Source organism: Camellia sinensis, chromosome 3 (assembly GCF_055761805.1).
Source record: "Camellia sinensis isolate YWXY chromosome 3, ASM5576180v1, whole genome shotgun sequence".
NCBI classification, from domain to species: domain Eukaryota; kingdom Viridiplantae; phylum Streptophyta; class Magnoliopsida; order Ericales; family Theaceae; genus Camellia; species Camellia sinensis.
In genome coordinates, this window is record NC_138963.1 from 86,850,065 (window position 1) to 86,922,153 (window position 72,089).

At 36.8% G+C, this 72,089-nt stretch overlaps 1 protein-coding gene across 4 annotated transcripts; it reads left to right on the plus strand.

The window, feature by feature from the left end:
- The first annotated feature begins 9,879 nt into the window (after positions 1-9,879).
- Positions 9,880-34,400, plus strand: LOC114278029 (chromatin modification-related protein EAF1 B). Of its 4 annotated transcripts, none has more exons than XM_028220004.2 (23): positions 9,880-10,271; positions 12,379-12,580; positions 12,747-12,801; positions 12,906-13,003; positions 13,094-14,636; positions 14,749-14,868; positions 15,511-15,666; positions 18,797-18,988; positions 19,432-19,512; positions 22,914-22,971; positions 23,071-23,582; positions 23,711-23,764; positions 26,025-26,082; positions 26,194-26,390; positions 26,511-26,564; positions 26,659-26,739; positions 26,960-27,097; positions 27,255-27,371; positions 28,053-28,153; positions 28,329-28,523; positions 28,752-29,133; positions 31,575-33,370; positions 33,860-34,400. In XM_028220004.2, exons 2-22 carry the CDS (start codon positions 12,438-12,440, stop codon positions 33,282-33,284), a joined length of 6,045 nt encoding a protein of 2,014 aa, XP_028075805.2. In that variant the 5' UTR covers positions 9,880-10,271; positions 12,379-12,437; the 3' UTR covers positions 33,285-33,370; positions 33,860-34,400. The 4 variants fall into 4 exon arrangements, with proteins under 4 accessions (XP_028075805.2, XP_028075806.2, XP_028075807.2 ...); XM_028220005.2 differs by having other exon boundaries at positions 28,065-28,153; XM_082920267.1 differs by having other exon boundaries at positions 9,897-10,271; positions 12,881-13,003.
- Positions 34,401-72,089: the final 37,689 nt, after the last annotated feature.

The window sequence follows — 72,089 nt, forward strand, 5'->3', positions numbered from 1 at the left end:
AAATTGAGTTTGTTATTTTTCGTATTTTTTTTTTTGTTTTTAGTGAATATTTTTAAAATTTTAAGCAATTTTTTTAAAAAAAAAAACTTTTTTAGATGCACCTCACTTAGATGTATCCAAATAGTAAAATATTTGTAAAAAAATATTTTAAAAAATTAATAAACACACAAAAATATGAAAAATGTACTAAATTTTCTCTTTTTTTTTGTATTTTTGGTATTTAGTGAATTTTTTAAAGATTTTTTTCACAAATATTCTACTTTTTAAGTGTATTTATATTAGGTGTGTCTAAAAATTAAAAATATTGCTTAAAATATTAAACAAAATTCTTTGAAAACAAAAAAAAATACGGAAAATAAAAAAGTTAGGTTGCTTTGGTAGAGTTTTCTAAATATGATTTGAGAATAGAGTTGTATTTTGAATTTGTAAGTTTTGGAATTATGATTTGAGTGTGGAAAATTTGTTTGGTAAATGAGTTTTGAAAAGAGTTTTGAATTTTTGATGTGACATATGATATTTGATACAAAAACTTACAACTCAAAATTCTATTAAAGCTCATAAATCTTTTTAAAAATTCAAAAAATATTTTTTATTGAATATATAAAAATTAACATGTGTCAATTGCAAAAAAAAATAAAAATTGCACTGTTCCGGACAACCGGTTAGCCTAAATTTTCCCGCATTCGACCGCATTTTCAAAAGTGAGTGTGTAATTAATTTTTGAAAATCATAAACAAACACCATGTTCAAATCAAGCTATGAAACGTTCCAGAGCTCCACCAAACAGAGCCTTAAATTTTCTAATAAGTGTTTCTTGTAAACCAAAACCAAACAAGCTAAGTTTTGAAAAAAAAAAAACTAAACTCACACTAATGTGAACATTCACATTACAATATGAAAACACGTAACAAAATTTTAAAAAGTGAAAATCGACTATTTTGATTATTCAATATCAATAAAAATGATTACTCAACCAACAAGCATAGGAACAAATTAGGATGAGCTGGCTCAAAATATTTTGAGTCTGCTCATTTTTGGACAATTTGAAAAGATTGGTGAAAATTTTAAAAACCCTGAGATATTGATTTATGATTATGATTTAATTTTAAACAATGAATAGTAATCACAATCAATGACAAATCAGCACAACGATTTAACGTGAAAAAAAATCTCAATTAGACTCCTCCAATTGTGATAAAAAAAGTAAGGGCCATGTCACGTCCCAAATTTTATTTCACAGATAATTTACCCAATTTCTTATAAAAGTCCATTTTCCAATAATAGTTATAGAAGCAACACAAACTAAATTGAATAAATGAAGTTCTCTCTCTCGTAATTACAATGATAAAAATGTTCACTACAAATATTCACAAAACATGCCTCAAAGGCTTTCATAATAGATTTCAAAAATATTAATTTTATAAAAAGAACCACCTTAACACCACTACCCTTTAACCTTTCATTTACAATTTACACAAGATGGACTCATAACACAATAAATAACTTCTTGGTCTTCCAATTGTCGTACCCGACTTCATCCTTGAAAAATAGTTAAACAACATGGGATGGACACGAGGTCTAGTAGAGATCTACAGTGATTCTCAACAATAATAATCAATAGATAAATGTGATCATGAATGCTATCAAGTGATACACATATAACTAATGTGTCATTTTATATGCAAAATAGATTACATAAATAGATACTCTTTTCACAAAATCTCACTTGACGTTTCATAGAGACCTTTGTTGACTCTTTATCTCATCAAAATTCATTCGAATGATTTCCTTAAATCTTGTTTCCTTAGATATAGGTTTTAAGCCGACTAATCATTTACTACTTCTAATTCATATTTCACACTCATCAATTATGCCACAACTCATCACCTTACCATTACCCACAAAACACCAAACACATACACACCATAACACATTTCGTACATTGCAGTTATTCAGTTCGATTCGTTTTTGTCCCATTTACGCATTTCAATTTCTACTACAACCCTTCACCCCAACATAATCCACATAACACCAATCTCATACTTATATCAATGCATTTCATATAATTGGACTATAAGAGTCAACTCATTGACAACATATTCTACATTACATGCTTCAAATCTACATCTAACAATTATCACAATCACATAATTGAATTATTACAAGATTTCTCAACAATATCCACATGCCAACAACCGGCTTCACCAAGCCATACCAACACAGTTTAACGGGCGCTACTCTGGAAGGAAAGCTGGAACTCATCTCAAGCACCACGCTTTACCGGTGGCTAACCAAAAGGAAAGCAAAACCTCCATATAGCCCAACATTCTACACACTTTACTAGGCGCTACTCTAGAAGGAAAACAAACCTCTATCAAGCATCACGCTTTACCGGTCTCAAGCCAGAAGGAAATAGACCCTCTTTCCAAATTTTAACCCATTAATTCTTCATTTAAATCTACAAAGTCACACCAAAATTCATTTAACAACAAAAGTAAAGTTTCTCCTTTATAAACAAACATGACTTATTTTTTCACAATGTTCCCCACACCTCAATATCAACTCCTTTCATTTCAATTAATCAACCCATTTAGTATCATATAATTTTCATAGTTCGTAACACAAATTTCCATTACCAATTACTATATCATGAATCCACCCCACAAGGATTGTTCCCATAACATCTAATAATCAACATTCATATTCAATTCAACCAAGCATCAAATCAATTTCAAGAATTTAAGGCCAATTAAAGAAAAACCCATGTTTAAATAAAATTTAAAACTAGGGTTTTGGATAAAAACTAGGGGTTTTCACTCTAAAGTGCATAATCATATTTCAATAGTTCAAAACTTCCATAATCAACTTAAAATCATAAGTTAACTTTTTTTGTTAGAAACCCTAACATTTCTCTACATGTTTTTTCAAAAAACTCTCTTTCAACACACGGTTTTATGCAATAAAAGCATACCACCCATCTATTTATATGAAAATATTGAAGAGAAACAAGAAATCCCTATATCTAGCAAGGAGAGAAGGAGACCCAAAAATCCAACGTTGATGACACCACGATCCGCTCATATTAATAGAAAGCCTTATTCGTGCTCTTCATTTTTGTATAAGGAACTAGGGTGAGATTCTCACTCTAAGGAGATGAAATCCAAGGTTTAAGGAAGTTTGGAGCTCAACAATGGCAGAAAAGAGGGAGATGAGAAAGAAAGAATTGGAAGAATGATTAAAAACGACCAAAAATGACTTTTTATAGTGCTGAATTCGGATAGGCAGCTCGAACGAACATTTCACCGCTCGAGCAGTGAATGCAATCTCTCAGAAGTTTTGCAGGTCTACAATGAAAATACTGAAAGCCTCGCATGCCTACTCGAGCGGCCACTTGACCGCTCGAGCTGTAGTAGCCTAGGTCAGGAGGCGACCTATTTTATTTTTCCTGGTTGGGACACGTGGGTGTCCGTGGGTTTTTTGGCTAGGTCTGGATAGTTAGGCGTCTTGATGTGCGTCAAGTTGTCTGCTGGGCAACAGTCTAGTCCTTCTTGTGTAAGTTAGTCAAGCCCATGACCAAAAGATCAAGCTTAGTTTGCCATTTTTGTCATTTTTGTCGGTTTTAAGCTTAGTTTTCATCTACTTCTACCCATTTTCTACCCCTAGTCCCATAGATTAAAACATAAAGCTCGATGAGGGCTTCCTTTTAATCTAAGTGGATTGTCATTCCATCGTTGGTGATTTTTTGTGTTGTCTCCTCTTCGCTTCAAGAGGTAGGGATTTTTTTTATTCTTTTCAATACCTCGTCTATAGATAGACATATGGTAAGTTTTATTACAAAAAAAAATTATATCTATTGTAGATTTTCAAAATTGTGTAAAGAGGGTTTTGGAGTTTAAGTTTGCAAGTTGTAATTGGATGATTTTTGGGTGTTTTGGTTGATTGGGAAGTAGCCGTGTGTAATTGTGTTGAGAGTGTGGAAAAACCCTAATTTATTATTAAGGACTTAATTAATTAAAAAGGGGGTAAAGTGTGTAATATCTGAGCTGTGTGATGTGAAATGGAATGAATGCTTTAGTTGTTGAAATGGGGTTTCATCGAGTTTCATGATTGTTTTAATTAATGTAGTGTTGAGTTGATTATGGTGGTGTTTAACATATTAGGATTTTGTTGAATAAAAAGGAGTTTTGACTCGTGTTAGAAATGAGGGAGGGTTTGGAATAACTGGTTTGGTTTTAAAAGAAAAATGAGGGGTTTGACTCTTTTATGAAATGGAACAAGTTGTGGAACTTAATTTGGGTTAATGGTTTATTTATCTGTTTAGAGGTTTTGTCCTTAGTCATCGATGGAGGATAACATTGTGTTGTTGAATAAGTTATGTATGTGTATTACACTTGTACGGTATATGTAGTTTAGCATGTTGTGCTATTAGTTGTATGTTATTTGGGAAGTCTATTTCTCTCCAGTTAAGCTGGTAAATTGTGGCGCATTGAGAGGTTTTCTCTCCCTATTGGTTTGCGCCCGGTAAAGTGTGAAATGAGATCTGTTTCTCTCCGAGTGAAACCGGTAAAGCATAACGCATCAACAGAGGTTTCCTTTCCCTTCCGGTTTGCACCTGAAAAAGTGTGACCTAAGGGATGTTCCCTTCCGAGTGAGGCCGGAAAAGCGTTAGGTATATGTTATGTGTTTTACTTTATTAATATCTGTGCTGTAGGCCAGTGAAAATGAAAGTACGTATTACTTTCCATTATTGGTAGTTGGAATATGTTTATCTATTTATCTGTTTGTTTTTATGTGTGTACCTGGTTATTTAAGCTTTTGGGTTTGGATTATGACTCTTGGGTATGAACGTGTTCTCTTTAGAATCAAATGTTAGAGTGAAACTCTTTTAAAATGAATGTAGAGGGTTAATGATATAAGGAAGTGTTGAGAGGTAAAGTTTGCATTAATTGGAAAACTAGAAAGGAATTAAGTGAGTTATGTTTTGTGATGTCAAAGAATATGGAGATTTTGGAAAGAAAATGTATGTGTATAGTATATTTTGGAACATAAAACCGTTACATTGCATGTACTGTATTTCATGGGGCATTCATGATCATAGCTATCTATATGTCGTTATTGCTTAGAATCATGTTAGGATCTCTACTGGGCTTTGTGCTCATCCCACGTGTTGACAAACTTCTCAGGTACATGGTTGAAGGGATTGTTCGGACTCAAGGTCTTTTATTTATTTGTTGGCCACGGAGCCTTTTATTTGTTGTCGAAATGCCATGTATTGTATAAAGGTAAATCGCTTTCATTTACAATTATTCAATGTAACCCGAGGGCATTGTTTAAGATTTGTCATTAGTATTGTGATAGAGAATGTCATTCTTTATTTATTTGACTATGTGGCACGTGTATGAAATTATTTAAATGGATAATAGCATAAAGGATTTGGCAATGGATTCATGTAATAAAAATTGGGGCGTTATACAAGTGGTCACCCCAGACACAGCTAGTCATATAGCTCAGTTTCTAAGGTACTATCAGCACATCAACCTTATTTCCATATGTAACTATTTAAGTAAATGCTTTTATTTAACCTCTTACATTTATATTTCATTTACTTAAATTTACAATACAAATAAGGAAACACCCCCATTTGGATTCAAAGAAAAATACAAAAAAATCAAAATCTAATTAAATAAAAAATTGACTCCCCTAGTTTTAGTATAAAAATAATTTTTCGATTAAAATTTCTAAATTTGGCGTTGAAGTAAAGTGATTAATACCTCGTAAAAAAATCCCATAAAATCAAATTAGACCATTTAATATATAAGGAACAATTACCACCAAATATTATTTTCAAAATTACAAGTTTTGAAATTTTCAACTTTTACACCTAGAAAATTTTTAGACTAAGTCCAATTTTTGACAGAAAACTCAGATCTCGACCCGAACCGTTATAGGCCAAAGCCACAAAAAATCTACTAAGAAAACAAAAATAAATTACATACGAGAACTCTCGATTAGCGAATCCACGCCCTAATTGAACTGAACCCGATGTGCCTTTTCCACCATCGTTTTTACCTTAGAATTGCTTTGCCCAATGTTGAATCCATAATGCTGATGTCAAATCCACGACAATGAGCCACTCCAGAATCCACCAAAGCTTCAGGCCCAAGTTTCCCGGAATCGACCGATGAACACCTCTCTCTTTTGTGAATGAAAGAACAAAACAATCCTTGATGATAGTCAATATGAAGCTCATTGATCAATCAATCACCTTCAAATCATTAAGGAAAACAATACATAAACATTCTCCAATATAGAACACTTTAGTTTTTACTTATATTTGAGAATCTAGACGAGTTAAACCCTAAAACGAGCAAACGGTGTACTTTATACTAAACAGAGTCAAGAAGGCCGCTCAAACGGTGTGACTAAAGGTGGTGCACACGTATAGGCCAACCGTTTAAGCGAATGAAAATATAACTAAATGGAGTTTTGTCCAACGGGATTGCCAATTACAATAGCCTAACAATTGATTTCCACACTTTGAGGCTAAATCGTCTTGAAAAAATTGTTAGCTTGTAACAGAATAATAAATCAAATTGAGCAATATTAACGGCGATTAAATAACTGATTACTTAGGAACCCATATCATTTTAGATGCAACATACATATTTTTACGAATAGGATAATAATGCAATAGATGATCCTTTTTACCACAATAATAGTAGGTATTGAAAGACTAGTTAAATGATGATGATTTTACAAAGAAATTATTATAAAATTTTTGTTTCTTATTTGGATTAAAATGAATACCAGCTTTGTCAAATACGCATCTTTGATTTCCAAGAATTAAATCCATATTTTCTTTTCCTTTAACAAATTAAGAAAGAGAGGTATGTTAGTCTAGAAATATAATTAACAAAATATTTAGGCATGGATATTATGATAATATTGACAATAAATAATATATATAGATAAAAACAAGAATAGAGAAACATAGCTGTAAGACTTTGGGAGTCAACATTGTCACTGTCCTAAAACTATTTTTCTCCCCTCGTGAAGGTACAATCAGAGTGAAATAGTTCTAAGATAAAGCCTATGTTGCTCATAGTGTCCCTCATTTAGTGTTCACGACCACCAGGAGGTTTGAACTATACCACGAACCAAAAGTGCCTAAAACATAAATATTATATAAAAATATAGATATCTCTCTTAAAGCATTTCAGTTTTTCCCATTATCAATCACCTTTCTCATGTCACATAACTTTTAGAAAACCATAGGGTTATATAGGACTTTTTTAGCCAAACCACTTAATAGCACAATGATGAATAATAATACTAATAAATATTAAAATGGTTTAGAATTAAACACAATAAGTATAAGTTTTAATTTTGTAATAATGTTGAATATAATGAACGAAATAAACATAATATTATTTTTATTAAAATATCTCAACAGTACCCTACTTTTTTAAAAAACTATATATATTTTTAATATTTTCAAAAAAATTTATAACACACCCACACATTTCAAAACTACAATTCGAAATAATAAAAAACAAAAATATATATATAATAAGGGGCAACATATATTGCATAATAGGTGTAGGTGTTTTCTGGACTTAAACCTCACTTAGTGATAATAGTTTCCCTCCGAAGAATCATAGTGAACTAAGTCTTGAACTAGACTCTTTGGACCAAAGGTTAACATGTCACATACACAGCACTAGTATTGGACAATATCTCGTAGGTTAGTGCTTTTAATGGCCATGCACTATGATCTTGATTCTCACGGAAATTTTAGAGACTAGCCCAAGTCCCACGGTCGTGGCCTCACAACGGTTCCTACTTAGTAGAATCCTCCAAAGGTACAGTAACGGAATGCACCTTGCAGGAGATTGCCTACCTTGGATTCATTCAGGGTAAAACCCTTCCTAACCAGTCACTTATCAACACTGTTGTCTTAGGGGATGGGTAGGAGAACAACTCTTATGGTGTCTTCTAAAATATAAAGTACCGAAATCAAGTCACGCTTTAAGGATTGTTTCTACCCATTGAACCTCCTTCTTGGGGTTGCCATTCACAGAGATTGGGTTACTTCCTTAGGTGACTTCCTTAGGGCTTAGATCATCCCCCTTAACAAATAAATATGGATCTAGCCTCGCTAGTCCAGACACAATAACTTCTCGAGTTTATTAATAATATTTTCCTCAATATTTGACTAATAATAATTTTGAGCTTATCAAGTTTCAATTTTACATATTAGCTGATTAATAATTTTTTGTATCACATGGAGTATCTCATAATAAAGCCGTTCTTATTTGCACACCCCAATTTTCCCTTTTAGGGTTCATCAAGGAAACATTTTAAATTGGACTCATCATGCAAATATATCCAATTTTGTATCAAGGCAACATAGATCCATCAAGCAAATATGATCCTTATATTTTCCGAACTGAGGCAAAAATTTCCTCTTTTAGTAGTCAATAGCCATATTGTTAAGAATGCCAAATTTTAGTGATCAATAGTCTACTATTAGGAACTACACATAGGAATCACCATTTCTATCTATACAGCCAATAGCCTCTAACTTATTAGGAGCCACCAATACTTCTCTTTTATTTTTCCTTTATGTCTCACATTATGGATATATTTTGAATTGCAATAAATAAATATTCATAATTTTTCCAAGATAAACAATTTGAATCTTTAAAATATTTTCTCTTTTTAGACAAATCACAAAAAAATCTATTTTTGAAAACCACCAAATAACTTGGCTCTCTTTTTCGCAAAATAAGAATTTGTGCAAATAATTTCATTCACTCTTACATTATAGATCTTTGTAAAGCCAATATGCAAATAATCATTTTCTCAAGAGAGATTTTTTTTAGAGGAACTTTTTTTAAGGTCTCTGATATTAAGATTTTATAATATAAAGGATATACAATATTTTTATAGTAGTTAAGATCACTCAACATTTTCATAGAGAAAATTTGACTAAGAGAAATTTTATTCGACTCAGGAAAATTTGGCCCCAACTCAAAGAAATTTTTCATAAAGAAATTTTTCTGATTTCACAGAAAAATTTTAGAAATTTCAAAATTTCTCTGTGAAAATTAAAGGCTGTGTTTGGTTATGTGTTCCAAACACATTTCCACCTACTGATTTGAGTGTGGTGTTTGTTTTGAGCTTTCAAATTATAATTCCATACCTACTTTTGAAAATTCTTTTCCAGGCGGGAAATTTTGGCTAACCTGGTCGTCCCCCGAGACATCCGGTCCGTTGACCGGAACAATGTTCAGTTTTTTATTTTTTATTTTTTTTGCACTTGTTATTTTTATATTGTAAATAAAAAACATTTTTGGAATTTTTAAAATTTTTATATGAGTTTTGAATAGAATTTTGGGTTGTGTGTTTGGTTATGAGTTGTAAGTTTTTTAATCGAATAACTTTTCTAATTTCAAAAACTCAAAACTCCTTCCAAAACTCAATTCAAAACTCATAACCAAACAAATTTTCCACACTCAAATCATAATTTCAAAACTCACAAATTCAAAATACAATTCTATTATCAAATCTTATTTAGAAAACTCTACCAAACGCTACCAAAATTTCTCAAAGCCAGACAAATTTTCTCTAAATCAAATTTTCTCTATGAAAATATTGAAAGACTTTACCTAATAAAAAAAATATATTGAACCTCTCGTATTACACAAAGTTGATGAAAAATGTTTCACTAATTTTCCTATAATTAAATGTTTGTTGCTACATCTACTTCAACCTAGATTACAAATTATTATTATTATTACTATTATTGTTTTTTTTTTTTTCAAAAAGAAAAGGTTATATTTTAGTACATAAATAAAATTGCAGAAAGGCCCAAACGGACCAAATTCGCAAAGGCCTCTTCTTCTTCGTCTGCATGTCCAGCCCACTAGTCGCAGAGGACGCATAGTACTACAATTTTAGAGAGAGAAAATAATTTCGGGAGAGAGAGAGAGAGAGTTAGGGGAGAAGCACGAAGACGAACCAGAAAACGAAAACAGATATAGACTATATCTATATCTTTATATATACCTGTACATATATATATATATATGTAGAAGAGCATGAGAGAGTTTCAGAGGGGACTCAATGCTTCTATGGCTGACATTCTCTAGGGCTAATTCGTGTGCTCTTAATTGAGTTTCGTTCCATCAAACCAAAACCCTAGAAGATAGAGGAAGTTCCAGTGTTAGCCCTAGCTGCGAATTCGCGAAGAGCTGTTTGGAATTCAGGTATTTTTTTTTATCTTTCGTGATACAAACCCTATAAATTTGGACTAAATGTGCTTGTCCTGTAAACCCTAGATTTTTCAATTAATGTTCGAATTGCTTTTTAGGGTTGCTTTGTGAGGCAATGAATACGAAATTATGTGGAATTTGATTGTGTTGTGCATTTTGATTGCTAAGTCGTGTCATTGCATGGAGTTTATGTTCAATTAACGCGTGATCAAATGTAGGAACTTTCTTGCTGGTGAATTAAGTAGGGATGTGTTTAACTGCAAGCTTAGACTCTTTTGGTTTAAGTTGATCCACTGAAGCTGCCCATGCCATAATTTTGAAGTATTATGGAGTACACAGAGCACAAGGGTGTAGTTCTGAAGTTTGAAATTTTATTTTTGTAATAATTGTCTTTATGCTGGACGGCATTGGTTTACGGAATCTGCACACTTGTTATATGATGCCCTTTGACTTGATTTGGATGTGGTCAGTCCATTGAGAATGTGTTCAAGGTTAGTAGATTGAATGGTCACTATGCCACAGTTACACAAGACCTGTAAGTAAACATTTGAATGTGTATCCAAGGATATGTGTTACTTTACCGACGTAGTATTTATTTATTTATTTATTTTCATTTTAATTTGTTCATTTTCTTGGAACATTCTCATCCACATGGACTGCTCTGACATCAGTAAAATAGCTGATGCTATCCTGTAATATTTACTATAAATGATATATCTTTTTTCACTAAAATTGTTTTTAGACACTAATTTCTTCTCACTGATTGAGGTTGATTTAGCTTACATAAGTGATTGCTAAATTATCTTTTTGTATTATCCTTATTGCGATCTTTTTTTGGCAATTGTTGATTTTCTTAATATAGCGTCATATTTAAAAACATATTGTGTATTGTGAACACTTTTAGGATTTGTTGGCCTTATGTCAATAAGTTCTTGAATTTTGGATTCTGATGTCAACATAGTATCTTTATGGAGTTGTGTATGCATCTCAGCTTGTCAGCCCTTCAGTGATTTCTCATAATGTAGTTTTATATTTCTATGTTCCACTCTTAGTGCTTTGTTTTTCCTAGGAAAGTTATTGTTGCGTTCAATACTAGTGCAGTGATTTATCAATCTTTTTTATTATGAAAGCTTTGTGAAGGCTGGTATAGAGTAATTAAGTGATTATGTTTGTATTTTCATATTTTTACAATAAAACTAATGTACCATTGGCATGCTGCAATAACACTGTTGCATCTTCTGTATACAAGAACCTTTATTCATTCAATAGTTTTGCTGGAATACTTATCTATGTAATGATTGTGAATGCTCAAATTAAGTTAGATGCTTATTTGATTAGTATTCTAATTATATGACAAGAGCATCAAAGCCCGACATTGGCTATAGGCAATTTTGGAGTTTATATGCCTTCTGTATTCTAATGATATGACAAGATTATCAAACTCTTGCGGGAGGCCTTAATATTTGGATAGATGGCTTTGTCAACTGTAGGTAATTTATTGATTGTTATCATGTAATTTATTTCTGCCTGATACATGTTGGTTGGTGCATTGCATGTGTAAGGGAATTAGTTAGGCTGAAGTTCTTAAAAAAAAAAAAATTTAGTATTAGTAGTTACATTCTTAAGTTGTTTACTCTTTATTAATAATTTCTACAAAAAATTCTGTATTTGCACTGTGGAGTTTGGAAAAAGACTGATGGGATGGGATGGGATGGCCTGGCATGTGCATGTTACTTTACCAATGCTAGTCTAATATTATTACCAAGGGAAGTCATGTTCAGATGACAAACCTGCAAAGCGATTGTAGATTCTCATTGAACTCATCTTAGTCCAGAACGGTCCCCATATTTTTCAAGCTAATGAGATCTAACAGGAAAGTATGCAGACTTCAATTGTAAAGGAGCTGATGTGTTCTCTGGATGTTATAAATACAAACTGTTTAGATTTCATTCATCAACCCTTATGGCTGTTTTCTTTTCTTTTCTACCCCCCCAATTTAATGATGGAGGAATATATATCTGTGTTTGAGCTATTAATATCTTATTGATAATATACTTTTCTAGTTCTCATTTTGATATTGTTACTATCATTTTGCTTCTAGGAACTTGATAGAAGTCATGAATCAATGAGAGGGGGACACTGGTAGGTAATAAGGTAGGAATGCATGGATGTAGCTTAGGATCTGCTCTTCTAGTCAATGCTGAGGTTGATTCCATGGGAGGAGTTGTTGACGGCGGAGTTGGAATTGATACCAAATCCTCTCCGCGGCAAGCAGCAATTGAGAAGGCTCAAGCAGAACTTAGGTGATACTTCCAAGCTCCGTCTGCTTTACTATCTGGCTGCTATCAGATACTACATATTAAGATTAGTAGTAGTAGTAGTAGTTATTATTATTATTATTATTATTATTATTATTTGTTTGGTTCTTGTGGTCAATGTTAATAAACAAATTGTTGTTGTTGGTAACAGGCAGGAGTATGATGTGCGTGAGGAAAGGAGAAGAGAACTAGAATATCTGGAGAAAGTATGGAAATTTGTTCCATTCTCTTGTTTCTTTTGAAGTATTTGTATGGATGTGGGGCAACCATTCTAAACTTATTCAGGTGATTAAATTCTTGGTGTCTACAGGGTGGCAATCCCTTGGAATTCAAATTTGGGAATGCAGCTTCTGTTAGTGTCCAATCTACTTCACTGACTGATCAACCTTCTGAGCAGTTTGTAACCAGGTTTCTTTGTTTTTTTCGGTCGTTAATGATCCTTCCAGTTTTGTTATTTTCTTTGTATGGGCTGCCTAATGTTTTGTTTTGCTACCACAGTGAAGCTAAAGGTAGTTTTGCATTGACTGCTTCACCACGTGGAGATTCTGTTGAAAGTAGCGGTAGACTGGGGGCTCCTACTGTTTGTGAACCCAATAGTGCTGATAATCTCTTGTTATTTGACGTTGAAAGTGAATTTCTTGAAGGTGAAAGAAACTCTATATGTCCTACTAGGAGTAACATTGCTCCATCAGAACGGTCTTCCCAGTTGGATGGGAGTCAAAATGCTAAAGAATCAGGGGACTCAGCTGCATTTGACCTCCCGCAAAATCGAGCATACAAGCGAAGAAACAGGTCACGACCAAATCGTGATGGTGCTCGATCAAGTTCAACCGATATAGTTCCATCTCGAAGTGGTCATGCCTCTTCTTTGCCTTCACGCCATGGTCGAAAAGATGGAAAAGGGTTGGTGCTTGATACAAACAACCAGAAGGATCCGAGTGTTTCTTTGAATTGTAATTCAAAGCTTATAAGTCCAAATGGTGGTATGGCTTCTAGGGCATTGCCTTCTGATAGTCGGTTAGATAAGGAGTTGGATGGTGTGCGGGCTGTTGAATCAACTACTGGACTCACCAAAGTTGGTGTGCCTGATTTTAACACTTCCAGAAGCTCGCAAGATAACCAACATAATCAACACTCAGAAGTTGATGGTCAGGAAACTTCTGCTGTGGCTTCTGGGGGGCCTGAATCTGTTGGTGGAAGGGAACAGGTAGTTTCAGCTGGTCTTGAATTTTCTTCTTGTGTAGCTACAGTGAAAGCGGAGAATCAAGCCAGCTCTGGTCAACTGAATGGGTGTAGCAGTGCCAAGGGAGATAGAAAGAACATACCAATTGAAGTTCAAAATAGCAGTGCCGCATTCAGCACAAAGGTTTTAGATTTGGAATCCTCATGCACCAAAACCAGCCTTAGCATAGATGGAAATAATGATAAAGAGCCATGCAATAATTTAAGAAACGTTGATTCCAATGGGAATGTTAAGGAACAAGCCTTAGTGTTTGAAGGGACACCAAATATGGAAGGTCATGAAATGTTAACAGAAAAGAATGAGAAGAAAGCTGGTGACAATTATCCTTTCATTAATGATGAGCACAATTCCATTCATCAAAGCCCCCAAGGCAATGGTTCTACTCTCAAATCCAAGGAAGAATTACACGGAAGTGGGTTTGGCTTGCAAAATATTGTGAAATTCCCTTCTAGTGCTGAGGTAATGGAACTGGATGGCAATACTGCTTTAGAGACAAAAAAAATACCTGTAAACTCAATGACTGATAATTCAAATCCTCCAAAGGAAAGTGATTGCACCGGTAGACTTCAGAGTTCTACGGATTCTTCCATTCATAATAATTCTGATCACCAGAAGGAAAATGCTTTTGGTAGAGTTCGGGGTTCTACGGATCCATCTATTCTTGGCCTTTCGGAGACTACATTGTCTGTTAAGGGTTCCAATGTTGCTCCTGAGCAACAACCTTGTTCGGAAATCCACTCAAAATTGGCAAACAAGGCACATGAAGATTCTATTTTAGAAGAGGCTCGGATTATTGAGGTTATTATTATTTTTTCTGTGTGTGTTTTATGATTTTTATTTGTTTAGTTGAAGGAACCACATGATTACCATCGTCATTAGGCACCAATGCCTGACATAATGTAGTAAACAGGCAAAGCGTAAAAGGATTGCTGAGTTATCTGTTGGTACCATGCCCCTGGAAAATCGTTGGAAATCTCATTGGGACTTTGTCCTTGAAGAAATGGCATGGCTCGCGAATGATTTTGCTCAGGTTTGATTTTCTTCAATAAATCCCAATTTTGTTTTCATTTTTCTGTCGTTTTGTAGGATGTCTTTTCTAGTACTAATTATGTCTAGTACATTAATTGCATATTTATCCAGCCATATTAATTGCAAGTATCTATTTGTTTTGATAAACTATTCTAAGAAGCACGGACACGCCACGCGACACAACACGGACATGCCGACACGCCAATTTTCAAAAAATGTCGGACACGACATGTGGGGGACACACGAAATATATAATTTTATATATTTAATATATTTCATTCAAAGATAATAAAAATAATGTAATATAATACTTGTTTTATAAATTTACTTCATTTTTTCTTTTATTATTGTGTCCTAAGTTGTTCAAACTTATAATTAGTTTAATATTTGTCTAATCGGTGGACATGTTTGTTTAAGCAATGGACACGAGTGTTCGAAGAGTGTCTGGATCTAAAAAACTTTTTAAAAAATAGGACACATATTGACGAGTGTCAGACATGTGTCGGGAAGTGTCCAACGGGTGTCTGTGTCCAATGCAGACATGACATGGATGTGTCCCCTTCTTAGAATTGTCCGTACTTCTTAAATATCTATTTCCAGCTTTACCTGCCTTTCTAATTTACAACAATTCCTCTTCTAATAGGAGCGTCTGTGGAAGATTACTGCTGCTGCTCAAGTATGCCATCGAATTGCTTCTACATCCCGGTTAAGATTTGAAGAACAAAACTTACGTTGGAAGCAAAAAAAAGTGGCCCACACCTTAGCAAAAGCTGTCATGGAGTTCTGGCATTCGGCAGAGGTATTTCTAAATAGTAGTTATTCTGTTGTTTCTTCGTAACACCTGGAAGTATGATGTAGCTTGATCATGGAGGGTTCATGGGAATGGGTTGCTGAGAACATGATTAAAAAATCTATATGTGATGGTTGTTTAATTCTCTTTTTTTTTTAACCCCCCCCCCCCCTCCTGCTTGATTGATTTAATATCAGGATAATGGTGTTGCTCATTCTTTTATATCTTAGACTGCTTTTATACCATTCTGTTTTTAGATGGTGGAAGTGGTGCAATGTTTTCTTTTCCTTTAACCCTTAATAATTCGCAATTGAGTTTACAGCAATAAGGACCTCGTCATTGTCTAAGTTGTCTTTGATTTCTGGCTTGATTTTTTGTGAGCCATGTCTATCATACAAAATGTATCCTTGTTTGATGAAAATGTTGGAAAGAAAATATTGTAGAAGATAAAAATATCCTACAACAAGATGGATATATAGATGAATCTATTTTCATCCTAAGTTGCTTGATTGGAAATCCTACAAAAAGATGGATATACAGATGAAACTATTTTCATTCTAAGTTGCTTTATACATGAACAATTTTTACCCTATACTCTCTTCGTTTGATAGACTCAATTTATGATGACATGCAGGCTTCTTTTGACACACTCAACATTTGGTACAATAATATTGAGAGATGTCTCTGGAACTGCTTAAAACAGTAACACTGTTGTAAATTCTGCATAATACATTAATATAGGCCTCATTTTCCTATACTCATTGCACAAAAAGCTTCTGATTCCTTCTTTACTAAATCTTATGAAGATTCCACAAGGAGACTAAAAAACCAAACAATGTGCATTAATGGTTTTTGTGATGCAAGAAAAAGTCTAGACATCACACCTTGAATCCCTTAGGCATTACATCTAGAATCCCTTAGGCATCATACATAAGGTTTGGGTTACACCACACAAATTCAAAAGAGGCTTAAAAGCTTTGAAAATTTTGAACAATATCAACTCTATTAAATTATAAGCATTGCATGACTTTTATATAGAATTTAGAGACTGACTTTACTGAATTGGATTTTAATTTTAAGATACGAAACTACTAAAATTGACTTTCAAAACCAATTTAAGACCAATTAATAAACATAAATAAAACCAATTAAATAACTTGACCCACAAGAAAATCTGTAAAATACCAAAATGCCCCTGACCTAGAACCTCTAAAAGAAATTATAAAAGATCCTTAAAATAAGATTCTAATAGCACTAGTTGCTTGAAACCAATGCAATTTTGCAAATATTGCCACTTCTTTCACTTTCATTTTTTTTTCTTTTTTCTTTTTTTGTGCTATTCTTTTGGATTGTATCAGTTTGGGAGGGGTTAGATTGGGTATTATGCTTGATCTTTGGCATGAATGCACAAGGAGGCTAGTGCTTAAAAGTTTTAGTCACTAATATTGGGATAATAGAACGTTGCACAAGCATGACTATGTGTGTGTGTGTGTTTTAATTTGATCATTCATGGTATGAATGTTTGATGCAGAGTATAAGAACCTCAATGAAGGCTAAATTCAAAAAAGAAAACTACTAAAAATAGACTTTCAAAATTAATTTAAGACCAAATAGGAAACATAAATAAAAACTTGAATCACAAGACAACCCATAGACGACCCCTATTAGCCATGTCAGCAAATGTGAAAATTACTAAAATATCTCTACCTTAAAATTCTAGAAAACATAAAATTAATCATAAAATAAGACTAATAATACTAGAAACATAATTATGTAAGATTCCTATTAATTTCTCTTTGAAATCATACCAATGTCTAAATATCATCACTTCTTTGAATTTAGCCTTCATTGAGCTTCCATTAATATTAGTGAGCCCACCTTACAGTAGATCAAGGGAAGTTTGATGAAGTATTTGCAAGGTATTGGCACATAGTGTGTTACTCATGCACATTGTTGTCAAAATCTGAATCTCATCGCGAATATTAATTGTAAGATTCACTTTATTTAGCATAATATAATTTATATATGTATATACATATAAAACATACAGTGTTTAAAATAAAATAAATATCAATATAACTAAATTGTATATATGTATATACACATAAGGCTATATAAATATGTCAATATAATTAGTTGATCACTTTTTTGTTATGCAAAAACAACTCCATTTCATGCCTTACGCAAGTAGGACTGAATCGCATGAAACATAGTGAATTGTAATGAGTTGTAGTGAATCACAATTGAATCATAAGATTCACTCAATTTAAGATTCAACTGTACGAACCAAATCTTTTTGCTTGAAACTTGTATCGAATTGTATGAATTGAATAGTGGATAATAAGATTCTAACAACTAGGCTCATGCATAACACTATTCTCTAAGCAACACCAATACACAAGTTTGAAAAAGAACAAAGTTTAAGAAAACAACAATAAATTCAATTCACTTTACCTTGTTTTTGGCACCTCTTCCAAAATTAACCTGGACAATGTTGAGAAATAATGATTGCTTTGTTGTAAGACGTATTACAGCAAACTAAAAGAACATTGGTTTGACTTGGACATTCATTTTAGGACAACCAAAAATAGAAAGTGAACACTAATATTTGGGACAGGGTGGATTATAATATTCTAAAATCTCTTGCGTTCTAGTATCTAGGGGACATTGCTTGCTGAAATGGTGACCATAACTAGGTAATGTCCTTATGTCTTCTAGCTAAGTATATCAAAAAGACACATAATGGATGTTTTGAGTTTACTTATTGTCCTGTATCTTTTGAATGGTCATATGAGGGAGCTCTTGTCAATAAGAGCACAAGGTTATCTGACTCATAGTAGGCATATCTTTTGCATTATCATATGAGTGAGCTTTTGTCAATACAAGCACAAGGTTAATCTATGATTCACGGTAGGCACGCCTTTTGAATGGTCATATACTTGGAGCTTTTGTTCTAAACTTAATTTGTCTGTTCATGCGACTTGAGTAGATGTGTTCTGGTGAAAGTGCTCATTTTGTGGCTAATTCATCAATTTTTCAGGGCTATTTGTTTAATTGTCCTTGCCTTAGATCTGTCTGTTTGTTTTAAATTTCTGAGTTTTTTCATACTCAATATACTGCATGTGGTGGTTGTGACCAGGAGATAAGCAAAGAGCTAGAGCTAGAATGTCCTGGAAGAGAATTTTCACATGCTGTTGAGGGATATGCGGTGAGATTTCTGAAGTATAATACCTCCTTTGTTCCAGTTGGCCTGGCAGAAGCACCAGCAACGCCTGACAGGATATCTGATTTTGGTATTCTAGAAATGTCTCAGGACAATCACGTAAAAGAAGTATGGTCCGCCACTTCATACTTGTGTATTTTGTTAATTTGACAATTTTGATTTGTGCAACCTCTCTCTCTCTCTCTCTCTCTCAACTGTTTTTGGATGTCTGTATTTGATGATAACATGAAAATAATTTTGTTACCTCATTGTTTTTGTTGTCTTTTCCTTTTTTTTTTTTTTTTTTGGAACAATTTTATTGATTTTTTCTTGGGTAAATTACCAATAGGTCCTACTTTTGGGACTTATTATCTATTAAGTCCTATTGATAAATTTATCAAGTGATAAATTTATCAGTCTCGTTTTTATGAATAAATTTATAGTGATAAATTTATCAGTTAGAACATGTAGGTAAATAAGTCTAGTTAATAGGACTGATTGGTAAGTGGCCCTTTTTTTATTATTTATTTATGAATTTGGACATTGAATTTTTGGTCCTTGCATCCTTGCAGGAAAACCTCTTTTACACATTGCCCCTTGGTTCAATGGAAGCATACAAAAAATCAATTGAATCTCATTTGGCACAAGTTGAGGTAAACATATTGCTCATTATGGGATCTAATAACAATGGGCCATTGCCTTTTTGTTTTACTTTATCCATGTGCTTCCTATTCTGAGTTGCAAAGAAATTTGAATAAGAAATTTATTAATCTAGAAAATTCTACCTCTCATTCAAGGTAGTGTTGACATTATGGTTTTTGAATTATTGTAACTTCATTTTATCAAACTTTTTTTTTATTAAATTCTCTACCAGAATATTATGTTTGAATTTGCATGAAAACCTTTGATGTGTGACATAGCAACACGATTTTTTGACAAAGATTTAATCATTTGTCAATGATGGGATTCTCATAACTGAATTTAGTTCCCCACATCTCTTATGCATTTCGTAAGAGGTCATCTAAAGGTGGCTTATTTTATTTAGACAAAATCCTTGGATTCTATCCTTGCTATTGATAGTTTGGGTAGTAGGGCTAAGATTTTACCAAATTAGTGTCTCATGCTTTGAAGAGTAGAGGAATTTCGTGGATCACCTTCTGAGAGTTATGGAACTTGCTATTTTCTATGTGTGATTTGGTGCATTTGAATGGAGTGGAACTAGTGGATGTTTGAGGATTTTGTACTAGCAATCATTGTTGTCAAATCGCGAATCAAATTGTGACTTGTTTTGCAAAAATAGTGAATCGTGAATTGTAAGTCGTAAGATTCATTTTGTTTAATAAAATATATAATTCTATATATTTTTATATGTATATACATAAAAATACATACAATGTTGAAACTAAACTAAATTATCAATGTGACTAAATTGTATATATGTATATACTTATAAAACCACGTATATCAATGTAACTAATTAATCTCTTCTATATATCTTCATTGTTTGGCGAAAACGACGTTATTTCATGCATTATGTAAGAAAAACTAGAAATAAAACTGAACCACAGGGAATTGTAAATTGAATCATACGATTCACTCAATTTCCGATTCAACAGCACGATTTTCTGTAACTTGTATCAAATTGTATGAATTGAATTGTGAATCGTGTGATTCTAACAATCATACCGCCAATACGTAGATTAAAATCAACTTTGATGCATACTTATTATTTTTGGCTTTGGGGAAAGTTTTGTTAATCATCATTTGCCATTATTGATTATATAGATGAGCTTACGTTTGGTAATGGGATATATGTTTGTCTTGTTTATAGCCTATGCACAAAGGTTGCCCCCCTCTGTTGCCTTTTGTGAATAGTACTTGTCAAAAAAATACTTTTCTCCAAAAGCGCTCACCTCTATTGTCATTTTGATAAATTTTGTAAGCGTGATAATTGGAAATGAGATTGAGGGAGCTGTTTGGGAAGGAAGAAATTACAGGAGATATCTTCACTAGGAGGGCTGTCAGATGACCAAGCTACTTGAGCTCAAGCTGGTTCGCTTACAAGTTTGTCTGAGATCAGATCTGAGATAGATGATCTGCGCCGATTCCCCTTCTCTGAGCTATATTGTTTTTAGATGGATTGAACTTGGTTTGATAAGCTCATGAGCATCTGAAGAAGGTGTGATAAGTACTTAGCTTGAGGTGCAATTGGACTAACTTGTTTGGAAGGTGGTTAGAGGTTTTCCATGATATTAATGGCCCCCACCAAATATTCTTATGGAGTTTGTCGCTTTTTTGGGTGGATCTTAAGTGGTGTACTACTTTAGCATAGTTCTGCTCTAGTTTGGAGTTTGAAATGGAGGATACTATATTCCAGAGACCACATAGCAAGGGAGAATGGACATAAAAATCAGCTACATATTTCTGCAAAAGAAAATGCCATAGAAACTAACAAATCTTACGAACTTTTCTTACCAAGGAAAAACCAAAAACCAAAAAAAAAAAGTTAAAAAATATAACCAAAAAAGACAAACAGCCACTAAGGCCTCATTTGGCAAGTGCTTGTTTTAGTTTAAAAGCCAACAAGTTACTAAAAAAAACCAAAAAGCCTATAAGCTATACCAAAAAATCAAAGATTCCCTTTTCTCTTTACTTTTTGTACATCTTTCCGTAAAAAATCAAAAAGTCATTCCAAACATACTATTTTTTTTTATCTCATATTTTAGCTAAAAAGTCAAAAAATTACTAAAATAGTCTGTTTCCAAACGAGGCCTAAGAATGCTAAAAATCCAAAAGCAACCCCCCCCCCCCCCCCAAAAAAAAAAAAAAAAAAAAAAGTCAAGCATCTCAATAGTTTATGGTTTTCAATACAACTAAGAAAGTCATTCCCCAAAATTTTTACGTTTTTGCACCTCATCAAAAAGCAAAAAGCCACTAAAAAGGCCAATTCCCAAACGAGGCCTAACTGATGTGTCATGCAATAAAGGCACTTTGGAATTTGAAACAGGACCCACTTTAGTAATGTGATAAGTGCCACATCAGGAAGAAAAGTTTCTAAGATTTGTTAGTTTGTATAGCATTACTCTTCTACAACACAACTAGAAGACAATTGGGCAACAACATATAGGAAAAAGCTTGTCCAAATTTAATTAGGGTGGAGATAATTCCAAAATAGGTAAAATCCCAATACAATTTCCACATACTTTGAAACACTTTTACATTTTTCTATACACTTATCAGACATTTCTATACACATTTTACACATATCAAGGCTAACGACCACCCATTGGTCAGTTATTAGCATTTTCATTTGAAGACATTTGGAGCGTAAAACTTGCTCCTGTATTAAATAATAACTCTTGATCATGCTTTTATTCAATAGGAACAATAAGAATTAAATTATTATTTTTGACATTGTTAGTGGGCTTTGGTGGTTGGAACTCAATCATAATAGCTGTGATTGCCTAGTAGCTTTTTGGGGGAATTCTTTTGGAAGGAGTTTTTCGGAACCTCATTATAGTGGTTATGAAATGAGTAGAATTGTCAATATTATTTATCAGTGTTGGCATTAGAAAAATTGTTTCATTAGAGCACAAGAACTTCCTCATTCTATTATTGAATTGGTAAGTAGGATGAGTGAAGCTTATGGAGTGTACTAGCAACTTAGATTGCAAAATGGTACTAAAATGAGCTATGTTGGGAAAGTTTGTGAAATTATGTGGTATTACTTAAAATTTCAATTCATCATATGAGTATAAGCACACGAAACAATAACTGGATGTTATTCTTCCTTCATTATGGGTGATGTGACTGTCGGTTCTCTTTTACCTAGTCTATTTTTGTGAAAAAAAATTATCATTGGAACAAGACATGTATGTCATTCTTCATGTAGCCTGTTTTTTTTTTTTTTTTTTAAACTACTTAGTGAGCAAAAACTATTTTGTTGCTGGTTTTTTTTTTTTTTTTCCCCATAAATTTTAAATTATTATTTTTCTCTCCCGGTTGCTTTATCTTGCTGATTTTAATCTTTTCTCCTCCCTCTTGTTTCCCTTAGAAAACTGGCAGTAGCATCCAAGAGGAAGTAGAGACTTCTATGTATGATGCTGCAGCAGGTATTGCTGAGACATCTAAGATAACTTCCTGCTTTGCTTATTGATTAATCTTATATAGCTAATAATTCTAGTTCTAAATTTTGGACATTGGATCTGAAGATAATGCATATGAAGAGGATGAAAGAGAAACAAGGACCTACTATTTTCCTGGTGCCTTTGAAGGTAGCAAGCCATCCAAATTTTCCCAGAAGAACAGGAAAAACTCAACCAATTCTCACACTGCTAGATCATATGATCTGGGAACTGATTTGCCATTCATGCCATGCGTGGAAAACAAAGTTGGGACCCAGCAATCTGTGTTAATGGGAAAACGGCCTGCCAACAATCTTAATGTTGGTATGATTCCAACAAAACGTATACGGACTGCTTCAAGGCAGAGGATTTTAAGTCCTTTCAGTGCTGCCACTTCTGGGGGTGTTTATGGTCCTAACAGGACAGGGGCTTCCAGCGGTGATACCAATTCTTTTCAGGATGACCAGAGTACTTTGCGTGGTGGATCCCAGATCCCAAATGGTTTGGAAATTGAGTCAATGGGTGACTTCGAAAAGCAATTACCATTTGACTCCACAGAAGTATCAAAACCTAAAAAGAAAAAGAAGCCAAAGCATCTGGTATACAATGTCCTATGTTTTCCAATATATATTAGGGCTTCATTATCCTTAAACATTTCTTTTAGTCTTGACTTTTCTCTTCATTTTGTTTCACTCTTATTAATGTATGAGTTCTCTATTGGTTGCAGGGTTCCACATATGAGCAGAGATGGCAGCTTGATAACAATTTTCAAACTGAACAGGTAATGTTCGTTTTCTTTATGAAACTTAGTAGCTTGTATGATGCATGCAGTACTTCCAACATTCAAGATACCAGTCAGACCTTCTGAGCTAAAAAAATTCAGCAGTGAGGAAAGCAAAAATTTTAAAAAGTAGCTGCTTATCGTTTGTTTGACCCTAGAACCAAATAAACCTTCATTTCATTGAAAGGTGAATTAGAATATTTATGGGTAACAGTCCTTTGAATGTCAATAGTATGCTTTGCTCGCTGGTTTTGGCTGCTTTCTTTGGAACTTGTTTGGGAGTGAAAAAATAAATGAACAGCTATATTTGGTGTAATTTCCCGTTTACTTGATATTTATCAACCAAAAAAAAAAAATATTACTGTTTAATTGATCATCAGCATGCATTGCATAATATTATTGTGATTTTTTTCACAATTTTTATTGAGTAGGAGAATTTTGAAACCCTATATAGCAGTTTGGCAACTTACGCTTGATTTGCAGAGTAAGAAACATAGTTGTTTTGATTAAGTTAGTTGAAAAAGAAGAAATAATTCTATGGTTATGCCTTAGAAACGATTGAAAAGAGATGAAGGATAAAATGTATTAAAGGATGCTCTTCCAACTCTAGCATTATATTTTACTGTTGAATTGTCAGTGAATTAGCAGAAGAAACACCACTCTAGTATTGCTGATCACACACACACACACACACACACACACACACAAAAATAAATAAATAAATAAATAAATCACCACTCTAGTATTATAAAGGATGAAGGTTATAAGAATCCTTTTAGATGTTTCCCTCAAGTAGAATTGTAGTGTATGTAGCGATGAGATATGAAATACAAATGACAAATCCTTCCTGATAATATGAAATCTACCTCTGTAGTCTCTGCAATTTTGCTGAATGGGGTGTGAGAAAATGTAGCATCACTTAAATCATGATACATGTTTGTTGGACTTGTAATTCCAGATTCTGATAGGAATGACTCGAGTCTGTAGGTTTCACTCTTCATGCACTGTTACCTGGTATTTGGCTGCTGCAGTAGATTAGGCAACAATGTTTTGCTTATAGCTATTAAGAAACTAACTTAACATTCATTGTATATCAATAGCTATGAGAGCAACCACTGCTTAAAAAATATGCCGTGAAATATTCATAGTCAGCATTTTAACCATGTTTTTTATACAACTCCTGCTAAGTGAGAACAATGTGTCTCAAAATAATGTGTGACGTGATTAGATTTGTAGTCCATAGGTTCTGCATGAAATTGCTGTTGACACTTGATGTGTGTGCTATCTGAGCAAGGGACAACTAAATCAATTAATACACTAGCTGCCTAAAATGAATGAATTAACCATTATCGACCAATGTGTAGGGATAATTAAGATTATAGTAATATATATATATATATTTTGGGGGGTAGGGGAGGGGGGAGGGATGCCAAAAAAAAATATCTAGGTCATTCATTTTGGATTTTTTAAGTAATGAGTCTCTATATGTGCCAAAGTTGGTAATTCTAGGAGTTGCAATGTAATTTGGTGTATATGAATGTTCCTTAACGTGTTCTAGTGATCTCTAAGTAGAATAGACATGGACATGCGACATGACATGGACACGACACTGACACTAACACTGACACACCAACACGTTGATTTTAAAAAAATGCAGGATACGCTTTTAGAAATGTCCAAAGAGTGTCGTGTCAGTCAAAAAAATGCCAAATATTATTAGAAGTCATCAATAAGTGTCGTTGAAGTGTCGCTAAAGTGTCCAATGTTATGAATTTTATTTTTTAATCAAGATTCAAGACATGTTGAAGAAGTGTCGGACACGCTTTTAGAAGAGTCCAAAGAGTGTTGTGTTGGACACGGGTGTTCAACAGGACACGCTTCCTCTGTAGAAGTGTTTTTGCTTCTTAGAGTGATCTCAAGGAATCTATGGAAACTTAACATTTGTCTGTTTGTTTTTGTTTTTATTTTTATATTATTTAAGTTTCATCACAAATGGAATTAATATAGTTGTTTTGATGGGAACATTTAGAAAACCTATATCTTTGCTTTCTTCTAGATGACTCAACTGAACACTATGCTAATAATAATCCCGTAGAATTATATGTTACTTATCTATATTCATTCATGTTATAAAATTTTGCGATTGATCAATGTTTTCTTCTATATTCATTCATTCAATTAGCCCAGCAAAGGGGTGTATCTTCTAGTAGTATTCCCTAGACTTGTCATCAATTTCCTCACGTGTCGTTTTGAAATGCAGAGGGATTATTCAAAAAAGAGATTGGACAGTCATCAACTTGAATCTCATGGAAGCAGTGGTAAAGTTCTTTTTCCATCTCATCTAAGTATAGTGGTTAATTTGACAGATGCGCTGAACCTTTCACATTCCTTGTTTTTTTTTTTTTTTTTTTTTTTGGTCTTATCTGAAGGTTTATTTGGTCAACACATTATGAAGAAGCCGAAGATGATGAGGCAATCACGAGATAATTCTTTTGACAATCTTACTCCAATGACTGGGTCAATTCCTTCTCCGGTGGCTTCCCAGATGAGTAATATGTCCAACCCTAATAAGCTCATTAAAATCCTTGGTGGCCGGGATCGGGGAAGGAAAGCCAAATCTTTAAAGGTACTCTGTGGAGATTTAACTATATGCTTTTATATTCTTCCTATTCCTCCTGCTTTAGCACCATTTGAGTATATATATATATATACCTGTGAATTTTGAGCATTTTATCTTTGTTTGCAGATGCCTTCTGGACAGCCAGGGTCAGGATCTCCATGGTCGCTATTTGAGGATCAGGTCAATAGATTTTTTCACTTTTGAATTCTTAATTTTTCCTTCTCTCTAGTGATATGATTGTGTGCCTGAAATTTTATTTGCTTTTACATTTTAGGCCCTTGTTGTCCTTGTACATGATATGGGTCCAAATTGGGAGGTTGTAAGTGATGCTATTAACAGTACTTTGCAATTCAAGGTAAATATATAATGAATTTCGTTCTGTCATTTATCGTGCCTTTTGGGGGGATTTCTCAACCAGCTTTAAGCCTTGGTATTTTTTTTAATAATTATTAGCAGTTTTGTTTTCTTTATTTATTTCATATATCTCTGCACATGCATTTGTGTATATTATACATATTTTTATTTTTGCATTGTATTAAATTTGATTAGCTTATTATCATCTTCAAAATGTGCAGTGTATATTCCGTAAGCCCAAAGAATGCAAGGAACGCCATAAAATTTTAATGGATGGGACTGTAGGTGACGGAGCTGATAGTGCCGAAGATTCAGGGTCTTCTCAAGCTTATCCGTCAACCTTACCTGGCATTCCTAAGGCAGTATTCTTTATTTTTTTTCCTTGATAATAATTTTTCCTCTTCCTTTCTGTCAAGTCAAACTGGACATCACTTATCTTCGCTTGTTGGCTAGATATGTCCTTGCCACCATTGAGTTTATTTTAATGCTTCATTGGTTGGTGCTTATGTCATACAGGGCAGTGCCAGACAATTGTTTCAACGTTTGCAGGGGCCAATGGAAGAAGATATGATCAAATCTCATTTTGAGAAAATCATTATGATTTCACAAAAGCAGCATTACCGTAGGACACAGGTACATCTGTGTTTTAAGAGTTTTCTAATATATATATATATATGAAGATCCAATTACAATTTTGGATTTCAGTTGCTTAAATTAAAACCACCTCTGTAGCCTTTTGTTTTTATCCTTCAATTAATTGATTTCTATCACCTCAAACTGGTGCCTACTGCATTTTTCATTTTACTTTCTTCAATGCTGTGTTTTACTCTCTTTCAACATTTTTATTTTTGTATGTGTGAACAGCTTGATAGTACATTGTATCTTTGGCATTTTTTTTTATATACATGCCTAAATTTAAAATGAGAACGTAAATTGATGATTAGAATGTGAATTGTTGAAACTCTAAACCCTGATATCTGTGTCTTGCATACAGATGCATTGCATGAGTCCAATTTTTTTTATTAGTCATACTAAACCCCAACTTTATTCCCATTTTTCACCTTTTGTGAAACCACTATAGTTTTGAGATTTTTATTATGGAGAATTTTTAGGAGGCATGGGTGGAAAAAAATGCAACAGTTGGAAAAAGCAGCAGTGATATAAATTAGAAGTGTTAAATGTCATAGAGGGTGGAACTGATATATTAAGTCTAAAAACTGCCTATTAAGCTCTCCATCTTGGTGCATCTTACTTTTCAGGTTTTGAATTCATTTGTGAATGTGATTCTATATTTTTGTTTTTCATTTTCTGAAGAATCATAACCAGGATCCAAAACCAATCCAGTCACATAATTCTCATACAATTGCTATTTCCCAAGCTTGCCCAAGTAACCTGAATGGAGGGCCTCCACTCACGTAAGTTTTGGTGCTTTTGTGCAATATGTTTTCTGTTTTGTGTAGTAACCGCCACATTCATTGTCATAGGGAGTTCTTTTTCTTTTTTTTTTCTGTTGCATCTAATGTTTTTGTTGCTCAGGAAATTGTAATAGTAACTACTTATGTTTTTTTCTTTTTCAAATTTGCAATGAAGGCCTCTTCATCTCTGTGATTCAACTGCATTAAACCCCGACGTTCTTCCCTCGGGTGGTTTAGCAGTATCAAATCATGGCAATGTTGCATCTGCCCTTCCTGCTTCTAGTGCAAATTCTTCATTGCAAGGATCTACCAACATGGTTCTTGGCAATAACTTTTCATCTCCATCTGGTTCGCTAAACCCATCTGTTAGGTAATATGATATTTTGGCCTCTTTTGGGAAGAGGTTAAAAGCCAGCTTTTTGGCTTGTAACCTCTTTTGGGTCACATCACTTCTTTACTTTTTTACACTTTTTTTCAAAAGAAGTCAAAAAAAGCCAGAAAGTTAGCTTTTAACCTACTTCCCAAAACAACTTGTAGCTAATGGTCATCAACCACAGTATCAGATTCTGATTTTGTTGTGGTACTTTACTTGTCTTAGGGATGGTAGATATGGAGTACCTAGATCTTCATCTTTATCTATTGATGAACAGCAGAGAATGCAGCAATATAATCAGATGTTATCTGGTAGAAATATTCAGCAGTCTGGCCTGTCCGTTTCTGGGGTTCCTCCAGGGACTGATCATGGTGTTCGCATGTTGCCTGGTGGGAATGGTGTGGGCATAATGTGTGGGATGAATAGAAGCATGCCTATGGCAAGGCCTGGGTTTCAAGGAATTGCTCCTCCATCAATGGTGAACTCTGGGAGTATGCTTTCTTCCAGTGTGGCGATGATGCCAAGCCCTGTTAATATGCACTCTGGAGTTGGTTCTGGTCAAGGGAACTCAATGTTGAGACCTCGGGATACTTCGAATATGATGCGGGTATGTTGTCTACTATTTGTTTTCTTGGACTAAGATGGCTTCTACTAGAAACCTTATTTTGTTATTTATCACTATAAGTGCTATTTATTTTTGATTCAGGTATCAGATCAGTAACCTACGCTGATCGACTTCCTCCACAAAATTGTTGCTACCAAAAATCAATATTTTTCCCCTAATAGTTTCACTTTTAGGTTTCAGAGTAATAAGAGAGATAAGCACTTCCAAGCAAAGAATTCTGACATTTAAAGCCTTGGAATTTTCTAAATTTTTCAAGGAGTTAAATAGAAATTTCGCTAAGTAAATAGTTTCAGAATCAATTATACAAGTTGCATTGATATATTCTACACCATTATTTATTTAATCTCCGATAGTGTATGTTATTTTATCTTTTGTTGCTTTCATTTTCTTCTTTCTTCTTTTTTTGTTCCTTAGGTTAGTTGCTTATGAGCTTATGCTTGCTTGTTGGAATGAAGTGCCAGTGGACCAACATTCATGTAGTGTTTTGATTTCTTGCAATGACCAACATTGTGCATGTGAGAAATCAAGCCCAACTCTAACACCAAGGGGATGTGACAATATGAAGTTATTCTTGAGTCTCAACATCTATCTGGTTTTGAACCTCCATTATTTATGACCATATAGTAATATCAATATAGTGTTACAATTGTTCAATGGTTGAAGCGTGACATCAATTTAGGCCTGTCTATGATGGGTGGTATGGGCATGGAGCTTGAAATATCATATTATGGTTACTCTCTGTGTCCTAAAAGCTGAAGTTGAATACATTGAAGTATTTAGATAGCTATGTTATTTGTCATGACTTCAAACTTTTTTGACGAATCAAAGAAATGCTTAAGTTGAACATGATTGTTGAAAGGACTCAGAAGCCTAAGGGCATCAAAATGATTACTGAATTACATTTTGGACAAAATCTTCCAGGGTAGACTTTTTTTTCCCCCGAGTCACGCGCCAAGCATTGGATTTTTACCATCAGCTGTAGTCAAAGCCTCATATAGTTGAGCCACTTGCTTATTTTTACTAAATTTCTGGTTTTGTTGTGGATGAACATGATGCACTTATATGGAATATTGTTGAATTCCATCCTGATCATAAACAGGATGTTGTGTTGGCAGTTGGATAAGGAATTGCCTTTCTAGACTAACATTGTTTTATAGATCATCATGGGATGTGCTTTCTATTTTGCACTGCGATTATTTTATTTTCTTTTAAATGCCATTTGATTCTAGTGGACTAACGGATCTATCAGCCAAAAAATTATTGCGGACTACCAGATTATATGAATAATATTACTTCCGTGCGACAGAGATTTCGACAATTCCCTGTTTGTGTTCCTGAAGGAAGAAGGTTACAGATGATAGGAAATTTATCTGAACTTATTTCATCCTTGATCAACAACTTTAATGAAGACTGTTTTCTGAATTTACATGCACAATGATGAAAAGTGGATGATTTGTTTTTGCTTCCTCATCTGTTATGCTTATTCCTAATCCTAGATGGAGTGAGGAGGTAGGGATCTACGTATGAACATATTCTATATTGACCTCTGCGACGTGAAGTTCCATATCGCCTGAGTACTAAAGTAATACTAAGCATACAAGCGTGAGGGCATCCTCACCTTCATAGTTAGCTTTTGGGGTGAGTTCTACCTAAGACCGTATAGCATGGTATCAAAGCTAGAGTACTCAGGGATGGGTAGGATGCATGTCCCTGGTCTACACTCCACAAGCGTTGCCGAGTGAGCACGCTGGGCATGAGGGATGGTGTGAAGTGACGTTCCATATCGTCTAAGTACTAAAGTAATATTAAGCATATAAGCTTGAGGACACCCTCACCTTAATAGTTAGCTTTTGGGGTGAGTTCTACCTAAAACGGTATAACACCTCTTACATTGGGAATGAATATTTTTGTGCTGAGTGGTCTGGAATGTAATGAACTTGTAATTGGGGAATTGACATCGTCAAATCGTAGGGTGCAATTCCCCACCCCTTGTTTCTCTCCTTTTTACTTAATAGGAGACTGATAGTATATGCGGCATCTAAATAATCAATAGGCTGTCCAAGCTTGTTGAAAATTTATCAACTGAACATTTAAAGGAGTTTCGGTGTTTGTTCCATAACTCTGGACCATCTGTTGCACTCATAACTACGTTATAATCTGATTGTTTCCTAATGACTTCCATACTTCTTGTAAATGTGTCTTTTCCTAATACCAACTTCAATGCTCCAATTTGCCAAAATATTGGTGCGAGTGTATAGAAATTGGTTGGTGTTTATACTGTGTCCTCTATCTCATGTTCATTCTTAACTGCTGCCAAACAGTCATCTGATGAGTAACAATGTATTTTTAACTAATTCTACAGTTGTAACAATTGCAATTTGCACTCACAGCTTTTTGATGACTGTTTTTATTTGGTGTTATAGCCTGGCCAGAATCCTGAGCACCAAAGGCAAATGATGGTGCCAGATCTTCAAATGCAGCAGGTCCCCCAAGGGAACAACAACCAAGGAGTCCCTCCTTTTGGTGGGTTAACTTCTGCTTTCTCCAATCAGACATCATCTCCTGTTCAGCCATACCCACTCCATCAGCAGCAGCATCAACAATCCCATGTGCTCAATAATCCTCGCCATCCTCATCTTCAAGGACCGAACCATGCCTCGAGTACCCAGCATCATCAAGCCTATGCAATTCGCTTGGCAAAGGAGAGACAAATGCAGCAGCGTTTAATGCAGCAGCAGCAGCATCAACAATTTGCTGCATCCAATGCTCTGATGCCTCATGTACAACCACAGTCACAACTCCCTATTTCGTCATCTCTGCAAAATAGTTCCCAAATTCAACCTCAAAATTCTTCGCCACCAGTGTCATTGCCTGTGACTCAATCATCCTCGATGACTCCCATATCACAGCATCAGCAGAAGCTTCACATGCCTCATGGGATAAACAGGAACACTCAAACTGCTGGTAGTGGGTTGACCAATCAGATGGGAAAGCAACGGCAACGACAACCACAACCGCAACCGCAGCAGCAACAGTCATTTCAGCAATCTAGTAGGCAACACCCTCAGCAACGGCAACAGTCACAGTGTCAACAGCAGGCTAAACTTATCAAAGGAGTAGGGAGAGGGAACATGCCAATGCATCAGAATGTCACGATGGATCCTTCTCTTCTGAATGGCCTTTCCACAACTCCAGGCAACCAATCTGCAGAGAAAGCAGAGCAGGTAATGCATTTGATGCAAGGCCAGGGTTTATATCATGGGTCAGGACTACTCCCTGTTCAACCATCTAAGCCTTTAATGCCTCCTCATTCTTCAAATCAGTCCCACCATCAGCAAAAGATGTATTCTGGCCAAGCAATTCCTTCATCAAAGCCAGTCCAGCAGATGCTCTCTCATTCAGATAATAGCAATCAAGGAGGACATGCTGCACAAGCCACTTCTTCTGGGCATATGTTACCAGTTTCTCCCCAAGCTGTTCAACCTTCGGTTATGGCTTCTTCAAACCACCAGCAGGTACAGCCACACCAAAAATCAGTGAATCAAACTAAGCCACTTGTTCAAAGAGTGTTTCAACAGAATCCTCAACTGAATTCTGACCCACAAAGCAAGTCGCAAGCAGATCAAGCTCAAGCTCAAGCTCAAACTGACCAGAAACCTGTGAGCAACTCATCTCAGATGGGTACAACAACAGCAACAATGCCTCAGTCCTCTGTTGATACAAATACTGCAATGCCAGTCGTTTCGTCTTCGAGTGCTCAGTGGAAAACACCGGAACAGAAGTATGATTCTGGTTTGCCAAATCCATCAACGAAGTTGACTCCTGTTGGGAGTCTGCCTTTGAACAATTCTGCTGGAAGCGAACCTATGCCTACTGTTAGTCAGGGGCAGGGGCAGGGGCAGGGGCAGTCATCAGGTGGCTTGCCCCCTCATGGAGATAACATTGGTGCACAGCGGAAGCAGCAGTCCCAGCTGCAACTGCCTTCAACACCTCCTACCCCACCACCTCTGCAGCAACAACAATCACTGCAACAGCAGATGCCACCACAACAGCAATCTCAGCAGCAGTCACAGCATCTGCAAGCAGGGAATAACAGTTTGTATATCAGACCCACTAACTCTAGAATGGAATGAAGCACTTTCAATGGATTGGGCAATTCCTGGAGCTGCTGATCCTGCGCAAGTTGGGTTGGCATGCCACTTGTAATAGCAGTGTACAGGTAACTTAAAAAGGTTCCTTTATTTCAAATACCTGCAATTGTAGCCTGGCATACACTAATTTGGTTACGCCTTGCATAGGCTGCTGTTGTGTGGAGGACAGATTTGATATGTGCCATTCTTTTTCATATAATCAATAATATTCCAATTATTTTTTAAGATCATCAGAATTTCAGTTTTTCAAAAAAGAAGATGAAGAGAGTGGTGGAATCTGGAAATGTTTTCTTGACAAGGGATGCACTTTTTGTTTTCTTACGTTATCAGTTATGCTATTGATTAATTGAAGCTCTCTACCTCTCTTACTTTATTTTATGTAGTACATGAACAGTGTATTCTTCCTAGAAACAATTTTTTCAGTATTTTGTATTTAAAGAAGAGAGGGCATTGCATATTCTTGCCTCTATCAGAGTAGCATATGCTTCAAGGGCTCTACATTTTCTTACTCATGTCGGTGGAAGAAGAGACTAACAGTGGCGTGGTGTTTTGTGCAGATAAAGCTAATCACCCAATGTGGAATTGTAAGATGAAAGAGGCGGTGATTGTTGCAGGTTGTGTTAGAAGCTTAGTGAAGGGAATACTGGCAGGGTAAAAAAATTTTGGGGTATTATGTATATTACTGTAGCCCTAGAACTTGAGGAAGATAGAGACAGAAAGAGAGGTATGTGTACAGGGGTCTCATCTCTCCTTTTGCACTACGTTTTTTTTTTTTTTTTTTTTAATTCGTTGGAAATTTTGCCTTAATTGGTTCCCCTGCTCAGGATGGAGGGGCCTTATTTGTTGGTGCCCCAATAGATTAGCTAGGCTCATGTATTATTTCCCTTGGATTTTAAGGGGGTATCGATCATTGATATGGCCATAATAGCCTTTTGGAAATTTTGTGAATACCAAGTTTTATGGTGTATACCTACCTACCTACCTACCTTCCTTCCTTAATCAATGTAAGAACACTACCATGCATAACTGCTGCAGGCAATTCTTGTGTACAGTACCAGTAGGTGTTTGAGGGCTTTCTAAAGATGACATTTTTATTTATTTTTTATTTTTTGCAGTGAGCTTTGTTAGTGTTAGAATTCTGTTTATGGTTAGATTTCTCAGACAATGGTAATGAATTTTAGATGTTCAGGTTGAATATTGTTAGGAAATATAATTTAGTTTGGAAGTTAACTAGTAGTAGAAGGAAGCAAAAACATATTAAAACAACAATAATCCATCCCTCTAAATCAAAGAGCATTACTGAGCTCTAATGACATGGAAAGTAAAAAAATAAAATAAAATAAAATAAAAACAAAACACAAGACACAAGAAAAATGTTTCAAAGCTCTAGAGCATGCACTAATGATGTGGAGCTGTGTGGGATCCACCTTGGTGTGATGTTTTAGTTTGATTTTTTTATTTTGTTTTTGGGAACCTGCCCGCTCAGTAGAGCTTTTTTTAGAGCTTTACTTTTAGAGCTCTAAATCATTATTGCAAAATACAAACATCACTATCCTAGTGGGATTCACACCCCATTAGAACTATTAGGCCATGTTTGATTCACAACACTAATAGTGAGGTATTAATAATCCTATTAAATTAGTGTGGTATTAGTTATCCCACCCCTACCCCATTACTAATAATCTTACAAATTTGTTGGATTAATTATCCATTGGATTAATAATCCTAAACCAAAATGCCAAAACAAACATAGGATGATTGAGCCCACGGATTAATAATCCCAATCCTATGCTTTAATCCTTCCAATCAAACATACCCTTAGAGTTCCAAAACATTTTTGATATTAAAATTACAAGTCAAAAGCTGCAATTGTACAAACTATGTAGGGGAAATCTGAAATTAGTTAGATAGTGGAATTTTTTATTATTAATGAAGTGCAAATCTGTCTGTGGATAGTGCAAGTCATCTTTTTGTGTTTAGTGTGAGGAAAATGTTTGAAGGTCACAATTTTTGTAGTCATAATGGTTTAAAACTGTCAAAAAGACGTCGTTTTGGCATGTTTTGCACCCAAAACGACGTCGTTTTGGCAGTTTTGAGCCATTGTGACCATAAAAATTGTGACCCTCTAGCATTGTTGTTTGTTTGTTTGTTTGTTTGTGCGTGCTAATATATAGGAGATTAATTATAAATATTAAAATAATTATATCAAACTACATAATTGTAGCCTAATAATGCATATTTACAAGTCTTAACAGATAATCTAAAAGAAACTGCCGAAGCAGCCCAACAATAACAAAAAAAAACAAAAAACAAAAACAGTTAATACAATCATCATAATCGGCAAAGTATACAAACAATCCTCTTGAAACTTCTATGATTTGATTTGATATTAAGTAATGAATAATGCTTGGGACTCCCTTTTAGGGGTCACCCCCTCACTCCCCCTTTGCCATGTGGCAGGGGGTGATTGGAGGAGCAGGAAAAAAAAGAAAAAGAAAAAGAAAAGGTAACCAATGAGAGAGAGAGGGGGTCAAAGGGGGTGGGGGGAAAAGGGGATGAATCATTACTCATTAAGTAATTCCTTTACTAATATTAAAAAATCAATTTGAAAACGCATGCGTTTATGAATAGTTTAAACATATATAAGTAACAAAGGAAAAATCAATATATGAGAAAAAGGATAATTAATTTTGATAAACATTGTCAAATTTTATAAATTTATTTTTAAGGATGTCATATTAAATGTAGACAGTATTTTCATTACAAAATCACAAACAAATGAACAAGAATAGGTGCAAAAACAAAGGGAGAAGCAAATTAAATGTGATGCGTGAAAAATGCAATTGGTAGAGGGATAGGAAACAAAAACGATAACAAATAAAGACAAATAGAATAATATAAACAATTTTGATATGATCAACAAACATAAGTAATCAATATTTAATAAAATAGGACTAGAAAACTATTATTAAAATTGTCAAATAGTTAATTTTAAAGTGTAAAATCTATAAAATTAGAAGTGAAAAATCTTATAATTCTTTATAGGAAAAATTGGTTAAAAATCCCACAAATAACTTGCATTATATAGAACTAATTTGTGCAAATGTTTTGCTTTAGAATTAGATAGGCTTTGAATTTTGTGTATAAGACTTACTGATAAGTGCCCCAAATGATTTTAAGTAGAAATGAAATTGTTATTCTTGGACAATACACTGAAATTGTTATTTATTTATTTATTTATTTTTAAATTTGTGAATGGTAATTGCACTTTCAATATTCTTTTTTTTATCACACCAAACATGAAAATCGATATTCTAACATAATAACCATTAGGCCCTGTTTGTTTGGCCTCTTAAAAAAGAGATTGGATTGACAATTCATGGGGCCTATCAAAATCATATTTGGTTGTTTTAAAATGTTATAGGATTATTAGTCCAATTAGACTACCAATTCCTTTTAAGGTGGAATTAGCATACCCGTTGGAGAGTTGGGATTGTTAATCCAATAATTTTTAATATTATTATGTTTTAAATAATTTATTGGTGAAAGAAATATTTATTTTTTTAATAAATATTAAAAAATATGATTTTTTTTATATTTAGTGAATTTTTAAATAATTTTTAAGAAAAAATTATATATTTTTTTAAAAAATAATAATTATAATATTAAAAAAAATAAAAAAATAAAAAATATTAATTTTATATAGTAATACCATCTATAGCATTACTAAGCCGGTGATGTACAAATAAACATTCTTTATTCTACATCTCTAACGTAATACTATCAGACTAATAATCTCCTCACTTAATTCTATTATACTTTTAATCTCCTCTATCTTATAAAGTCAAATAAACGTGGCCTTAAATTCTAGTCTCATTCTATTGAACCAAATACATTATTAGTGAATAAAAGTTTTATTACAATTATATCATCAAATAAAATAAGTACATACCGCATGCATGGGTTTCATTCTGTAAATCCAACAAGTGAGTTTTCATTAAGTACTTTAGAGCATTTCCAAATAGGCTAACTAAAAATATTTATTAAAGTGTTTTATATGACAAAATATATGTATATATATATAATTAAAGCGTTTATTAAGGTATACTATGTAAGAAGAGAATGAAACTCACATAAAATAGTTAAAATAAAATTAAAAAATAAGGTGACGGTATCCTGCCCTACCTGCAGATCTGGAATAGCAGGGTGATTGTGCTCACCCCAGATACATAGGATCCCCTCCAATCCAAAATTTGTACTGGAAAGCATTGTTTGGGCTTATGGAGTTTATCACGCGTTCCGTTTTGATAATTCAAATTATTTATTTTGTTAGTTATTTCGTGTATTTTATCCATACAAAAAATTAGGTTCATCCAATAATTGTAACTTCTTCAATTTTTTACTTAAAAAATAGACAATAATTGTGTTTTTAAAAATAAACTACACGTTTTTTAGTCACAAACGTAATAAATTGAACAAGTTACAGTTATCGGATCGATCTATTTTTTTTTTCGTAGACGAAATACATGAAGTACCTAATAAAATAAACGGTTCAAATCATCGAAATGAGACCCGTAGTAAGCCCCACAAATCCAAATAACGCCCTCCCATCCAAAATCTGAACCGGAATCTCTGTTCCTTTTCCTTTGCTACTGTGCTCACTACAGTTAACAACAAAGATAGCAGACTTATTTTTTTTTATGCAACATTAAAAGCATTTATATTAAAATAAAACAAACAACATACAAATGAAAATAAAAATAACAACAATGATTCATCCCCCTTTTCCCCCCACCCCCTTTGACCCCCTCTCTCTCTTATTGGTTATATTTTCTTTTTTTTTTTCTTTTTTTTCCTGCTCCTCCAATCACCACCCGCCACGTGACAAAGGGGGGTAAGGGGGTGACCTCCAAAAGGGGGTCCCAAGCATTATTCTAAAAATAACAAGACCTAAAGAGTCAAACAAACAACCAAATAATAAACTACAAACAACAAAAACAAAATTGTCAAAAAATCAATTACGATCTAAGAAAAATCACTGATCTTCTCATAAACGTGATTTGAAAAATTAGATCTTCATCAAACTAAGTAAAATCTACATTAAACTTACTAACGGACAAGCACCTTAGCAAACGCATTGGAGACAACAAAATAATAATAATAATAACAATTTGTTAATTAGCGGAGGTAATAACCGATACTAATGGGTTCTAACTCAACTTATTGGAGATGTTCTTATATTTGAACTATAAGTTTTTGTTCGCTTCTAACTTTTCCAAATAATGAAGTAGAAATTTTAAAGTGTGTAAATTGAAAAAAGATTTTAATCACTATTAACTTCTCGAAACAATAAAATAAAAATTTTAAAGTGTGTAAATTGAAAAAATAAATTGATTTGTGAAAATAAAAACTCCTCCATACTAACTCATGGAAAAGAGACCTAAATGCCAAATCGAAACATCATCATTTTCAAATTTTTTATTCAAAATTGAACCAATCATTATTTAGAATTGAACCAAACTAATTCAATTGAACTCAAGTTTGATCCGATTTAACAACAGTTCCACTCTTATGCATTTGATCTAATAGTTGTGTAACACTCTTTGTATTGTGAGGTTGCGGGTTACTAGAGCTGGGTACCATAAGACAAAAGATATTCTTTCTAAAGAAATTCGATTCGGAACTATTTTATGTCTAAGGTCCAATATATTTTCGCTCACTTTGTCCATGTCAACAAAGAATTTGAAATATCTCGAGTTTTTTAGAACTCGTCAGAGTTAAATAGCAATGATTTGAAGCACTTCTTCTATACTATTGTTAGCAAAAATCTAGTTTGGGTGCGATATCGACAGTTAACAGACAAGCCAATTCTCACAAATAGCAGGATCAAATAACGTGGTTGTGTGTCTTAATGCCTTGACAGGTTCAAGGACTTCTTTGAAAGTTTACTTCTTGAAGAAACACAACAAATACAACTAAATTTTGATTAATAATTATAAAACTTGTTTTTCAACCACAAGGATCAAATTACAAGTCCTTTGAAACTACAATCGACAGAACTTAATTACAAGAACTGCTAGCTGTTACTGCTACTGCTACTGCTAATTGCAAGAACTGCTACTCCTAGACACACTAGACTACTCCTAGATTTTTCAAGTTGTAAGTTGATTTTTCTGTCTCTCTTTCCTTCGAATCTCCAGCCTTTATGCCATTGGCCCTACTACTTATTTGTTGACACGTGTCCCACCACGAAGCAGGTTACTTCCATTACTTACATAACTGCCATGACCTCCATAACCGCTTGTAACTGTCTCCTCTGCTGTAGCCTCCTCATTCTCTTTAGTCAAACCACGTGCCTCACATCAATCACATGCCTGACTTCATGGCTCTACTCCTGGGCCACATTTGGTCATATTTCTTTGCACTACCAGATGAATCAACAGAAGAAGCTGCCTCTGCCACCTCTGTTACCTTGACTGCCTTTCCTCTGTCACCTGTTCTGCATTCTGGGACACACATCCCACTACAAAACTCGTGGCCTTCATTCCTATCATCCGCTTGATCAGCTCTCTGTGCTTTTTTATGCTTGTTGACAGAGAAAATAATTTTTTGTGCTAACAATGTCCCCCTCGTTCAAGACAAAAAGAATGTTTTTGTTTGGAATGAATAAAAAAACTAAAGTCTTGACACTTATTTACTTGAACGGTTATAGTAATGAATAATTAAGCCCATATAAAAACAAACCCACATATCAATACAAGGCCTAAACACCACAATAAAACCCATATGTTAATAAAATTGACCCAAAATACAAATCAAATAGGCTCAACTGTTAGTAACAGGCCCAGGCCCAATAAGAGGGTCCACCATAAGCTATTTGAACGCCAGAATTCAAACCATCACTACTCTCATTTCCTCTGTTTGCTTTGTACTCCAACTCTTCAACCTCTCTGCTTCGAAGCCCTTTGCTTACATACTTCTATGGCACCCAAACAAGCTTAAATCAAGGGAAAGACACACCCTGCAACTCCACCCGTGCAACGTTTTCCAACTAAGTTCCAACAGCTACTTCGACAACATGTATTTAATAGTTGTATCATCCTATGCAACATCTCTGCACAAGGGGAACTGGGTCCAACCTTCTCTGCAAAAATTCCTGATGAACTTACTTACCATTACCCTATTGCAGACACTAAAGTGATGCTTTTTCATAAAGCGAAGCTGGCTTGGTGGGACTCAAGCCCTAACCCTCTACGCTCATGGCAAAAACCTAACCCCAATTGGAGGCTATAGGTCCAACGAATGATGGTGTACAACATTGACCTCTGGAGGGCTTTAGGTATTTATGATGCCATCCAACTATCAACTCTATCCCTAGACATAAACAAATAGGCCATCAGTGCCGCCCCCTGTTTTTGGTCCTTGTCATGCAATTCTCTCATCCTGAGGTATGGTATGATCTCTCCCGCCATCCTTGATGTTGTACATTTAACTAGCCTTCCTACTTCTGGCCAACACATCAGTGCACTTTTAGCTCCCAAGACACCTATCAAACTTGATACTGACCTTAGCTATGGAAAATTCCAAACCAAATATCAACAGTTCGGCCTTGAACCCACAGATAAAGAGAGAACAACCTTTTACCTATTGTGGCTTTCTCAACACTTCTTATGTGTCCCCGGTTTTAAAATCACCCCCTTGCCACCTGCATCCAAGAAGGCATAGAGCTGGCCTTTACTCCTTTCCTTTTGGGCACACTATACAGAGATCTTGTTTCCTTAGTTGATAAGGAAATAGACCATAACTGTGGTGGCCCTTTCTAGCTCTTCCAAGCCTGGCTTTATGCCTATTTTTATTGAAATCAGGCCTACCACTAAGACTCCATATATTTCTCCATGTAAAAGTTATGCTAAATTTTTCCTTTTCTTTAGACTGGCTACCTCCAATTCTTTTACCAAGGTGTTCACCACTCTTTTTGAACTACCCATCGACAAGGACTCCCAACTTTTTATTCCCTTCCAACAGTTTCATTTTACCTCATCCAGACTCATATATATCAATGTCGAGCCCCACACCTTGGATGACAACTGGAGACAAAAACAAACAAAAAAAAAAGCTTTTGGGCTCAAATCCTTACTCCCAGATATATTCTAGTGGGAGGATCTATCTCCACCAGTAGACTTTCAAACTGCAGCTTTGAGAGTTATAACCCTTGCCAATAGGCCAGGCAAATGGGTTTGTATCAAACTATTCCTTGCCCATATTTCCATTCTACAATCCATGAACAAGTTGGGGCCAGACTTCAATTCAAAGATCACTCAGATGTGGAGAATCTCTTAGCTAAAAATCAGAAATTATTTGATCAATTCAGCTTCTACTACTACCCACCACACTATACCTTACTACAAGATTCAAGGAATGTTGGCTTCTTATGAGTGCACTAATCTTCGACAAGGAACTCCAAGTTTGCCTCTAGAATGTGCACCCTGACAACAGGAAAGGAGTAGAAATGAGCATTGGTAAACACTTATATCTCTCTTTTCCTTATGTCTGTTATTATTATTGTTATTATTTTTCTTTGGGTTTGCATTGGTACTAACTTGCCATGCTTCTTTCATGTAGCTAAGTCCCCTATCAAGACCATTCCTTTGGCTATAGATATGCATGCCCAGGCTGGTCCAGTCCCTAGAAACAAAGGCAAGGCTCCAATGAACCTACCAAAAAAGTCCAAAGGTAACCCCTTGAATACCACCAGCTGTGTGGGATTCATACCTTGTGATCAAGGAGCTAAGATTGAAAAGAAGACCAAGAGGAGGCAAGAGGAAACTCTCCCTTCTAAATCACAACCTGAAGAAGGTGCAGCTCCATCAATTCTGGAAAGAAGACAAGAGGAACCAACTCCTTCATAACCCATAGCAGCTGCTGCACCAGTCCTTTCTCCTACCAGCAGCTCTTCCTCTCCAACTATTTTGGTACAAATATCATTCGAGTCTAAACCTCTGATAAGTTTAACACACATTATGATTGTTAATATGTTGACACTTTATTCTTTTTTCTTTTTTTTTCCCAGAGGATATATAAAAGAAGAAAACTCCTCTCCCCAACTGTATCCAACTCTTCTCCTGCCCAGGGGAGCTTGCTTGACCAGCAAACCAATCCTTTCCCAACCAACTCAGAACAACAAGCTTTTCACCACACTCAAGAGAAACCAGTTGCACAAGAAAGAGTGGGCCTCAAGGAGCTAGTACCTGAATTGGCCCAACTCTTATCTGAGATTTCCTAGGGAGTAGCACTAGGGGACTTGATGGCCTTTCCTCTTAGACGGGTTTGCCTTGAAACTAATGAGGTCATTAACTTCCCTGGTGTTGCTTCTTCCTCAGAAGAGTCCCTAAAAGCCCCTGGCCATGTCAGAGAGGCACCAATTGACCTGACTGACAAATTTGATAGCCACACATCTCCTATCGACAGAAGTTCACCCATTCAAAAACAAGATAGTGATATCTTCAGAGATGAGCACTCTTATCTGCACAACTAAGAAGATGAGGCTGACAGAGCTAATACTAAAATCCTGGAGAATGAACCATCCTGAAGTGAGGTGAGGACTTCTCATGAGGGGATCACACACCCTTTCAACAAATATGCTCAGTCCCTCTCTGTCTCTTCATAACAATCGATGAAAGAAATATTATCATTTCATTTGCCTCTAGCAGCAAATGCTTCCCCCCTCATTTCCTCATTCAATGGGAGGTCTACTCATACTTCTCCACAGCCCTAACCTGAAGTTCTAGTTGTCCAAGAGACCTTACCTTTGTCCAGTCACCATGGACATGGGGGTTCAAAACTCTTGCATCCCTAGCCCTATCAGATAACCAACTCCAAATGTTCTAGCCACAAATACTTTTACTGCTCAAGCATTACCAACACAGGTAACACTCCTTATGTAAATACTTACTTTATCTTTCCATCTTTTCTCTGTGGCTTAATAATATTTCTTTATATTATTTTGACAGACCACTATGCCTTCCCAAATATCACTTGTTGAAATAGAGGTGCAAACCACACCAACCCAAAGTCTCTCAAGGAAGGCCTTGACCATCTCCATCCTACCCCCACACTGGAACTTCTACCATGCCTTCGACAGAGGTAACACAATTTCAAGTTGTCCATTTTTCACAACATACACCAGTTGTTAACTCACTTCTTTATTGCCACAGCCTACAGTTATCCCACCTTCCACAATCCAAGACTGGCTTTTGGGCATTTCTGTTATTCAAGAAATTGTTGCTAATCTTTCTGTCGAAAGAAGAGTGAAACAATTGTCTGGTAAGGAGCAACAATTGGTGGATCAGTTCTTCAAACTACTTGGCTAGGCTTTGGATAATTTAGCTCTTTCTCACACCATAACCCTGACTGAATATTTTGAAGCCATTGCACCTCTAATGCCACAACTCTTTGACCCAAATCAAGTGCAAGCTTTTCAAAACTTCCTCTCAGAGCTTCCTCACCACCTAGTGGCTATCAACCAATATCATGCTGAGCCAAAAAAACATTGAAACCCAAGTGAAGTAGGTGAGAAAGGCAGTCGATGCTCCAACTGAAGCCTCCACTAGGTCTCAAAACCTTACTACTCAGATTACTACCCTTGCACAGAAGAAACTCAATTGGAGGTTCAATTAGCACGAGTGAGGGCCCAGAAGACCATTGTATAACAAGAGCAAGCCAACCTTACCCTGCAGATCCCAAGACTTCTTATTCAGGCAGAGGGTGGCCCTCTTGCTATCAGACAAGCCCAGATCAAACTGAGGCAGAGTAAAGTCAAACATCAAACTGCTGTCCAAGCTTGGAGTAGGCTTTCCATGTATTTTCAGAAAGATTAAATGCAATGTAATGTTTGACTGTGCTATTGGCAAAATTGTTAATAAAAGATCCATTACATTTATTCTTGTTTCTCATATATTTATGTTTATATTTTATGCTCTCATGGCCTGTTCATACACTCCCACATGGTTAGACAGTATTTCTTTAAATACTTGCCATTGATAATTCTTCTATGTGGCTCACCTTCTAAAGAAGCAAGATGATAAGCCCCTCCTCTAAGGACTTTATATATTTTAAATGGCCCTTCCCAATTTGGGGACCACTTACCATACTCTTGACTTCTTAAACCAAGTGGTACAATAGTTTTCCAAACCAATTCTCCTTCAAAAAACACTTTACTCTTTACCTTCTTATTATAACTCCTCTCAACATTCTTTTTCTGAGCTATCAACATGGCCTCAGCATGGCCTCAGCATATTCATCCATAGGGATATCCAAATGCCTCAGCATATTCATCCATAGGGATATCCAAGATGATTAGACCTCACTGTTACTTCTAAAGGCAACACAACATCATGCCCATACATCAACTCATATGGGGTAGTACCTGTGCTATTCCTTTTTGAGTTTCTGTAGGCCCAAAGTACTTCTGACAGGAGATTATGCCAATCCCTAGGGTATCCTTGCTAAAGTGATCTTGACAATATTGTTTGTTACCTTAGCCTGCCCATTTGCTTGGGCATAATAGGGTGAGGAATTCAATATTTGAATACCATATTCCACAGCAAACCCTTTAACCTCATCCCTATTGAACATTGTTCCCTGATCGACAGTAATAGACTGAGGCAATTTATACCTATGAACCAAATTCTTTTTTAAGAATTCAATGACTTGAGTCTGTGTCACCACTTTTAAGGGTACTGCTTCTACCCACTTCGTAAAGTAATCAGTGGCTACTAACAAATAAGAATGTGCTTTTGAAGAGGCTAGAAAAATTTGCCCTATCAAATCCATGGCCCATCATCTGAAAGGCCAAGGTTTCACAACTGAATGAAGACTTATGGCTGGCACCCTTTGGATATTACTATGTTTTTGGCAATTCTGACATCACTTTGCATATGTTATGCAATCTTTTCTGATAGATGGCCAAAAATAACCATACCTGTTAATCAGCCATCTCATCTTTTCACCAGCTTGATGGCCCCCACAAATACCCTCATGTGCTTTAGCCATGGCTTTCATTTGGTCTGGCCTACTAATACAAAGCAAAGTCAGACCATCACGTGCCTTCCTAAATAAATCATTTCCCATGATAACATAATTTAGGGCTTTATATCATATTTGCCTATCACTCCCTTCACTAGGATTCAACATGTACTTTATTAAAGGAAACCTCAAATCTTCCTCTGTCTCATCCAAAATAAAAATTGGCAAGAAATTTCTACACCTATCCCTAAGTGCAGAAAAGTTCCTTCTCTTAATTCTAACCACCCTTTCTTGAGCTCCCTTAGGAATTTTCAAACTAGAAGCTGCTTGAGCCATCTCATTGGCCTCTTTATTCTCCAGCTTGTATCTATGTGTGAATGTAATGTGGTCAAAGAAACTGATTAACCACTTAACCTCAGTTAAATACTCCTCTAGAGCACCACTTACACACTTGAACTCACCCAAGACTTGTTTAATGACCAATTGTGAATCACCAAAGACCTGAAGACTTTTGATTTTGAATTGGATGGCCAATTCTAGGCCAATTATCAGAGCTTCATACTCAGCTTGATTACAAGACTGAATATGCTGCTCTTCAAGCTGATAGGCAAACTGGTACATTTGCTTAGTTGGTGCAATTCGCATAACACCCGCTCCAACCCCTTCATATGTCTTTGAACCATCAAACATCAGCTTCCAAGGTTCATTTTCCACCATATTGACTTCATATAAATCTAAATCGACCAAGACACGTGGGTGTTCTGCTAGAAAATTAGCCAAGGCTTACCCTTTAACTACTTTTTGTGGCACATACTTAAGACAATACTCAATTAATGCTAAGATCCATTTGCCTTGTCTCCCTGTCAAGATTGGCTTGGACAACATATGTTTAACCACATTTTTTTGTACTACCACAAACACCTCTGTGGGCAGCATATAATGCCTAAGTTTAATAGCTGTAAAATAAAGTGTCAGACGCAACTTCTCGACAGAGTTATACCTAGTCTCAGCATCATTTAACCTTCTCCTTAGGTAATATATGGCTTGTTCACGACCCATATCATTTTCTTGAGCCAATAGACAACTAATCGACAGGTTAGAAGCGGAGATGTACAACTTCAAAGGCTTACCTGCCACTAGGGGCATAAGCACTAAAGGGTTTGCCAAGTATCTTTTGAGTAAATCAAAAGCTTCTTGATGGCATGCTTCCCACTTAAACTCATGTTCTGACTTGATTTTTATCAATGGAGAAAGTGCTAAAGTTTTCTTAGCCAAATTGGCTATGCATCTCCTCAAAAAATTTGCCTTTTCAAGAAAACTTTGCAGCTCTTTTTTTTTTTTTTTTTGGCTGGGGCTTTGCCAACAAAATTGCCTTAGCCTTATTAGCATCCACCTCTATCCCTTTATGGTGCACTAAAAAACCAATGAAATTCCCAACAGTTACCCCCAAATACACATTTCAAAGGGTTCATCTTGAGTTTGTAAACTCTCATTCTTTGGAATGTCTGTCGCAAATGGTCTAGATACTTATCAAAATTTTCAAATTTGATGGTTGCATCATCAATGTAGACTTCTAAGTATTTTCCAATCAAGTCATCAAATATAAAATTTATTGCCCTTTAGTATGTTGCCCCTACATTCTTTAATCCAAAAGGCATAACCACCCACTCAAATGTCCCCAAAGCACCAGGACACCTGAAAGTTGTCTTATGGGAATCCTCTAGGTTAATAAAAATCTGATTATACCCAGCATGTCCATCCATAAAGGACAAAATCTTGCTTTTGGCTGCTGAGTCCACTGACATAGGATACCCATCTTTGGGTGTTGCTAGATTCAAATTTCTAAAATCTATGCACACTCTCAACTTGCCACTCTTCTTCATAACAGGTACAATATTAGACAACCACTCAACATATCTAGTTGTTCTAATAAAACCTGCTTTGAGTAATCTAATCTCCTCTTTGACCAACAAGGTGACTTCATTGGTCATCCTTCTTGGGGGTTGCTTATAAGGAAGAAAATTCCCCTTGATTGGGAGTTTGTGCTCCACTAATGTTCTATCTAATCTAGGCATTTTTTCATAATTCCATGCAAAGCAATCAACATACTCATAAAGCAAACCAACCAGTTTGCTTTTACATTCATTAGATAGATTAGCATTTACATAAATGGGCCTTTTACATGTCTCACTCCCTAAGTTAAATTCTTCTAAAGGGTCCTGTACATCTGCCTTGAGTTCTTCAAGCTTGGCAGGAGCAGCTTTTAGATGTTCCCGTTGCATCTCTTTATAACTTAGAGGGCTACTGTCGATAACACAATCTGCCCAGGAAAATTGGACAACCACTTAGGGCTAAACTTACTTTCTAAAAAGAAATTAAAAATCCTAGAAAAAATAGATCTAATTACAATAGTTGTCTCATCTAGCTTGTCTTCTTCAGTCACTTGCATCTGCATCACTCTTGATCTTCAACAACTTCCCCTATCACAGGCCTCTTTTGCTTCTGCATAAGGCTTGGCTTGGCCAATTCCTGGCCTATTTGTTTGAAACCTTCCTTAATGAAAGCCTTGAATTCATCATTAGTCAAACCTTTCCCTTGGGACTTGACCTCTTCCTCATCAATCACAACTAGACCCAAATCTTCATTATACAACACAACTTCTATATTATTAACATCAACAGCGAAAGGATTTGCATCTGCCCAGTACACTTTCATTCCTCCTTGGTTGCTGTGATCACCACTGGTTAGAAAGATCAAATCCTGGTGCAAAGAATAAGGTACACACCCGTTAAGGTGTATCCAATCTCTACCTAGTAACACATTGTAGTTAGAGGTGGAATCTATCACAAAGAAAGTTGTTCCCATAGACCTGGAACCAACCTGAAGTTGCAAGGCCACTACTCCTCTGGCCTAAAATGACCCACCGACAAAATTACTTATATTCACATTAGTAGGAAGCAAGTCATCGATAGATTTCCCAATAGCTTTCAGTGTTCTAGAAAGAAGAATGTTGACAATAGCTCCATTATCAACCAATACTCTCATCCACTGGCACTCCATCAAGGTAAGCCCTAACATAGATAGGCCTTACATGCCTGATGAGCTTGTCTTTTGGCTTTTACAGCACAACCATCTCTCCATCGACAGACCTAACCACCTCAATTGACCTTAGAGGCTTGGCTTGTGTCTAAGTCATTGCTATTTGAACTGCTGGTTTAGTCAAATCTTCCATGCCAATTTATCTGGCTGGTTTGGTTTGGCCTAAAACTTCTAAGGGGTGGCCATAACCATGTCACACCCCTTAGAGGGAGGCAAAGAGCCAAACTGAATGGCATCCAACTTCTCCCTAAAGTCACCACTAGAACTATCTGATTTGGCCTTTCTCTCTTTAGCTTCTTCATTAGAATTCTTCATATTGTCAGTGGCCAATTCCTGGCCTTGAACTTCTTTCATTACCACATCTTCTCCATCTTTGTCATATTCATCAGACATCAAGTCTTTTTCTAATTCTTTTAGCTTCTATCTTAACAAGGTTTTTCAGAGAGATTTTCAGGAGGCTTGTCGATTGCCTTTTCTAGTTCTATTTTCCTTTTCAAAATTTGAACTGGCTGCACTGGATGGGCCCTAGAAGTTGACCCTTTCATCTCCTTAACTGAAGAAGAAGAAACTAATCTATCTCTAGTCCATACTAAATCCTACCTCCCAGTTGGCTTATCTCCTGCAGCTCTAGACATCATGGCATGGAACTTCCTTTGTTCTCTCCTTTTTTGAGTTCTTATTTCTCCTATTGGTCTCCAGCCAACCATAGGAAACTTTGGATAAGATACTCCTTGCCATCCTAGATGGAATGGTACTGGAGGCTTTACTATCCTTGGTTGAACTAGTTGCATATCTGGCCCCATTCTTGGGCCACAATACTGCTGTTGAAGTCCCCTAAATGGTCTCACAAACTATTGTTGTCCTCCACATGGCCTTCCAGTCTGTTGATAGCCACTATGTGGTGTCTCAAATTGCTGTTATTGGCCATTGTATGGCCTTGTCAATACCTTTGGGTTTCCATACGGCTTAAGACCCTTTTGTTGTTTTAACATGACCCTTATATTACTTGATCTACCAAAGTATGGATGAACAGGAGCTCCTTGCAACAAAAATGGAGCATCATCCTTACCATAATTCTCTGCAGGGCCAAATATTCTTGGATCTAACCCATCATAGAACATACAATCATTGTCAAATATCTGCAAGTCACCAACTCCCATAGTATTGAACCTGAGGCCAACATCTTTTTCAATTTTTTAAATTTCATCTATTACAATGGCCTTAGCTCTTTCTTTTTCAATGCCACATCTAAAACAAATGAACCTCTCACTAGGCTCCTCTTGAACTTTTTTCATTTGGAAATCTTCTCCATCCTTTCTTTGTAGAGCTTCTCTAATTCCACCAAAAGAACTCTGGGGTTCTTCTCCTTCTTCTTTTGATCAATCGACTAGAGGTCAGTTACTACCATATTGATCTCCACCATATTTAGGAATGGGTCACTATCAACTGTCGTGACCCCATTATCCTTTTTAGCATACTTCAACATCCCTTTTTGAATTAAATCATGCACACAATTTTGAAATGTAACATAGTTATTAATAGAATGCCTGAAAGAATTATGCCACTTACAATACTCCTTGCCAACCCTATCCTTTTCTCTGCGAATAGTGTGGCCGGGAGTCAAAGTTAAAAATTTGTTTGCTAATTCATCAAACAATGTATCTGCTTTTGATAAGTCAAAAGAATACTGTCTATTTAACACAACCACATTCTTTTTGGCTGGCTGTGTTGCTAGCATACTCACAGGCTTGTCAACCTTCTTTAATTTTTCACAAACCACAAGCTTTTTACCTATTACTTGTGCAACATCTATGTCAACTTCCATGTCAAACTCAACCTCTTGGTAATAAGTCTCTAATGAGGCTACATTTCTCTGTTTCTCTTCTTTGAGAATGGCCTCATAGTTGGTTGCCCTTGAAGACAACTCAAGTAAGTCTCTAAACATCATGCCTTCAAACTTTTTCCTAAGCTCAAAATCTAAACCATTTTGGGCTAGTCTTATGACTTCTATTTCAGGCATGTACACATGACATCTCTTTTTTGCTTTCTTAAACCTGTCGATGTACTATTCTGCACTTTCTCATTGTCTTTGTTTAAATTTTGACAAATCTACCATTGTCACCTTAGGCTTAGTCCTAAAGAACTAAGCATGAAACTGACTCTCAATCTCTTACAAAGTATGGGCAGAATTCTGGCAAGTTAATAAACCATGTAAATGCCACTTTAGATAGAGAATGAGGAAAGATTTTCAGTTTTAAATTGTCATCATAACCAAGTTCTCCACATTGAAGTATAAACCTGTCTACATACTCTATGGTTGATTGCTTCTCTTTTCCTGTAAACAAAGTAAACTCAGGAATCCTATAATTTCTTGGAATAGGGGTTATTTCTACCCATAAAGGGTAAAGACTCCTAAACATTGGCCTAACTGGCCTTCTCAGGCCTGGGCTATACAATTCTTGTATAATGCTTATGATCTGTTGTCTGTTTGGTATAGGGTCATGACCCTTTTGCACTTGTTGTTGCCCTCCTCTATAAAAGTCTCGGTGGAAATGAGGAGGTCCAGGCCCTCTAGGCCTTGGTTCAATAACATTAGGTTCCTGATAATGTGCCTGACATGGTGATTGGTATAGTGGTGGTGGTGGTTGATATAGTGGTTGTTGGTGTGGTTATGGGTGTGGTGGTTGCTGATAGGGTGGCTGTCGCAATTCTTGCTGAAATAGGGAAGGCCTAGGTCCCATCAACTCTTGATAAGGTTATTGGTGTACAGGTTCTTGCATATACTGAGGACTCACCATCTCTGGTTGCCTGACCCTTTAGTCTATTAGATTATGGTTACCATTTCTAGGGTCTTTACATGTCTGTTATGCATGCATTGGAGGCCTTTGTTGCCCCTCAGGTCTAGGTCTTAGCCCCATGTCATTGTTATTAAAATCGAAAACTAAGTTTGGTGGGTATCCTTTCATCCCATTGAACTCAAAGATAGGATTTGAATTAATTCTCTCCTCATACTCCTCTTGGAGTGTAGGAGGTCTGTAGAATGACACATGCTCATTTGCAAGCAAGGCCTTTGTAGGCCTTAATGTGTAATTTTGTGGAGTCAAAGAAGGACCAAGGTTTACCTTATTTCTTTGAGCTTCATCTCAGAGTTGCCTTGACTGACTTGGCCTAATGTTATGCTTCTGTGTAACGTCCCAGAACAAATACAACAACCATCCATGAGAATAAGTGTAGACACCCCATTTTTGATCGTCCTCAAGACTTGGACGTCACCATTGGAACACTTGGTGATTACCCTTATTTGTGTTCGTTTGGAGTTCCCGGAGGTCTCGGCTACGCGCCTTGCCTCAGGATCTCCGAACTCGACTGTTTAGTGTCTGGTTTTGCACCAAACACTTGTATTTTGCCTTGGAGGGGCAGGGAATGCCTTGTGAGGTATCCCCACACATCACCGGCCATGGCCAGAGGCCACCGGCTGGTTTTTGTCGCCGTCGGCAATATATATTGCCGGCCGGCACTATTTATTGCCGGTCGGCACTCATTTTTGTCAAAATGGCAATTTTAAGGAGCTGACTACTGTTCATCTACTTTATGTAGATATTTTGTGCCAGCTGTGATAGCTGGCACCAACTCTGCTTCCCTCCATACACGTGTATGGAGGGATTTCCCTCTAAGCAAGCTTGTTGAGTAAGCTTTGCAAGAGGGACTTCTATAAGAGGAGAGGTCTTCTCCTTGTTCTAGGTTAGAAATTTTTGAAGGCAAAACCAGAGCTTATACATATAGATACACCCTCTCTCTATATTTCCCTCTCTCTCCTCCCTTGTGTGTGTTTCTTGGCCTAAAAGTGTGCTTTTACCTTACTTTTGCACTAATACACACACCATTACACCTTGCTCCGAGATTGAGGACTTTTGAGGGTTAATTCTTGAGTTTTGGGGCTGTTTTTGATCAAAAGAAGAGGGCTGCATTGGCTGTTCTTGAGGTGTGCTTCAAGGGTGAGCACTTTGCTTTAGTTTCCCCAAACTTGCATTAGTCTTTTGCCTATCTTGCTTGCTGATCTAGTTTTTGTGCATGACATAAAAAAGACTTATATTTTCATGCTTAAGAACTTTCATTAAGGGTCTTTTGTGGTTTGAGTTCAAACTCACCCTCTTAGGCCTTATTTGGCCTTTTTGTTGCCTCCTTGGTAAGGCCTCGTTTGCTTAAGTGTTTTGGTCTTTTCACCACTGAAAACCAGTGGATTTTCAGTGGTGAGGAAGGTGGTTTGAAGTCCTGCATAGGGGAGGGACACCCCTCTCCCTTCATTGTCTTATTTCCTTGCATTTTGGCTTAAAGGGTAACATGCATGCTTGATTAATTTTGGCCCATTTTCAGAGATTTTTGGGTGTTTTTAGGTCACATGTAATCTCTGTTTTTGGTTGGATTTGTGCCCTTTTGCATGCTTAACATACTTGCTTTACATTCCTCTATTTGGCCTAGAAATGCACCTTGTGTTTAGGCCATGATTCTTGCATGTTTTAGCTTAATCCCATGGAGGTGTTGGCATTATTTTACCATGTTTAAGGTCTTTTGGCCATTTATTTCAGTCATGCTTGCCTTGTTTGGTGTCACCTCTTTGTGTTTTGGCTTGTAAGCTTTGAGCATATTGACCTCTAGCATGCGTAGCTATGACCATCCTCATGATTTGGCATCATTTAGGACCATATTTCAGTCCATAAATCATGTTTATATGTGTGCATGTGTGACCTCTTTCATGCCTTGAGGGTGTGCCCTCTTATGCCTAGAAATGAGCTTCGGTGCATATATCTCTTTGGGGCCACTTTAGCTGCCATATTAGTGGGTTTTGGGGTCTATTTTTGCTTGCTAAGTTTCTGTTTTGGCTTGTCCAATTCATGTCATGAGTGGTCATGTTGGTGGAAGTGAAGTGCCCCTTTTTGTGCCTTAGTTTTAGGTCCATTGGCTTGCTTGTTGGTATGAGTGTTCGCCCACCATTTTGGACACTTTTGGCCACTGTTTTGGGATGGATCAAGGTCTGCCCCTTTATGGTTTAAGGCCCTCTTGTATGCTTGTCTCATGTCCATTGCATATTTGCTTCATCAAGTGTTGTAATATGTTGATCCTATTGCTTAGGTTGTCCATGTTTGCATCGCATTAGCATCTTGTATGCCTAGCATTGCATACTTGCCATATTAGTTGCATGGCACTTGGCATGCTTTGTATTTTAATCCCATGTTGTATCTTTGAGACATTGTTTGCATAACATGCATTGCATTACTTGGTTTGGGGTGTCAAACCAAGTGTGAGGGTTAAGGAGCATTCATACTATAAGTGATGTAATGCGCCTTGACTCTCGGTCACCGGGGCCCTTGACTTTGGCATGATGGGGTCTTGGTCCTCATTTGTGTGTTGCATGCATCTTTACATCAAGCGGCAAGTTTGATCCCTTGGGCTATCATGCACCATTGATGGCTAGAGGATCGAGGGCCATGCTTCCCTGAGTTCAAAGCATGATGGGAAACATGACCATGCTCACATGTGACTGAAATCCCATGCCATACACTGTCTGTCCTCTGTTGCTGTCAAAACTGTCCTCTGCAGGAATATTCTGCCGACCGGCAGCATCAAATGCCGACCGGCCATGTGTGAATGGCCAATAACTTCAACAGCAGCCGATGGAAATTACATTTGGCCGGTGGGAATTTCCTCCAGCCGGTGGTATTCTGCAGCATGCAAGGAACCTGTCCTAGGGCTTTGGCAATTTTCAGAGAGACAGGGCAGTGTAAACAGAGGCGGCAGTGGTATGGTACGGGCCTTCCAGGCGATCCGGGTTTCGAGCATGCATCATTCGCGCATCCCGAGGTGGAGGTTGTGGCCACCTTTCTCCTTTTTTGCATTCTTTCTATTAATTAATTAGAAATTCTGTAATAATTAATGTATTTGTTATTCGGACTGTAATATTTATTTGTACCCTCCGAGTGAGGGCAATTATGTAATAAGTGTGGGTGAGTGTGTGTATGTCTTCCAACCCCACGTCTTTCTTCCCTTTTATTTACCTGCTTATGATGGTAGACTAGGGCATCTTTAAAATCAGCATACCTTATGCTATGCATGCGTGCATTCATGCATTTGTCTTGCATGCACCGGGCTCGGTACATCATGCTAACTGCATTTGTATTTCAATTCCAAATTGAATACGTGCATCAATTGGTTGCATTTCACATGCCATGTTTAGGTTAGCCGAGCCTACTCTAATTGCATCTTGCATGTGTTGCATTAGTCAACTTGACATGAACTAGGATCACGCATGTTTGCTAACTAGTTTATTGTTTTGGCACGGAGTACATTGTAAGTATTTATGCTTTAGCATACCGCATGCGTGTGAGTGTTTCCATGACAGTATGTTTGCCATGCGGCTAGATGCTTATGTGTTATAAACTGTTTGAATGCCTGTGGGTGAAGGTTGGATTGTTTGAGTTGGAAAAACTCGTTGAAATTCGTATTTTAGCCTACTTACGAGTAGCAAAGTCCAAAACATTTTTCCAAGAACAAACGGATATGCAATGCTTATTTCCAAATTAGGCAATCTAGTCTATACTTATTTGCTGCGCGCATAACATAGTAATTCTAGGCTAATAAACGGTATAAGAACACATAACGTTTTCAAAAATAGATATCACGGTTAGTAGAGGCCGATCTTCGGATCGAGCGAGAGGGGGTGCTCATAGCTGACCTTCCCCAATCGTACCCTAGCTCCCGAGTCGAGGCAACTCTGGTGATGACGGACATATGGCCTTCGGCACCGAGTCAGGGTTTCCTAAATTCCCCCATAAAAAAAAATATTTAGGTGGCGACTCTGTATCTGGCGAAGCTGTCCATGTTCAGCACTTCTCTTTCAAAAATATGTTTTCTCAAAACGATTTGCCAGATTTGGACTCTTTGGTTCAGATTAAGAACCGTGACACAAATCGAGTCCGAACTGTAGCGGGGTCCCTCGCGGACGTGCTACAATAAGTAAATAACAATGTGTGCGTTTGGCTTGAGTTTTTTGGATTAAGTTTTTTGAAAACTGAATTTTTTGTTTTTCGTATTTTTTTGTTTTTAGTGAATATTTTTAAAATTTTAAGCATTTTTTTTTTACTTTTTTAGATGCACCTTACTCAAATGTATCTAAAAAATAAAAAACATTGTGAAACGATATTTTAAAAAAATAATAAATACAAAAAAATACGAAAAAAATATACTGAATTCTCATTTATTTATTTTTTGTATTTTTGGTATTTAGTGAATTTTTAAAAGATTTTTTTCACAAAAATTATAATTTTTATGTGTATTTATGTTAGGTGTGTCTAAAAATTAAAAAAAAAAATTGTTTAAAATATTTTTTAAAAAATTTAGAAAAAACAAAAAACAAAGAAAACAAGAAAGTATAATTTTCTGAAAAGTGTTTTTGGAAAACCAAAAACAAGCAAAGTGAATATAAATCGAAGTATAAGATCCTTCTATTACATAGGATTCAAATGTACAAAAGGATTACACATGCGGATATACATTCATAAGTCCTAACTCTGAATCTATAGCATGTGTCAACAGCAACAACGATGTGAAATAGAAGTTAAACAGATAATTGAAATGCCCTGAAGGCTACAACTTTCTAAGACTATACTTGGTTATATCAAAATGGATTTAAATCCAATACATATAAAGCTCTAGGCATATAAAAAATAATAACAAGTAAACAAAAATGAAGCCTTTGCTCCAATCCTCCCAAGCTACTACCTTGGCAGAGGCATCTCACCAGCATTTGAAAATGGTTTTCTATATAGGGTGATCCAAAGCCCAGTAGAAATAATCTAACACAATATATGAATATTAACAAAAATATAAGGGTGGATTGCATATGCAATGCCCATGTCAAAACGATTTACATCTCTTTCTCAAAAACCATGTCATGCTCAGTATATATCTTAATTCTCAAATCATGTCTTTTACAATAGAAAACAATGGGGGAAATCTCAACCGATACAACTTTTCACAGATATTTCTTCCGTGGGAAACTGTCAAACGGCACCCATGTAAACGTAGTCTATACAAGTACTACAATTGCCATTTTACATATAAGTCATCAGCAGGAATCAGCACCCATGTATACGTGCATTTTTTGGGACTTTCACCCTGGACACACAAGCCAACTTAATTTGGTGATAAATACCTCTTTCCAACATTCACCCATTTTTCTCAAATTCATATACATTTGCAATGTATTAAATGAGCAACAATGTTCAATGCACATGGATGAGAAATTAGTTTCAATTTACCTAATTCTCATGCAGTTTCTACAACAATCATTGTTATCCTCCACCGATAGCCCAAAATAGATATTTCTAAATAGATATAAAATCTCCAATACAGATAAACTTTCCAAAATTTAAGATGTGAGCGATAATACATATCTAACTCCATCATCCATATCAGTATCCATCCAATTTCACATTTTCAACATCAATCCCATTTATTTATACAAAATAAATATTTGAACTATTTAGGGTAAAACCCTTTTTTCTTCCAAAATTCGTCCAAGTATCAATATCAATAGTTTGATTATAACTCAACCTCATTTCCAACCCCATAACCATTTTCAATACATCCATTTGAAAGCCCCTCTTTTAATTTTAAACCAAAACCCTAGGTTTGTTCAAGATCCTCCAAAATCACAAGATTGTTTTATAAAAACAAATAGCTAAGTTAAAAATCATAAAAGATAGTAGAGAATCCCTACCTCGCAGCAAGAAGACGAGAGAGAAAGAAATGGCACTTCAACAACGCCGAAACCCAACTCTATTCGGATAAAAATGAAGTTCTAGGTGAGCTCTACCTTTTTAACAAAGGGAGTAGGGTGGAGAAATTGGTAGATCTTGGTGTATTTGTAGAGAGAAAGAGATTAAGTTTGAGAGAGAAAGGGTCTCAACTTAGGGTTTTGAAATGTTTTAGAGAGAGAGAGAGATATGAAAAGTGATGTAAACTGGCCTTGTTATGAACTGATATACGCACAGCTCGCTCCAGCGCAAGACTTGTCGCTCGAGCGACCAGACACAATAAATTGTTTTGCACAAGCGCATAATACATACTTCCAAAAGTTTTACAGACAAAAGACCATCGCTCAAGCACAAGGCCTACAAAAGTACTGAGAGCTCACAAAGCTGGCTCGAGTACAAGAAGCTTCGCTTGAGCACAAGAAGCTTCGCTCAAGTGAAGAGGCTAAAATTTGGACAACAACAGTTTGAACTAACTACCAACCAACCTGTTCCTAACTTAACCAAGACACTCCAATACTCAAACTCAATGAGAAATAAGCAGAAACAAGCAGAAACACGGTATGAATATATAAATAAGACAAATGAAACCCGAATTCAAAACATCAATGGGTGGGGTGTAAACCAAGAAAGCTATAACCTCCTCCCCTCCCCCCCCCCCTTAAGGAATTTCGTCCCGAAATTATAAATCAAACGTTAAAATCATGTTTAAACCAATTTCAACATTGATAATCAATCAATTCCAATACCATGACCCATCCGTCAATCACTCATTCTCATCAATATGATAAACAAGTTCTCAACACTGAATATACAATTCACATTTCCAAAACATATACAATGTTTATATTAAATTAACATAACAAAAGTTTCAATACATGCTCCAATATCAACAAATAGGTCCAGATACTTCTCGTGGACTTCCAACTCACGTTCCCAAGTTGCTTCTTCGACTTCGTGATGTCGCCACAACACTTTTACCAAAGGAATTGTCTTACCTCGCAAGACTTGGTCTCGAGTATCCAAGACTGTCACCAGTCTCTCCTCATACGAGGCATCATTATCTACCTCTAAGTCGGTCCAATCCAATACGTGCGATGTATCCGGATCATACTTCCAAAGCATACAAATATGGAATACATTATAAACCTCAGAAAGTTGTGGCGGCAAGGCCAAACGATAAGCTACCTCTCTAATTCGCTCAATGATCTCAAAATGCCCAATAAATCTAGGTGATAACTTCCTATTCGTTCCAAACCTCATCAAGCCCCTCCTAGGTAATATCTTCAAAAAGACATGATCTCCTACCTCAAAAGACAAAGGTCTTCTCCTACGGTCGGCATAACATTTTTGGCGACTCTGGGTAGTAACCAACCTCTTACAGATAAAAGAGACTTTCTCAGTCATTTCTCGAACCAACTCAAGGCCTAACAAAAGGTGCATCACCCACCTCGGCCCAACAGATAGGAGATCTATATGGTCGGCCATACAAAGCCTCAAACGGTGCCATGCCAAGACTCGATTAGAAGCTATTGTTATAGGCAAACTCCACTAAGGGCAAGTGCCTCTCTCACAACCCCTTAAAGTCAAGAACATAACCCCAAAGCATATCCTCTAAAATCTGAATGGTACACTCTGACTGCTCGTTAGTCTGAGGATGATACGCAGTGCTAAAAGTCAATCTCGTACCGAAGGCATTCTGTAGGCTCTGCCACAAACGAGCCGTAAAAAGCAGATCTTTATCCGAAACAATCTTTACAGGGACCCCGAGCAACCTCACTATGTCCCTAATATAAAGATCGGCAAGATAATCTACCGAGTCACTCACACGCAAAGGTATAAAGTGTGTCGACTTGGTTAATCGGTCAATTACCACTCAAATTGCATCACTACCTCGTTAAGTCCTTGGAAGGCCCACAACAAAATCCATCGTGACATACTCTCACTTCCACTCGGCTATAGGCGAGGGTTGCAACAAACCCACTGACCTCTGATGTTCGGCCTTCACTTGTTGACAAGTAAGGCACTTCGATACAAACACGGCCATATCCTTCTTCATTACCCTTCACCAAAACTAGCGACTAAGGTCATGATACATCTGTGTGCCTCATGGATGCACCGCAAGGCGTGAATGGTGAAAATCTCAGAGTACTTCCTCTTAACAAGATCCCTATACAAAAAGACGGTCACGATATCTAACACTCGAATTGGGATGCACATTCAAACCATTGTCTACCTTTCCACTGGAGATCTTCTCCTACAGAGATTATACCTCAAAGTCACCCCTTTGTGCTTCTATCACTCAGTTCACAAATATAGGTTGTGCAACTACCTAAAACAAGGCTGGAGACTCCACGAACTCGCCAAGATGCAAGTCAAACTCGCCAATAGCACCCAACATCTCTTCTTCCAGAATGGCAATACTAGCTACATTGCTGATGGATTTCCTACTTAAGGCATCGGCCACAACACTGGCCTTTCCCAAGTGATAATGCAACTTAAAGTCATAGTCTTCTATAAATTTCATCCACCTCATTTGCCTCATATTTAAGTCTTTTTGTGTAAACAGATATTTCAGACTCTTGTGATCAAAAAACACTTCAAACTTCTCACCATACAGATAATGCCTCCAAATCTTTAAGGCAAAGATCACTGCTGCTAACTCTAGGTCATGAGTAGGATAGTTCCTCTCGTGTGTTTTCAACTGCCACGAGTCATAAGCTACTACCTTTCCCTCTTGCATCAAAACACAACCCAAACCTTCTCATGAAGCATCACAATACACTGAATAGCCCAAACCCCTCTCTGGAATAATTAATACTGGAGCAGTGGTAAGTCTAATCTTAAGCTCTTGAAATGACTTCTCACAAGTCTCACTCCACACAAACTTGATTCTTTTCCTCGTCATTCTAGTCAATGGGGAACTGCCGGTAACACCTGGCCAACCTCAAGAAACTACAGATCTCAAAAGTATTCTTAAGTTGTTCCCAATCTTGCATTGCCTCTATCTTGGGTGAATCTACAGTCACCTCTCCCCCGAATACCATATGGCCTAAGAATTTTACTTCTCCCAACTAGAATTCACACTTCCTGAACTTAGCATACAGTTTGTGGGCTTTAAGTAACCCAAATACTACCCGCAAGTGTTCTTCATGTTCCTCCTTAGAGGGCTAGTAAATCAGGATGTCATCAACAAAGACGACCACAAAACAGTATAGGAACTCACAAAAGATCTGGTTCATCAAATCCATAAACTCGGCTAATGCATTGGTTAGCCCAAAAGGCATCACTAGGAACTCATAATGGCCATACTATGTACGAAATACCATTTTCTGGATATCCTCCTCCCTTACCCTTAATTGGTGATAACCCGATCTTAGGTCTATCTTGGAAAAACAACGAAACCCTTTCAATTGACCAAACATATCATTTACATGAGGCATTGGATACTTGTTCTTAACAGTTACCCGGTTCAATTTTCGGTAATCAATACACAATCGCAAGGTGCCATCTATTTTTTTGGCAAAGAGAGTCAGTGCTCCCCAAGGTAAAGTACTAGGGCGGATAAAACCCTTATCTAACAGTTTTTGGAGTTGAATCTTCAACTCACTCAACTTAGCAGGTGCAAACCTATACGATGCCATAGAAATCGATGTCGTGTCAAGCATTAAGTTAATAGAGAATTTAATCTCATGATGAGGTGGTAAGCTAGTGAGATCCTTAAAAAAAACATCTGGAAATTCACAAACTACCCTTGGCAACTCAACTCGGACTTCATTAAAGTCACTACTCAAAAAGTTGGCAAGAAGGCAACTAAGCTCACTCCACCCACACAGATCATACATCGATGACAAGACTCGATCGGCTCTGTCTCCCATGAAATAAAAACAATCACCACTCAAAGTATATATAGTAACCCTTTGACAGTAACAATCTATGATAGCCCGATACAATGACAACCAATCCATACCCAATATAGCATCAAAACTCAACATATCAATCAACACAAATGCAAAAGGAAGTCAGCGACCGGCAACCTCTATGTCACAACCCTAACACCTCTGCTCCAAGATAATCTCACCACCAATGGGTGACTCTACATTGAGAGGAGATGTTGTAGACACCCCATTTTTTACCGCCCTTAAGACTTGGGCACCGCTGATGTTTTGCTTGGCGGAGAAAGGTGTGCAGGGCAAATGTTCAGTTTCTTCGGCAAGGAGAGAGGCAAATCCTTCAAAGCACTTTGTTTAGGGGTTTGAAGTTGAAGAAAAGAGGAAAGGAGAGGATAAAACCAGTTTGGGAGAAGTTCGGCATGAATCCGGGTAGAAGCGAGTCGAGCAGCCCTCGCTGAATCGGGCTTATCTATCTGTACACTTGGATTTTAGTTATGAGGTCACCACCGTTGGAAATAAGACTTCCGGGGCTTCATTTTTCACTCAATAATTTCTTAAATCCGAGACCGGAGGGGGGAGATATGATTGGTTGAAGTTGGGCATCATCCCGGTTGGACCGAAACTAAGCAGCCTTCACTAAAAAAAGTATAACTTTTTTCACAGTTGGAATTTTGATGCAAGGCTGGTTCCATTGGAAAGCTTACTTCCGGGGCTTCAATTTTGACACAAGAATGACCTGAAAAGGAGTTCATATGAAGAAGTTATGCCCGTTTGAAATTGGACCTGCAGAGCAGATTTTTCCTGCCGACCGGCCAAAACAAATGGCCGACCGACCAAATAGATGGCCGACCGGCCAAATAGATTGCCGACCAGCCAGAAAAGATGGCTGACTGACCAAGTTTGCTAGCCGATGACCTTCCGGAGTATTCTACAGATTGAATGGATGCCAGCTGTGGCAGCTAGAATGCACAGACCCTGCTCCCCATGCACGTGTGTGGCTGTTTTGCACCCTTTGCACACCCTTTGACCCCTTTTCTTGCACCCTTTGCTCAAGGCTTCTTGAGGAAGCCTTGACCCCTTGTCTTGGCTTCCCCAAGAAGCTTACCAGCTGTCCTAGCTTCTCCAATAAGCCTTGACCTCCCCTTAGACCCCTTTGACCCTTTGTAGCTTGTCTTAGAAGCTTAGTCTTGCCTATATAAGGGGCCTCTCCTCCTCCATTGTTTTGGTTGGATGTTTTGAACAAAAAACCAGAGATATATAGATATATCTGATATATACATACATATATCCCTTCATCTCTCACTATATCTCTCACATTCAACCATCAAACACCCTTGTTCTTGGGCCATTTCTTCATCAACTCATAGCACAAGGCATCCTTACTCCATTGCAGCAACTTGAGGCTGTTCTTCAGAGCTTAGGAGCACCTAAACTTGGTCCAAGAGGTGCTGGTTTGCTGGTCTTCAAGGGTGAGTCCTCCTCTTCCCTTTTCTAGTCTTTTCTTGCTTCATATCTAAGCCATAGTTGCTTGCATTTTTGGGCTCTGACCCAAACTGTAAATCATCATATTTTGAGGTCCTCTTCATGTTTAATTGAGGACCTCTTTCTGTTTGAAGACAGTAGCTTGCACTTGCTTCATTACCCCTCTTAAATGCCATTATCTTGCATGTTATTCTTGGCCTATACGTGATCTATTTTGGAGCATGATGTAAACTGTAAATAGGCTTATTTTGAGCCCCTCTTCAACATTGAAGAAGGGCTCAACACTGTTTGGGACCTCCATGCTATACTTGCCTTTATATTCTCTTTTGGGTCCCATTTTTGCATGCCTTGGCAGCCCCTGATGTTGCTATTTTTGGACTTTGGTCCGAACTAAAAACAGCCATATTTTGACCCCCTTGTCATGTTTCATTAAGGGTCTTTGGCTTTTTTATGAATGTTTTGTATACTTGCTTCTTTGGCCACCTTTTGGCCCATTTCTTGCATAAGAGCTTAGCCATACCTATGTTTGTTTTTGGGGTTTTTACAGTTCTGTAAATGTGCATATTTTGGGCCCCTCTTCAATGTTGTTGAAGGGCTCTAACCTGTTTGGAGTCAGCAGCTGTGAGTTGCTTCATAATCTCATATTTAGGGCCATTTTTGCATACTAGTTTTGCCCTATTTATGTTTGCTTTTAGGCCATGCTTTGAACTGGAAAAATGCTTATTTTGGGTCTGCCTTGCTACTGTCTATTCATTGCATGTCCATATTGTGCATGTTTGGTATAGCTATAGGCCATTTCAGGTGCCAAAATTCATGTTTCGGGACTATTCCATGCATCGGGTGTACTTTCGCCTCATTTCGGGGCTGTTTTCCCCCACATTTCAGTGCCAAAATCCCATTAGCATGTTTACATATCATTTTCCATGCCATTGCATTGCATATGCCATTGCCTCGGTTTACGTGCCCGTGTGCACGCATTTCGAGGCACTTCATTTTCATCTTATGGCCTCCTATGTGAGTGTGGCAGAGGTCCACTTGTATTGGTGTAAGCCCATCTTGCATTGTGTATGCCATGTTTCAAAGCGTTGCCCATGTTATGTTGTTAGCATTGTGTATGCCATGTAGTTGCATAGCATGCTTGTATTCTTGTTTGCATACCTAGGTTGCATTGCATTGGCATGCATGCCTTGCCTCTTGATCATGTGATAGAGGTTGGGCTTTATGTGTTTGTTTGGTTTGCATGACATTTGAAATCAAAGCGCATACTTGGTTTCTTGGACCATCACGCATCGAAATGCGCAATTGGTGGTCCGAGAATCAAGGAACACCCCCCTTTGAGTCAAAAGCATGATAAGGGATGTGTTGGTGCACACATTTGCTTGGAATTTCATGCCATACACTGTCTGTCCTTTGTTGCTGTCAAAACTGTCTTCTGCAGGAAGTTTCTGCCGACCGGCAACATTCAGTGCCGACCGGCCATTTATTCAGTGCCGATAGCTTTATCTCCAGCCGATGGATATTGTACACGGCCGGTGGCCATCCCTCCCAGCCGATGATGTTCTGCAATGCTCATAGAAGGTTCTCTGGGACTTTGACAAGTTTTCAGAGAAGAAAAGGCAGTGAAAACAGAGGCAGTAGTGCTATGGCAGCGAGTTTCCGGGCAATATGGGTCAAGCATGCATCATTCACGCATCCCGAGGCGGGGGCCGTGGCCACCTTCCCTTTGCATTTAATTTATTGATTAAATAGGAATTCTGTAATAATTAATTAAGTAGTTAGTTATTTATTCGGACTGTAATATTTATTCGGTCCCTCTGAGTGAGGGCGTATTTGTAATAAGTGTGGGTGCGTGTGTGTATGTCTTCCAACCCCCACTTCTTTTTCCCTTTTATTTACCTGTCTATGATGGTAGACTAGGGCATATTTAAATTAGCATAACAGTATGATAGCATGCGTGCATCCATACATTTGTCTTACATGTACCAAGCTCGGCGCATCATGCTAACAGCATTAGCATTTCAAATCTAACTTGAATACATGCTACCTGCGCATTTTCACATGTCATTCATAGACTAGCTGAGCCTACTCTAGTGACACTCCGTGTGCGTTGCATTAGGCATTTAAACATGGACTTGGATCATGCATTGATTGCTAACGAGTTCTTTGTTTTGGCACGGAGTACGATGTAAGTATTTATGCTTTAGCATCCTTGCATGCGTGTGAGTGTTGCCATGATAGCATGATTACCATGAGGCTAGTTGCTTACGTGATATTACTGCTTGAATGCCTGTGGATGGAGGTCGAATTGCTTAAATTGGGATAACACATTAAAACTGTGAATTTTAAAGCCTACTAGATAGTGGCAAAACCATCTTTTCTAAAAGCCCACTTGAGGGTGGCAAAACCTGCATTTTAGCCTACTTGCGAGTAGCAAACCATTTTCAAAACAAACATGAAATGTTTCGTTCCAATTTAGGCGATTTGGTCTATACTTGTTTGCTGTACGCATAACATAGTAATTCTAGGCTAATAACCAGAATAAGAACACATAAACGTTTTCAAAACAGAATATCACGGTTAGTAGAGGCCGGTCTTCGGACCGGGCAAGAGGGGGTGCTCATAGCTGACCTTCCCCGATCGTACCCAAGTTCCCGAGCCGAGGCAACTTTGGTGATGACGGACACGTGGCCTTTGGCACCGAGTCAGGGTTTCCTAAATTCCCCCTTAATAAGATATTTAGGTGGCAACTCTGTATCTGGCAAAGCAGTCCATGTTTGGCACTTCTTTCAAAATCTGTTTTCTCAAAACGATTTGCCGGATTTGGACTCTTTGGTTCAGATTTAGAATCGTAACAAAATCGAGTCCGAACTGTAGTAGCGAGGGCCCCCACACGGGCGCGTCTACAGATGTTAACCAAGCCAATTCTAGCCCTAAAGCCGATGCAAATGCAGACGAGATAAATAAATGGGATGCACCCATATCAATCAACATATTAGCAATAGAATTGCATAACAAGAAAGTACCTCTCACTACCAAAGGCACTGGTATTAGGTCTGGTGCAGTAACAGTATACACACACCCTGTAGGTCTTTGCTCCGCCTGCTCACCCCTCGGAGCATAAGCCTACTGCACTGACTGAGCCGAAGAGGCTCCTTGATTGGCCCTCGAGGCTTATGTTGAATGTGCAATCTAGTGGCTCTGTTTCTATCTCGAACCAAATGCACCAGATGTGCCACCTAACTAAGGACAAAAACTCTTCATGTGCCCTGCCTGCCCACACTGATAACAAGTAAGCGGCTGCCCTTTTCCCTGGCTCTGGCTCTAAGAAAGAGGTGAAGATGATGAGGACCGTTGCCCTCCTCCCCTCTACGGGCAAGCTGGAGTCTTGTGGCCCAACTGACCACATTTAAAACAAGTGAAATATCCCTGGCCACCTCTTCCAGAACCTGAACTCGGTACTAGAAAAATGGGCCTCAACTGTGCTTCTTGGGACTGCTGTGAGTTAGAACCCTTATACCTCTTATTGTCCCCCTGAACATCCTGACTCCTCCTAGAGCCCCTTATCCGCTCCTTCTTCATTTGCATCATGGACTCAAGATGAGCTACCACCTCTACAAGGTATCCATAATCTCTAATCATTGACCCAGCCACTTTGAACATAAGCCTGGTCCTCAACCTCTTCTCGAACTCTAAACAAGGGCGCTCATCAGTCGCCGTGAGTTCCAGTGCAAACCTCGACAAACTAGTAAATGCGGCCTCAAACTCGGCCACCGGTGTACTCAACTACTTGAGTTGAGAAAACTAATCCCTTAACTTCTCCCTAACAATGGGAGGCAAAAACTTGTCCTGGAAGACATTGACGAAAGCCTCCCAAGTCACTCCAATGCGCCCATGCGAATACTTCTACCATTGACTTGCATCTCTCTTCAGTTAGAAAGATGCCAAGGTCACGCTCAAACCTCCATCTTCGATGCCGAGCATCTTAAATGTCTTCAGCATCTGCTCTAGCCACTCATCTACCTTCAGTGGCTCCTTGAGATCACCCAAAAACTCGTCCGATTTCGACCAAAAAAACTCTGGTTTCAAGAATAATGGCTCTGCCTCAACTACTTGGGCTTGGACTTGATTCTCAGCCCTGAGAATATCCATGGATTCTTGCAATGCTCCAGCCATCTCGCGAGTTAAGGGGCCCATGGCTTGCTGACCTGTCGGTTCAGCCACGTTGGCCTAACTAACTCTCTCCTCTTGTGCCGAAATATCATCCAATAAAGGCACCTCATGTCTTCTGGGCCTACCATGCCTACCACCACCACGTCCACACCTTGACATCCTAATGAAGGTAACAAAAGAGATTAACACGTTTACAAATGTGCCGAAACTAACCCACTTGTGTCCTAATGCGGTGGACAAGTAATTCACTCCACGTAAGCATGTAGTCACATAAACACATACGAATTTCCTTCCCATATAATGACCATCCCAAGGCGTTCCAAGAGTTCCAATTAGAAACAGCATAGATCAAGTGCTCTTCTAATAGGACTTCTAGAAACCCATAGACCCAATCAATATCCTAGAAATTAAATTCCATACTCATATAATCACATAAGCATGTTATCACATAGCATACCATACATACAAATGTCTCTATTAAGCGAGACAAACCCACTATGGTAATAACCACTTCCCATATACCCAAAGTATTCAAACCCGGTACGCTCCGATACCAAGTTGTAACGCCCCGAAACAAATATAATAACCATCCATGACAATAAGTAAATAACAATATAAATCAGACTATAAGATCCTTTTATTACATAGGATTCAAATGTATAAAAGGATGACACATGCGGATATACATTCATAAGTCCTAACTCTGAATCTATAGCATATGTCAACAAAAACAACAACGATGTGAAATAGAAGTTAAACAGATGATTGAAATGCCCTAAAGGCTACAACTTTCCAAGACTATACTTGGTTACATCAAAATGGATTTAATCCAATACATATAAAGCCCTAGGCTTATACAATTTAATAACAAGTAAACAAAAATGAAGCCTTTGCTCCAATCGTCCCAAGCTACTACCTTAGCAAAGGCATCTCACCAACAATTGAAAATGGTTTCCCATATAATGTGAGCCAAAGCCTAGTAGAAATAATCTAACACAATATATGAATCTTAACAATGATATAAGGATGGAATGCAAATGCAATGCCCATGTCAAAATGGTTTACATTTCTTTCTCAAAAATCATGCCATGCTCAGTTTATATCTCAATTCTCAAATAATGTTCTTTACAATAGAAAACAAGGGGAAAAATCTCAACCGATACAACATTTCGCGGATATTTCATCCCCGGAATACCGTCAAACGGCACCCATGTAAATGTAGTCTATACAAGCACTAATATTTCCATTTTACATATATTTTGTCCGCGGGAATCGGTACCCATGTATACGCGCATTTTTTGAGACTTTCACCCTGGACACACAAGTCAACTTAATTTGGTGATACACACCTCTTTCTAACATTCACTCCTTTTTTTTCTCAAATTCATATATATTTGCAATGTATTAAATAAGAAACAATGTTCAATGCACATGGATGAGAAATTAGTTTCAATTCACCTAATTCTCATGCAATTTCTACAACATTCATAACTATACTCCACCAATAGTCCAAAACATATATTTCTAAACAAATATAAAATCTCCAATACAGATAAACTTTCCAAAATTTAAGATATGAGCAATAATACATATCCAACTCCATCATCCATATCAATATCCATCCAATTTCACATTTTTAACATCAATTCCATTTATTTATATAAAATAAATATTTGAGCCATTTAGGGTAAAACTCGTTTTTCTTCCAAAATTCGTCCAAGTATCAAAATCAATAGTTTGATTATAACTCAACCCCATTTCCAACACCACAACCATTTTCAATACATCCATTTGAACACCCCTCTTTTGATTTTAAACCAAAACCCTAGGTTTGTTCAAAATCCTCCAAAATCACAAGATTGTTTTATAAAAACAAATAGCTAAGTTAAAAATCATAAAAGAGTATAGAGAATCCCTACCTCGAAGCTAGAAGACGAGAGAGAAAGAGATGACACTTCAACAACGCTGAAACCCAACTCTATTCGGATGAAAATGAAGCTCTAGGTGAGCTCTACCTTTTTAACAAAAGGAGTAGGGTGGAGAAATTGGCAGATCTTGGTGTATTTGTAAAGAGAGAGTAAATTTGAGAGAGAGGGTCCCAACTTAGGGTTTTGAAATGTTTTAGAAAGAGAGAGAGATATGAAAAGTGATGTAAAATGGCCTTGTTACGAACGGATATACACACAGCTCGCTCAAACACAAGACTTGTCGCTCGAGTGACCAGACACAATAAGTTGTTCCGCTCGAGCGCAGAATACACACTTCCAGAAGTTTTATAGACAGAAAACCGTCGCTCGAGCGCAAGAAGTCTCGCTCGAGCGAAGAACACTACCTCCCCAATATCTCTGCTAGCCTATAAAAGTATTGAGGGCTCACACAGCTCGCTCGAGCAAAGATGCCAAAATCTGGACAACAACAGTTTGAACCAACTAGCAACCAACCTGTTCCAAACATAACCAAGACACTCCAATACTCAAACTGTAAATAAGACAAATGAAAGCCGAATTCAAAACATCAATGGGTTGGGTCTAAACCAAAAACGCTATATTCTCAAACTCTGCAAGGACTTCATTAATTAAAGCCTGATTTTCATGTGGAGGCAAACTTGGAAGAACTTTACTCGCATGCAAAACCAATGCTTTCCTAACATCCACTAGAAAGCCACTTGTCTGGCCTTCCATGAGTACATTGTGGCCATATCTTTGGCCATCATCCTGACCAACCACTGAATGGCTGTCATCAACATTGTCTCTAACTTCTTCATCATAACCTTCTCCTAGGACAGTGCCATCGAAAGGCCTCTTCTCAGGATCCCTATACATCTCTGGGGATTGATCAGTTTGTTTCTTCTTAGCCATTACTCCAAATTAGACAGTGTCCCATTGGGTGTGCCAAAATATGTTAGCAAAAATCTAGTTTGGGTGTGATATCGACAGTTAACAGACAAACCAATTCTCACAAACAGTAGGATCAAACAATGTGGTTATGTGTCTTAATGCCTTGGCAGGTTCAAGGCCTTCTTTGGAGGTTTACTTCTTGAAGAAACACAACAAATACAACTAAATTTTGATTAATAATTATAAAACGTATTTTTCAACCACAATAATCAAATTACAAGTCCTTTGAAACTACAATTGACAGAACTTAATTACAAGAACTGCTATCTGTTACTGCTACTGCTACTCTTAATTGCAAGAACTGCTACTCTTAGACACTCTAGACTACTCCTAGATTTCTCAAGTTGTAAGCTGAATTTTCTGTCTCTCTTTCCTTCGAATCTCCAGCCTTTATACCATTGGCCCTGCTGCTTATTTGCTGACACGTGTCCCACAACAAAGCAAGTTACTTCCACTTTTTGCATAACTGCCCATGATCTCCATAACCGCTTGTAACTGTCTCCTTTGTTGTAGCATTCTCCTTCTCTTTAGTCTATGCAAACAAACCACGTGCCCCATATCAATCACATGCCTAACTTCATGGCTCTACTCCTAGGCCATGTTTGGTTTTACGTCTTTGCACTACAGATGAATCGACAAAAAAAACTGCCTCTGCCACCTCTGTTACCTTGACTGTCTTTCTCCTGTCACCTGTTCTGCATTCTGGGACCCATATCCCACTACAAAACTCGTGGCCTTCATTCCTACCATCCACTTGATCAGCTCTCTGTGCTTTGTTATGCTTGTCGATAGAGAAAATAATTTTTAGTGCCAACAACTATTTCGAAAATACAAAGACTCAATCGTATGGATATGTAAAATACAAGATTTTCAATTCTAGCAGGAAAAGGATTCAACTCCCATGGGAGAGTTTCATATGCTTTGATGATGTAAATATTTTTCATATTTATAATTACTCCCTTATCAATTGACCCAAAAAAAAAATTGTTCCACTTACATTACAATGCATCATAAAAAAATTTCAAAAAATTTACCAAATATATTGTAGTATATCATAAAAATAAATAAATCAAAGATAAGTGTTTTTTGTTCTAAAATATCGTCTGCTACGTCTACTTTATTCCATTATAAAAATGATTCTTATTCTATTTGATTTATTGGAATGAGATAGAATTGTTAAGAATGTAATGGTGATTGCTTAGATTTTTCTATGAAATGACAAAAGATGATTTTATTTGTAATGCATTTATCATTATATTTTTAGTCTAACCGAACATAAGTGTAAATATTTTAATAGAATGATTATTTTATTATACTTTATTCCAATGAACCAAATACTACCTTAGAGATAAGAGGCGGCGCTACATTTTTGGAATATGGGGTGAAAAATATTTAACTATACTTGTTATATACACTCCCTTTTGGAGTGTGTACCATATGTAAATTATGAGGTTTGTAGAGTTGATTATCACAAATGTCATAACTAAACTAATGATAATAATTAGTCATAACTAAGCATCACATAAGTTACAATAAAAACCTTTTTGAATCATAACCAAAATAATAATCACAATAAGTTATAACCAACATTACAATAAGCCATAACTAACATTATAATAAGTCATAACAAAATACTACAAATATCACAATTGGGACATATGATACACATCTCAAATTGGGGCATGCATTTCTATATATCTAAGGGTAGTGCTAGATCCACCGAAAAAGCTAGTAGCCCATATAGCCCAAATGATGTGGAATTGGTGATGTGGTGATGATGTGGAAATTATTTTTAATTTTTTTTTAAGATGTTAAATCTATATATGATTTCTTATGCTATTCTATCAACTCTTTTCTTAGTAAATTCTATATATTTAGCAGCATCAATATTTAGTAAATTTTATAGAAAGTTATGATGTTGTTGATAGTGTGCGATTAATACTAGTAATTGATTACGACCTAATAACAGATCTTGAACATAAAAGTGTTGATAAACACTCATAGAAAAACAATTATTATATATTTGTAAGATGTTTTGATTTTAAACCCATTATGCTTCCAAAATAAGAACAGTACCTAAAGATTTTGATCGTTACCTAAACGTAGTCCCCATAGGGCTCTGGCGTTAGCAAGCTTCCAGTTTATAAAGGTGGCTAACCTCAACCTTTCCATCCTTAAATCAAACTTAGTACATATGTTTATTTTGTTATGCACCAGACCTAAGATCAATAAGCAACACAATCCTTTTGAAAAAGAAAGACTTTTATTTATTGAACAAAAAATTTACAAGGAAATGACTGCCTATAGACTGTTAGATTGTTAGAGTATTGCTTGCTCTAAGAAAGCTTGAGATCCAGACTTCTTTCATAGTCTCAAGTATACTCTAAGTAATATGTGTCTCCATTTGCTCTC

Coding starts and splice junctions, on each gene's coding strand:
- LOC114278029 (XM_028220004.2), top strand. CDS start 12,438: ATGCATGGATGTAGCTTAGGATCTGCTCTTCTAGTCAATGCTGAGGTT. Junction 14,637..14,748: donor AAGAGGCTCGGATTATTGAG/GTTATTATTATT, acceptor TGTAGTAAACAG/GCAAAGCGTAAAAGGATTGC. Junction 23,583..23,710: donor AAAAGAAGCCAAAGCATCTG/GTATACAATGTC, acceptor TATTGGTTGCAG/GGTTCCACATATGAGCAGAG.